Genomic DNA, 71,415 nt, shown 5'->3' with positions numbered 1-71,415 from the left:
CTCTTGAGGTGCTTTGCGAATATACAGGTGTTGTACATGTGGATCAGTATTGCATAACATATAGTAGAGCTTTAACTAGTGAAAATTTGACTTGAACTTACCTTACATGTGGAATTGTATTATAAAACATATAATGAGAGACTAAATGACAAAAATGAGAGCTTGACTAATGGGTAACTTCGATGGGTAGATCGTGAGGATTATGCAATGCATGGGGGTGATGCAAGGCAATGTCAATCTTATCCATCGACGGTTGGTTTGGTGGGTAACTAACTGTAGGCCAACCGTTGTTTGACTGACTGTGAAAGGCATCCATGTGGAAGAACAATCGGTGGAGAGGCTTCATGCATGGGTGCATGGGCCCGAGGCATGCCAAGTGGCAACACCACTAATATTGAGGGTAAGGGTGGTGTAGTCCAAAGACATGTAGAGGTAGAGAGGATGGGATTGGGCACTTAGCTTATCATCAAGCACAGTCACAATTGTATGAATCAGGTAGCAAAAAATTTGTTTGACAACTTGTCAATGGAGAGGGCCAGGGTGTTGAAGATACTGAGGGTGAGGGTGGTGTAGTCTGAAGACATGAAGAGGTAGAGAGGATGGGAAGGGGAATTTTTCAACACTCACAATGTCATCAATCACAAGTGGATCAATCGATTGGTTGTTGATGGAATGCTGCATGTCGCCTTGCGAAAAATAACATTCCTTTAATAGAGGAGGGAGGGAGTATGGTGTGTTGTAAAGATGATAGGTTTTGACAATGTTTGGATGCCCGTAGCCAAGAAAAAGGACTTTGGGTCAAACTGTACGTGTGTCATTGGGCACTTGTGCATAAGCCTAAAAACTAGGTGATGGAGCATAGGCTGTTGATTGTGGTCCATAGTTCATGAGGTGTGGCCCAATGGAGGCACGCTTGAGTGGAAATGTCCAGATAAGTTGCAGAAGCAACAGATTCTCCCCAAAAGTGAGTCCAGATGGATATAGGGGTCGTCAACCAATGGACGATGCCATGTTTGGCACAATATTCATGTAAAGTGCCTAAGAAATATTTGCCCCCATTACCCATGCTTAGAATTTAAAGAAGGTGACCAGTCTATTATTCAGCCTCGAGATGAACTTGAGCACCTAATGTTTATGATGTAGAAAATAAATATAGGTGAATGTGCTAAAATCATCTATGAATGTCAGGAAATAGGTCGTACCTCCAAGAGAGGGGTCCGCATCGAACCATAGATATCTCAGTGGACCAAAGTAAGTAATTCTAAGTTGCGATGACCAGTTCCCCATGAAAAATGGCCATGCTATGCTTACCGAGAACATAACTTTTGTAGAATGGATTGGTTGTGATCAAAGAATCTGGGAGGTCACATCAACCAAGGAATGCTTTGCTAGTTGGCAAAGACTTTGAAAGTTGGGATGACGGGATGACCCAACCACTCATGTTAAAGATGAGCAGGATTAGTGTTGGTGGAGACTGTAACTGCATGAAGAGGATTCAAAACACAGACACCAAATGAAAATAGGCGATTGACTTGGGGTATGGAGCAGTTGATGTGCTCCATACATAATGTGCAGGAATTACCCAATGATGGGAGAAACTAACAATTGATAGGAAAGAGGTCAAACAGGAAGCGGTAGAGATGGAAAAGTCTGTACAAAACCTAGGAAACTAGGACATTTGATACTTAACATACTCAAGATAGTCATCCCTATATTGATCCTGATTTCTTATAAGATTTGCAAATGCATGTCCTCATTCTATAAAAATTGGACTTTGAGAATGTACCTTCAATTCTTCGCATAAACGAAGCCAACCTTTTTATTTTGGGTTGGCTTTTTGGACTATGATAGCCACAACAACAATGCTGATGATTGAGAAGATGTATAAGTAGATTAATGCAGCACTTTTAGTGCATCTTGCAAGAGCTTTGTCTTCTATGAAAGATGTTACTTTCCAAGTAACTAGGATTAGTGTGTATCTAACTTAGTGGAAGGAAGCTCCTAGGGGTTATTCGTACAAGGTAAACCAAATAGGATTAATTACAGGCCAGGTAAATATAGACAAAGGGTTATTCGTACAAGGTAAACCAAATAGGATTGAATACAAGCTAGCTAAATATAAAAAAAGGGTTATATACAGCATTAGGGACATTAATCACTGTAGCGCAGATCCTTAAAGAGATCCAAGGAGCTAGTCGAATTGAGTCTTGGTGCTTATAGATTGAGGACTAACCTCCATCTAACCTCCAAGTGTCAGGTAACACACCTATGACTGGGAGATATATAATCCTAGGGGCCTTAATTGAGAGGCAATTCTTCTCAAACAAGAGCGCAGCTCATGGTACGTGAAAGAAACCATGGGTGTTCAAAGGCCTTGTTTCAAGACCAGCTAATATGGAGTAGATGTGGAATAAGATTAGAACCGTGATCTATGATGCACAACACGACAAATAGGTGCACTATACCTCCAAGCAGACAACCCACCGTCCCCATCTAAAGCTACTACCATCTACATAGGAGGACCCCATGATTGGCCTGAGAGGCTCATCAGATGATTGAGAATTCATCATTTGCAAAAATGTCGCAAAAAATAAGTAAACATTTCAAATAGCTTTGGGTGGAGATTTTTGTTAAGAAAATGTCACACAACTATCCTCTACCTCGAACCCCTCCCACTTCAATCTCTCTAAATCACCCCTCCTACCATGTTACACCTCAGAAGAGGAAACACAACATGGAATAAATACAAGGCAAATGAAAGGGATTTTTTATCATGAGCGAACTCTTCTTGATCTCAATGTACTCCATCAGAAACCTAAAGAAGGGCTGTGAATCAATGTCCTTCCTCTTGCTGATGAGACACCCCCACGACTAATGAAAGGTGTGGTCTTTGAATTGCCTACCATAGTGGGTTGTGGTTGCCTACTGCTCCTTCTTCAGGACTCCACACATCAATCCATGGCAAGTTTGCAATGTCTAGCAACTTGTTGCACTTGAGCATCTTCATGGTTTTTGTGGGGCATTCAATCGGGAATAGCTGCAATGCCACTTTCAGTCGTTTGCTAGGTCTCTCTCTCTACCAGATGCAGAAGAAGCCATGGCTTTGATGGGAATTGAGAAGGTGATGAGAATGAAGATAAGATGGTAGCTGAGTTTGTGAGGATAGTTATGAGAATGAAGGCGATGAGTAGATAGCACAGAGATGAAGTATTGTGAAGTGTTACATGAGCTGATGGCTCATTCATCAACCACATAAGCACTAATGACCACTATTTTGGTCTCTTGATTGGATCACAAATTCAATTCTTGAGTTGGCTCTAGTACCAGCTATTCAAAACCTAATCGATTGATTGTGAGTTGAGGCTCAACAATTTCCCTCTCACCAATGACATCCTCAGTGAAAGTACTATAGGATATAGTTGTTGTTGTGCAAAAATTTTGTCTTCTTTGATCTTATGTTTTAGGTCAATAGTTACCTCGAAGATATCAAGTTCTTCCACCATTGAAATTTGTAGCTCCATAAGCCAAGTTTCAACATCTTGTAGTGGCCTTTGACTTCAAGATCTTGTATCCTACAACTTTTACTTGGATTGGTTGGAATTTGTATTTCCTTATCCCTAGTTTTTATTGTCATTATTAGCTCAATTCCCTAGTCATGTAATACCTTTGCACTTTTCAACTAGGGTCTACCTAATAATAAGGGATAGACATTCTCTTCCAATGGAATAACAATAAACTGACTATGTAATGATTACCACCAATGGTAAGAACAGCATCCTTATGGGTTGCAGAGGTTGTTGGTCTGACATTCAAACTTGGAATGGAGAAGGATTCACATCCTTGAATTGGAATTTATGAGCCACAGCTATAGTTATAGTGTAACCACCATCCACAATGACTCATTATAATTTTTGCCTTTTAAATTTGACAATAATCACTAGCACTTCATCATCCACCATTGGAGTATCAATTACTTGAATCATAATAAGTGAAGCCATGGTCTTGACAGATGGTTCTTCATCCTAAAGCTTTTGTAGTAGAAACTCCCATTTGCAATAAGGTGGCATAATAAGTTCATTTTGGGCTAGGCTACAATTTTGAGTAATTTTGCTACTGTAAGGTTGACCTTCTTGTGCTTGAAAATCTCCCATGCTTTTTCCATTTGAGGGCTTGAGTCCCCTTCAAAGCTTGGTGCTGCATGAGACTGGCTTGTAGAAGCCTCAGTCAAATTGTTTGCAGGTGGCACCATACTCAAATTAGGGGTAAGTGCACAACTAGAGCTTTACCTTTCAATTATTGAGCTATTCATGAAGCAATCTATTTTTGCGCCTTCCCAATTGAGATCACCTGTGGGAGATGCTGATCCATCTTCATCAATGACCTACTATTGTGATAAGTTACTGCATGGGCATCAACTGAACTCAAAAGTTTTGCCAATATTGAAGTGGCACCTAGGGTCAACTTCTCATCTTTCCCTACTGCTTTGAAGCAGTTTTAAATGCTATTACCACAAAGGCACTCAACTTTGGTATGGCTATCTTTACAAAAGTAACACTAAAGCTGTGAAGGGTCTCGATGTTTATCTTTCCCATTTTTGCCTTTACCCTTACCTTGTTTGGGTTTTGGCGATTGTGCCTCCTTATTCTCGAACTTGGTGTCAACATAATTCACTTATGGCATCTTCTTTTTAGCATACCAACAGCTAGACTCATCATGTCCATACGTAGAACAAATCCCACGATATTTTGTTCACCGTTCATCCTTTGTGTATCCATCTTAGAGCACTTGTTTCACCATTTCTCTTCTTGACTTGGCTTCTCTATGAAGCCCATTTCTTTCAAGGCCTTTTTCAAAGTTGACTTTAGCTTATTAGGCTTGGTCAAGGCATCATTATCATCACATGCTTCAGCCTTCCCCCCCCCCTCTTTTTGAAGGGCATACTCTTTTCTAGTGCAATAGCTCGATTCAATGATTCTTCGTATGTGCTTGTTGGATTAACTGTTTTTGGAGATCAAATATTGATTTGAGTACATCCTGTAACTAGCCAAGCTTGTGGTGACATATCATATGGAGTAATAAGCTAATTGATTAAAGCTTGCTATATAAGTACAAAATCCTGAAGATACTTGTGTTCTTTCTACTTCAGGTTGTTGAGCTTAGTATGAACATCTTCTTCATTGATCTCTTATCTAAATCTCTTAAGAAGGCCTCATACATTTATTGCAATCCTTAAAATAACCAATAGGAAATCGATTGAACCATTGTTGTTTTAATGAGTGTGCATGGAAAATAGTTCAAGTACTCCTCCTTTGTCATAGCACCATTGATATGACAAACTTGCAGGAAACTTTGCAAATGACTATAAGGGTCTTCATCTTTAGTCCCTTGGAATCCTAGAATTTGATTTTAATTGCATGGTCGTTTTGACCTTAATAATACCCTAATCAAGTTTTTTTTGTGCCTCATTTGTGTTGCTGTCATCCTCATGCTAGCATTGCTCTGTATGGCTGTGCTCATGGCAACATCCTCTAGTCAATGAGGGCTCTTGCCAGCTACTACAACCTTTGATATTACTAGCCTTGATTGTTGATGTGTATGCACACACCCTTGCACTGATAATGGAATCAATGTCTCGATTCTTAGACGGTGGGATAGGACTACATGTTCCTTGTCCTGATAGTGACTAACACAGTGAACTACTTTTGTGACTATGCTTTGAGTCTCGGTTTGAATCTTGGCTACAAATATGTTTAGTCCCCTATCCATTTACCTCTGACACGTGTAGACTTCTTTGTCATTCCTGGATAGAAGTATGTCCAACTTCATATTGGATTTATATTGTCATCTTGGAGAATTGTGCTTATGCTTGGACTACATCATGATTTGTTGGACTCCTCAAAATGGAGTCTCTCTATGGATGACTACTCAAAATCCTCTTGCCAAAGCCTAACATCCACCTAATTGAAGGATTCAAGACATCTCAGACATAAATTCAAAATCAGCTCATATCCCAAAACTACTCCTCTTTGCGTTCAATCGAGTCTTCGTCTATCTTGAGAGCTCATAATCATAGGTGGTTCCCCAAAACCTCTTCTAGATTTCATTGTTCATCTCATATTAGCTTTGAATTCATAGCAGCTTCTTGGTCTTCCATATTCTACCAACCTCTTCGGTATTCATCTTGTCTTGCCATGGACCTTTCTCTCCTCACCTAGCATGTATCAAACATTATGTAATGGTCGAATGAAATGAAGGGCCACCTGAGAACACTCCTTAGTTTGGATACCAGTTGTTAGACATGTTTGTAAGATGTTGAAAGCCTCAAATTTTCTTGAGAGAAACCTTTTATAATAATATGCTAAATCGAGTAGTAGTTGTATCTTGACTCGAGTAAGCATAGAATGCTATTGGTGGGATCTATTCTATGGACTTCTAACCTCAATTTGCCCAATTCCTCACTCAACACTTTAGCACACAGTAGGATCACCAAAAGTTGATGGTCTTTTTCCTTGTCTTTGGAGTTGACTATTAGCAATTCAATGACCGAGCTCAGTGGGAGTGTGCTCATAAGGGAGGATGCCCTCTCTTGCAATTTGTGGGTTGTTGTGTAGTTTTCCTATTCAACGTGGGGTACAAGAGCAAAGGCACACAGAAGGGCAAGCCTAGCAAGGACAAGTCTGATAAAAATGACAAACAGGATGAGGACAAGGACTCTTCCTCTAGTGAAGCATGAAAAAGCTTCTACTATGACCACCAACCAGGATATTTTGCAGACTACAGAAAGGAGGCTAACCAAAAGAGGAGTAGTCCAATCGAGAGTTAGAGGAGTCAATTACTTGAGCAAAAGACATGAAACAATGCAAAGAATCAATTATTATTTGCATTATAAAAGTAGTCCCCATATGTTACACAGCTCATAGCTGCACATTGATGATACTCAAACTCAAGCTCACCTTCGCTCACCTTGACTCAGCAAGAAGCTCTATGAGCCAACATTCTTTCCTTGACTCTCTAATTCTATGGTACCTCACTCTTCCACACATAGAACTCATTGTCCCTTGCTAGTTATAATCTCTACCTCTAAAAGTAGGAGTACTCCGACTCATTCAAAGGCAAGCTCACTACCTTCTATTATGACTTCTAACTAATAGGATGGATTGTGTTCCACCATTGTTCACCACTGTTTGCTTCCTATGTTCTCCCTAGATATGTGGAGGTGCACTGCCTTGCCACTCAGTGTCAATCAAGTTATTTACCACTTCTAGCTTGGTCTCCACATGAGCTCACCTATACCAAGTTCTTTGTTGCTGCTACTACTGAATCACCTAGTCCTAAGCCTCTTGTTAACTAGAGGTTAATAGTGTTTGTAACAAATTGAGAACCAAAGGATATTTCAATATATATGCTAGTGTAATTTAGTATACTTGTAAGCTATTTCTTTTCCAACTAGTGGAGTACAATCCAATGTAGTCTTTAAGCTGCTTCAAAATGGTATAGTCATGTGCACTCCTACAATTTGCTCGAATAGTCTAGTGCACGTCTTAAAATTCCCACTATCTTGAAGAATATGGTTAGTGACTTGGAATATGGTTGTGTGCACTCTTATAGTTTGCTAAAATAGTGTCTTGTCACTATCTTCAAGAGTATCTTTAGTGACTTAAAAGCATGATGTCAAGGCTACCAAAGCTCTTGATTGCAAGGACCCTTTCTTTGGACTTTCAAAAGCTAACCATGCTAATGGGAAGTATTAAGTTTGAAGGAATGAACACCTCTCATTCATATGTTTGAACACACATCCACAAACAATTTTTTGCAAGATGGAGACTTGTCACTTCTGGTTTGTGTTTGTGGCTTCTCCAAGTGTGCCCATTTTCTATTGATAATCTCGAAAATGGAACATAAACTATTGTGTTCTTCATGTCCATCCAAATGAATCAGAATAATTGTTGAATTATTTATTTAATATCTAATTGACAAACATTGTTAGCTCATTTGAGATCAAAGTGAAAAAAGCATTTCAAAAATAATGTTAAAAATTTAATCCTTTTTCCTAAGACATGTAATATGCCAATTTAGAAGCTTATCTTACATTGGTGTAGGTGATCTCATGTTAGAAACAATAGACCTCTCAAAAACTTTGTCTAGTGGAGTACAATCCAATGTTACTATTTAAGTTGCTTCGAAATGTTATAGCTGTGTGGACACCTGCAATCTTCTCAATAGTATAGTGCACACAATGTTATAACTTCCCACTATCTTGAAGAATATGGTCAGTGACTTGGAATATGGATGTCTGCACTTGAGTCCATAGTTTGCTAAAATAGTGTCATGCACATAATGTCACAAACTTGCCACAATCTTCGAGAATATGTTTAGTGACTTGGAAGCATAAAGTAAAGGCTACCAAAGCTCTTGATTTCAGGAAACCTTTCTTTGGTCTTTCAAAAGCTAACCGTGCTAATGGGAATTATTACATTTTAAGGATCATACTAAGAATGAGCACCTCATACGCTTGAAGACACATCCACAAGATTTTTTTTCAAGGCAGAGACTTGTCACTTTTGGTTTGTGTTTGTGGCTTGTCCAAGTGTGCTCATCATTACATTGTTCCATCCCCTCCATTGAAGAACCATTTATTCACTCATACACACAATCACATGCATACTTTTTTGGGAGATATTCAACTTGACCTTAAATTTGCATTTGATACATAATATGATACATCTAGAAAAATCTTCCATAGAGATAAAATTTCACAAGATATTCCATGGGCCAAAAATTGAGACCATTAGGACAAATGTTTGGTCACCTCTTCTTCTCTTGGTTAAATTAACAGTGGAAGATTGATGGGGTTACAACACTTAACTTACACTATCTAGAAAGTAGAAATGAAAAGCTCCAACAATCCATGACATGCTTGAAAAGTTACAAACTTAAAATTACGTATCCAATCTACAAGCCCAAGATTGGGAAAGGGACAAGAAAAGGATATATCTTCACATTCCTCTTCAAAAAAGTGATCTATAGTATTGACGAATATTTATCAGTGCATCATGTATGGGGCCAACACATGGATGATAGTCCTAAAGATCAAGATGAGGCCCTCTTACAATATGGTAGGTTTGTCTTTGACGAATGTGAAAAATATCAAATACTGTATGTTTTGTATTAATTATGAATTAAAAAAATTATACTTCTTTATAAAATATTTAATTATGAAAATCATGGAAAGAACAAACGTTGACTTCAACGCAAACATTTAAACCTCTTTGGGTGTGTCATTGAGGTGCAAATCTCTTATCAAAAAGTGATAAACAAACCAAAAGGAACATTTGTGAATTCTTCACAAATGAAAAGTTAATGCATGACGAAGAAGATGAATCAGAATATCAATAAAGAACTTATCAATATAGCAACTTGTGGTAAAAAGAAATTGAAGATCAAAAGTTACAAAATGAAATTAAAAAATTGGTTTGAGCCATAGCTCTAGAGGTCGCCACGCAGATGGCAAGACTTGGCTGTAATTTGCTAAAAAACTAATCGATGATCTAGAAAATGGGAAAAATATGTACATATTTGCAAAAGGGTTGCAATACTATATTATCAAAGCCGCTATATCAAACAAATAGTGGCTCTATATTATTTTATATTAAGAGGAGACCTAGAGAACCTTTTCAAAAGTGCCTATAGCTATATAAATCTAAAATAACCATTTCTATTTATAGCACTAGTTTAAAAAATGGCACTTGAATGACTATATTATTTAGACTTTATTAGGTTGGAATAAGATATGGATGAATCAAGCAATATAATATATAAATATGTAGAAAGAAGCTACATATATCCATAGATTGCATTCAAGGAAATGCCATACATTATAACCTCATACAAATAACACATAAATTTATTGCTTCTCATAATGTGCAATATCTACAATGTGTTGCATAAGGCATGCCAATAATGTCTTTAGGTGCACACAAATATTTACAGCTAATTTCTTCTTTCAAAGTGGTGCAAGTTATTGTGTATATTGGATGATCAATAAGTATGGATTCCTATTACATGTACTTGAAGACATATACATTCCTATTAATGGTCCAAAAATTCAAAAGGGTCACTATTTCATAAAGTAAATAATGATTTTACTTACAAACACCATGGTGATAAGATTGGGAAAGACATTATATAAATAAACAAAAGGGTTACTTAAGGGTTTTTGCTACTACAAACAATGTTTTGGACTATGTATTTATTTCACTTTAAATATAGCTTCTTTAAGGGATTCACAAGATTACATAGGTGGGATTTGATTTCATTATTCCAACACTCATCTACACTCATTAAAGACATTTTGTTCCAAATACTCTAGGATTTACAAAAAAGTCTTCATATCCATATCAAGATGATCCTTATTGAACATATCCAGAAAAATTTGTCAATATAGAACTCAAAACATTTAATTTTATAAAATAAATGAGGGTATTGTGTTTACAAGATCATCTTGCAACTCCTTAACAATCAACTTTAAAGCTTTAATGACCTAGGGTTGCATGATTTGTGACCCTAGGTGTCCTTCAAAGCTTCAAACTACTCTAAAGAGCCTTGTAAAGGTATCAATCCATTGGAATCTTGCATACCAAGGGCTTGAATCCCCCAATCAGCTAACACAACTTACCATAGCTTATGCTATGTAATGCATCATCACAACTCTCTAATCTTCATCATTTCCTCATCGTCATTCATCACAATATCCCTAATACCATTCTTGTTATAAACTTGTTGTTTATCATGGCCTTCTAAAGCCTCTATGTAGCACACAATGCTACATCACCATGTGGATTTGGTTGCCATATGGTAGATTGGGGGAGTCATAACTAGAGGATACATGTAAAAATAAGGTAATGTATTGACCAACATCATCCACATGGTTGTGCCATGTGATCAATTCAATGCCATTGACATTAGGTCTAACCATATGCCACATTAAGTTCCAAGTTAGTAATGTTCCATTTGACCATTGCTTTAACTTATTGCAGTTAAGTCTTTTGTATCATTGAATTCTTTGATCAAATTGCCACATCATTTAAACCACAGTCAATCCATTATGGTTTAATGAAGACATTTGTCAACATATGTATCTTTAATTACAAAGTTTGTTCAGATGTGGCCTAATTAGGTTACAACCTAGCTAGGTCTCTACATTGAGTCAAGATTTAACCTATTTTTTGACATTGTATCTTGGTACCTAATTTGGGTCCATATTTTACCCAAAATTTGAGCAAAAAAAGAGCAAGATATTGGAATCAATTTTTAAGTACTAACACCAAGTACGATTGAACCATTCCTTCTGCCATGGCCTTTGGCCTCTTCCATTTGTTGCTTAGCCTTTGCAAGCTTGTCTTTCATCCTCATAAAATTTCCCTCTTTATTGAGGTGTGGTCTTAGGTGACCCTCTTTTTCTACTTTCCTTATGGAGTGCTTTAATGAATTATACACAGTGCACCTGTTTGTATGCTGAGAGATAAATTATTGCTTATTCAACATGGGGAGCTTTGTCACTATTCCAAGAGAGATGGTTTTTACTATAATTAAGCTGCGGCCTAAATTCTTTGATAACTAATTATGCTATTTTATGTTGTGACCTAAAATATATGATATATTATTGAGTTCCTCATGTATTATTGAAACTTTATTCGTATTGCAATTGAATTTGTAGCATTGATGAAAAGATGCTTTTGAGCATGTATGTTATAACCATCAACTTGCCAAGCTGAGAGAACTACTTGAGACACATGATGAGTTGGAGCTAAAAATAAAGATAATCCTCCACATGAAATATATGGGTCTTCCACTTGTATTGCAATTGAATTTGTAGCATTGATGAAAAGATGCTTTTGAGCATGTATGTTGTAACCATCAAGTTGCCAAGCTTAGAGAGCTACTATAACTATGAGACACATCATGAGTTGGAGCTAAAAATAAAAATAATCCACCACATGAAATATATGGGTCTTCTACCTCTCTCTAGATATACTATTGAAAGCATTTAAATATAACACACTTTTAGAATCCAAAGCAAAAATTGGAATTTGAATGGAAAAATGGAAATGTGAAAGGAAACTTTTCAATCTTGTCTAAAAGGTTTAGCAAAGAATCCAAATTCTTTTAGCAAAGAGTCCAAATTCCTTTTTATAGATTCCTTTGATTTGATTGCGTATTACTACTTACAAAAACCATTCAATTATAATATATATTAGAGCCTTGGGTATAACTCCCATATGGATTCTAGAGGGTAAAGATTTATAGATACCCTTTCCATATCCTAAACCTCATAGGCTCCACTTTGGTCAAGTTATGGATATTAATCCAATCTCAAATTAGGGGTGCTATTGAGAATCGTCATGACTATGCATTGTCCTAGGTAGTTGTAAGTATCTTGAGGAACTAGTTCATATTTCAGAATATATATAGTCCTTTTGTTCTCTCAAATTTGCCCTTGATTTTATGAAAAACTCTCTATTTATTTCGTTAATACTCCAAAAACCAAAGGGACTACCAAAATTTAAGCATGAACCCCCTTGCTATGTATTGATAGCCTTATTTTACAATGTTGCTAGACATCTAAGGGGATCAAGGAAGGATTGAATTTGAAATCATGCACACCTCTTGCATTATGATCTATCTTTGACACATGCTCTACAAAAAAGAATTTGCAAAACCCATAGTAGCCTTCAAATCTTGAAACCTCGTGTTTTGGGTGAAGATGAAGGCATCATCAAAGGAATGGAAATGTCAAATGGAACCTATATGGTGACCTATAAATCTATGGATGAAAACGATCCATTTTCTTCTTAACTAGCCATCATAAGCATCTAAAATTATTGTAAAAGAAATGGGAGATAGGGGGAGCCCTCGTTTAATTGACAATAAAAAGTGGCTTAGATCTTAGACCATGAGTGGTAATTTGTGTACTTAGAAATTTGAGAAGGCAGGCTTTCTAAGGTTTCTCTAAAGACTTATATCTTGATATGATCGGTTAAGGAATCCTAACACTATACAATCATATGCTTTATCAAAGTCCACTATTAAAATATTACTTCTTTCTTTAGTTTTAACATATTCCATCCTTTCCCATGGGGAGATGGGTTCGTCTAATATATATCTCCCCTAGACTCAATCTCTTTATTTTCCCTAACCCATACATATATGAACTTAATTCTACTTATGATCATTATTCACTGTATATTTTCAAAGCTCCATCCATAGGACATGAATTTTGTTTCCATACCACTGCATGTACGAATGTGTGGTGGTCAGCTGGTCATACCAACATGTACAGACTAATGGGTACGCTGTTGTATGGATCTGTTGTATGGATGTACGATCTAGTGATGAGCATTTGGTGTACAAACTATTGTTGATGAGCAGTACGGACTGCTAACGAGGTGCTCACAGTTGCACGAACTACGGGTGCTTGGGCTGGTGTACGAGCCTTGTCAAATGCCCACAAGCTGCCCAGGAGTAGTTGGTTGCTCACTCAGTGTCTGCTCCTTGTTGCGAGCTATTTGATGAGTTTTTGCTAGTAGGGTGTTCATGGTGGATGCTTTTAGTTTAGATGCAAGCTCCCGAGGTTATAAGCTATTCATTTACGCTTCCACCCATTGCTTTGGGCATATCAATGGTCTCATAGCATCTTTTGGCAAGCAAGGGAACTCTGTGATACAAAATGGATCGCTAGTAACAGTTCCGAGGTTTTATTTTATACAAGTTCCTAGGATAGATTCAGATGCTTATTGTATGCTTGATGAAGGCAGATCCCAACAGGGCTAAGGCAAAGGGGCATTGATGCCTAATGGAATGTGGAGTGCTCTGATTGTAAGGAGATTTGTGGCTACTGTGTAATATCTTTTCAAGATCTTCCAAGCATAGTTATGCTGAAATGCCGAAACGGCGTAATTTAGGTCGAAAACAACGTTTCCCCCGTGCCCGATCCCCCGAAACGTGAAACACGGCCCAAAACGGCGTGCAGAAACGCCAAAACGACATCTAAAACGGCGTTTCAAAGCCAAAACGCACCGTTTCCAGTGCCGTTTCGAGCGTGACCTAAAAACAGGGACAAAACAAAAAAAACGCCGTGCGCCTATTTTTTTTAATCGCGTTTTCTGCTCGCCTGCTTGTTGCTCTCCCCCACGATTTCTTGGCTTGCCTGGTTCTCTCCTAGCCCTATGAGTGGCTGCTCTTTTGGACACCCGGCTTTGGTGAGCACATTTCCTTTCTCTATGCTTCTTTTGCCACAAACGTCTTGCTGTTTTTGGCTGCAACCATTGATTCTTGGCTTTTCCCTTTGAAATTTTATCTATTGCAGCTTGTACAAGCGCTCTTTTTGCTCATGGATATGGCTTCACAAAGCGGTGTCCCTCAGCAAGAGAAGGAGTTCACCCAATCGGATTATTGGTGGAGCCAAGTTGATTTGGTAGGCAAGTATGACTCCAAGAAAGGAGGAGCTTGCATGTTTAGATGCAGTTGGTGTGGATTGGAGCGAGGAGGGAACCCTGATAGGGTCAAATGTCATCTTCTTGGCATTAAGGATGGGGGAATTGGGCTATGCTCCGTAATCTCACCACAAGAGAAAGAAAGGCTGAAAAGAGAGGTTGAAGTATTGCCCACTACAAAAAGGGCAAAGACAATGGCTTCCACTGGTGTAGGAGCTTCTTCAGGTGCTCATGCAGCACGTGTTCAGCAGGCCACTGCATTTCGGAGTCCTCTTCCCTCTGCTACTATGGCTTCTTCTTCTACGAGTGCACATGGAGCTCCTGCTGATATTCCTGCTACATCTTGGTCTACTTCACATAGGCAGGGCAGTCTTTACACATCATGGCATCCACAAAGGAAGGCACAAGTAGATGCAGCTGTGGCCCGATTTTTTTACTCCAATGGAATTAGCTTCAATGTTGCTAGATCACCCTAGTTCAAAGAGATGGTGTCAGAAATCAAAACATTTGGATCCACATATATCCCTCCCACATTTGATGCTTCGAGGGGCAAGCTTCTAGAGGATGAGGTGGTGGAAGTTAAGCAAGCTATTGAACCTGTGAAAGAGAAATGGGTAAAGTATGAGGTAAGTTTGGTTGCAGATGGATGGAGTGATGTACGAAGTCACTCACTAGAGGGTATCCTTGCATATTGTAGGGGATTTGCACTCTACATACACTTCATAGAGTGTGGAGTACAACAAAAAACAGCACCTATATTGATGCAAATGTGGGTAGATGCAGTGGAATATGTGGAGCCGCCGTCTAATGTTTTGCAACTTGTTTCAGATGGGGAAAATACCAATAAGGCAACAAGTGCATTATCGGAGCAAAAGTATCCTCATATCCAGTGGAGTGCTTGTGTAGCACATTGCTTGAATACTTTATTGAAAGACATTGGCAAATTGGATTGGGTCAAGAATGTTATTTACAATGGAAAAGAGGTGGTTAACTTCATCACACGACATAATTTTTCTCTTGCTTTGTGCCGTAAATTTGCTAACAAGGAGCTTTTGAAGTATGCAGAGACAAGATTTGCATATAACTTTTTCATGCTTCGCAGGCTCCTTGAAATGAGACCTGCACTGAAACAATTTATGGCAAGCCCAAAGTGGGATGCATGGCCCACTTCTAGGCAGGCTCTTGGAAATTATTATTATGACTTGTGCATAGGCAGTGATGAATTTTGGGCTGATGCATCTCACATTGTTGATCTATGTGTGCCTATTGTGAAGCTGCTTAACCGAGTTGATGGAGATATGTCTTTTCTTGGTAAGGTGTATGAGGGGATGGATCGGATGATTGAGAATATCAGAGAAATAGAAAAGGATCCCGAAAGGTTGAGAAAATTGAAAGAGTTGGCTGTGAGCAGATGGAATCAATATTACTCTCCCATGCATGCAGCTGCCTTTGTGTTGGACCCGGAGTTTCAACACAAGGCAAGTGCACAACAGAGTGATACAAAGGTTGTTCGTGGTTGAAACCTCACTCTTCAGAAGATGGTGCCAACTCCTGATGAAAAACCGAGGATAAAAGACCAGCTTGCCAATTATCGCAATAAGGAAGGCATGTATGGATGGCCAGATGCACAGCATGATAGGTAATATTAACTTATTTTAATTTTCAAATTTTAGGAACTTGTAATTTGTTATTTAATACAAAATTAGAAATATGAAATTTATGAGTTTTGGAATTTCAGATTTCGAGTTGGAGCTGTTACATGGTGGGAGGATTATGGAGCTGATTCCCCCGAGTTGCAAAAGCTTAAGCCAAGCTTGCACCTTCTCTTCTCGTGAGCGTTTGTGGAGTAGCTTTACCCATATCCACACAAAGAAGAGAAATCGTCTGCGAACGCAACGGGCCAATAATCTTGTCTTTGTTAATGCAAACTTGCGTTTGCTTAACAAGATGAGACACGAGTATACGCATGACAAATATATCGGATTTCATAGCCCAGATGATGCCCACTCACCTGATGATGATGATTTGTTAGTAGAGGAGAATGATGATGATGAGGAGCCATGAATCATGAATCATTTTTCCATTTTGTAACTTGTTATAGGATTTATAAATTACCCCACCTTGCGTAATTGAAATTTGCATTGTGTGATTGGTTGAACAATGAAACTTGAATCTTCAAAGTTACAATCAATATTAATGGTACTAGGTAGAGCTATAGCTTATTGTGCACTTTTTTTGAAGGTAGAGCACTCTAAATGTGTGTATGCGTTACTCTAAACCCCCTTTTGTAAACCCCCTTGATGACGTGGTGTTTCCCCGTTTCATCCCCTCTCAAAAATCCCGAAACGTTTCCGTTTCCCCGTTTCCCGTAACTATGCTTCCAAGTAATAAAGAAATACTGAAAGGGGCACCAAGGGATTGGGGCCAATCTGTGTTCTTGTCCTTGAGTAGGAGCACTCTAGCTCCCACTTCGTATTTGAAATATTTGGTGAAGCTATATCAGCTCCCAAGCCTAATTGCACCTGCGTAAGATCTTACCCAGCATATGATGTGACTATCCCACTGTGGTACTTCCCTTATAATTCCAATATATAATGCCTCTTGAACAACAATCAAAAGTTAGGCGTACAATGCATGAACATGACTACCACTGTGCTCATACTGATTTTTTAATTTCAACAATGGATGACTTCAAATTAACCATCACAGCCTTAGCAATGTGCCAAAGCTAGGATAATGAGCTCATGCAAAGTTTACTTCTGCAGACACAAAAAACAGCGGTGAGCAGATTTAATGCCCAAAAGTACAAGATTTGTTTATGATGAGTGTCTAGTTTTTGTGCAGGCCTAAAGCTTTAGTTAACTCAAGTAGGAAGAATCTAACAACACCACAATACTCAAGTGGGTTTAAAAAGCTATTCAATTTCTCAAGGAGAATCAGGCTGCAAGCATTTGTTCCTCACAAAATCCCTTGAGAGGAGATAACAATCAGGGGGATCAATACGCCTGTAATAATTCTGTATGGTTTCCTGTATTTTGAAGTTGAATCTCTCATAAAACTCAAGGGCTTCCTCATTGTTGATTTGTACATGCAAATAAGCTTCACGAATCTCATCATTTCCCTCACAAAGATCCACAATCTCTTTCATTAGCTTTGAGCCTGCAAGAGAAGCCAGGTCAAGTTCACAAAATTTTGAAGTGTGCAAGAAAGCCTTTGCAACATATAGTCCAAACATTGAAAGAAGAATAAAGAGGGAACATGTTTGCATGCACCAAACGCATTATATGTATACAGATGTCAGTGTGCCTGCACCTTTCTGGAATCATAAATGAATGAATCTACTGAATGTCCCATCTTGACAAAGCCTCAGCTTTGTGTCAACATGTTGCTCAAGGAAGTAATTTCATAGCATCGGCAAACTAATTTAACACCTAAAATTATCCTTTGTCTCACAATGAAAAAGTAGAATAAATATTAAAACCTTATTCTAGAACTTCCAAAAGATAGAAAAAAGGCATAGCAACCAAATGGTTGTCAAAGCAACTATGCAACAGCCACTCACTGTTCAGAATAGACAGGGATGTGCAGTATCTGAAATTGATTGACCAGAACCAAACCATCACTCTATCTTGTCAAGGACACAATCAGCCCATAAACAAGCCTAGTTTCTCAAACTAATGATGTAAATGAGTTTTAATGAAATGTATAGTAAAGATGTAATAGGTAACTACCTGAATTATTCCAAAATCACTGAATCTGACCTCTGACAATTGCGCTTGCCAGGAAGGGCGTTTGGCTAAGAATTACGACAAAGGCAACCAATTTGACTGAGATTCCCCTCTTCTCTATCTCCTCCTCTCTTCCTTCCCTCCATAAAAGCTCAAAGTTTCCTTGCTTTTAATTTGAGTTACCCTCTCCATCCTAGATCGGCGTAATGGCTTCGCCATCAGCTGATTCAACACCGGCCAGGAAGATCATTTATTTCTCAGAAGACTGGCTCAGATTATGTGGGCCATCGCTTGAGGCTCTCCCTACTGCTCTCCCTCCTAGCTCCCTCCCCCCCCCGCTAGCTCTTGCTTGTCCCCTCCCCGACTTTCTATCGCCACCCCCTCCTCCTTCCACGCCTTCTCCCTGCCCCTTGGCACTCCAACCCCCTCTGCCCATTGGGCCCCTGAGCATGCCTCCCCCCCCCTCCCCGCCTCTTCAGCTGGCTGCTGTTTGTGGAACAGCAGCTGCCTGTTCTGCGGCTCCCCTGCTGAGGCTGCTGGCCCAGCAGCTCGTGGGGACTTTCTTGCCCTTCCCCCTACTCGCAGGTGCCCTCGAAAAGCAGTCAGGTGGCCTTTTCTCTGCCACTCCTGCCGCAGCTGTGGCTAGCTGTGGGTCTTTCTCCAGCCCCTTACTAGCTTTGAGCCAACTCTACTAGCTTTGCTGCAGTTCTGCAGGCCTGTGGTTTCTTGGGGCGGTTGCACATTCTAGTAGAACCCCGTCGTCGTCCCCTTTCCATCCCTTTTCCCCTTCTTTCAACCCCCCGTCACCTCTTCCATCTTCCCGCTCCAGCGAGGGCAGGCAGCTTTATTGTTTTGATTCTTGGGACCATAATCCTAGTGATGACCATTCTTCTGGTCTGGTTAGAGGGACTATTTTCCCGGAAGACAACCAGTAGGTGAAGATTTCCATTAAGTCCCTCTAGAGTCGAGTAAGTGCGGGCCGTATTGTTGGCCTTACACCTACCGGTAGCCAGGTTCGTGATTCGGGTTTGAGGGTGACCACATTCAAGAGGTCACCATCTATGGAGAGGTGTCTTTCTTCTCCATTTAAGCTCCCCCAACACTACCCAGACCTTGGTGGAGCGGTCCCATTTTCCTTGGCCTGCATTTCATGTTCTTCATTCCATGGTATCATGGCTTTACAATTGAAGATATGGGCATGACAGACAACGTGCAACAATTCCCAGCGACACAGGGCTTTTGTAAGAGTATCACTCCATCTTGTCCTCGATAGGAGGTTGCTTTGGTACAATTGATGGAGTCCCCACCGACTACAACAGCCTCAGTTTGTGCAGACAATGGGGTGTCATGGCTCATATGATTGCACAGTACCCAGAGACACTGCCCAAGAGATCCTTCTTTTTGACTTTGGATGGGGGTGAGCTTCGTTAGAGGGGGGTTTGAGGTTTCTAGCCTACCAAGACAGTGGCAAATGGGGCACTTGGAAGCCCTCGAGGGGGCAGGGCAGGCCCCCACTACACAGAATCAAAGATGCCGTGCATGCTGACGACAGCAGGCAAGCATGGGATCCCCCCACACCCTCTCAGGGGATTCAGTAGCAAAGAGTCCCCCTCAGGACATCCCTAAATCATTGTTACTAGGGAATAGCGTTTTGACATCCGAAACATCAGGAACACCATTCCAGATAGAGGACTTACACACTAACACCTCGAATGTCCCTGGAATGTTTCTAGACAAGGAGTTACCGGGTTTCGGCATTCCAAAACAGCATTCCTTAAATCTGGTGTTCCTATAGCATTCCAGACCTAAATCTAGTGTTCCTAAAGCTGAAATGGGAAACATAGAGCTGCTCAAAGTGGTTTTCTTTTCATATTTTAGTATATTTCCATGTGATTTACATAAGACGAGGCGTTCCTGTTCTGCTGCTGCAGTACGAACAGCCACCATCCACACGTGTCACTTGCTACACTTGTGCATTTAATGCCTTGCTGCCGCAGTACGGACAGTAACCGGCCACAGGTGTGACCTGTACGGAGCATTTAAGGCCTGTATGGAGCATTTAAGGCAGCTGCCTTGCTGTACGGACCTGTTGCTGCAGTACGGAGCACCTCTCGGGATCTGTTGCAGCATTTCGGAGCACCTGAAGGAGCCAGCTTGCACAGTTGGGAGCGTCCCGCTGCATTTGGGACCCATATATCAACCGACTTGGTGTTTTGAAGCTTGCTGCCCTTTGGAGACCTCTTCTTAAGCCCTTTTGCTCTCATTTACTGTTCCTTTACCTCGGGCTGCGAGCTTATCTCCTCAGGTTGCTGCTGCTCCCATTTTGAGGCCTTCTCCTGCTGGGAGCTTCCACTTCAGCTCTTGACAATTGTGGAGCATATACCCTTGCTGTAATTCCATTTTCCAGCTTCTTTTGGTTTCCTTGATTGCCTTTTTCTGTCCATTTCACCTCTCCTACAAGGGTGACTACCTGTGCTCGAGTTTGGAGTCATTTTCTTGCTGTAATTTTGGTCTACATCACTTGGTAAGCTCCTACTGCATTGATTCCTTTCATTTCCAGCAAAACAGTCCTTTCTTTGGTTCCTTGGCATTGTGGAAAGGCCTCGTGTTGCCTTTTTGGGAGTCTTTTTGCAGCAGGTACACCTTGTGACAGCCACACATTTGCAGTGAAAAGCTTTGAAGCTTGTGCAATAAATCGCCTTTTTGATTTGGAAGATTGCACTCCTCTCATTTGCATTGTTAGTTGGTGCCTTTGCCTTGCATTTTTGCACTATGGCTGGCAATAAGGATGATTTGTTTGGGATGCTTGGGTCCGAGGACAAACTTGATGGCATAAATTACCCCATGTGGGCTTATATGATGAGGCATGTCTTGGTTGCCAAGAATCTATGGTATATTGTTACAGGCACTGAGGTCAGACCCACTAGACCAGGCTTCTAGTACATCTGGTGCTGCCTCAGGCTCATCTGGTGATGGGTCTAATTCTACTTCTGGTGTAACTGCCTCTTCCACTGCAAGTACTCTGCCTCCTACTCAAGAGCAAATTCAGTGGGATGGATTGTTGGAGAATAGGAGGGAATGAATCACTCAAACCTCCACCCAAGATCTCTCCCACTCTTCTCCTACAAGGGTGACTACCTGTGCTCGAGTTTGGAGTCATTTTCTTGCTGTAATTTTGGTCTACATCACTTGGTAAGCTCCTACTGCATTGATTCCTTTCATTTCCAGCAAAACAGTCCTTTCTTTGGTTCCTTGGCATTGTGGAAAGGCCTCGTGTTGCCTTTTTGGGAGTCTTTTTGCAGCAGGTACACCTTGTGACAGCCACACATTTGCGGTGAAAAGCTTTGAAGCTTGTGCAATAAATCGCCTTTTTGATTTGGAAGATTGCACTCCTCTCATTTGCATTGTTATTTGGTGCCTTTGCCTTGCATTTTTACACTATGGTTGGCAATAAGGATGATTTGTTTGGGATGCTTGGGTCCGAGGACAAACTTGATGGCATAAATTACCCCATGTGGGCTTATATGATCAGGCATGTCTTGGTTGCCAAGAATCTATGGTATATTGTTACAGACACTGAGGTCAGACCCACTAAACCAGGCTTCTGGTACATCTGGTGCTGCCTCAGGCTCATCTGGTGATGGGTCTAATGCTAATTCTGGTGTAGCTGCCTCTTCCACTGCAAGTACTCTGCCTCCTACTCGAGCAAATTCAGTGGGATGGATTGTTGGAGAATAGGAGGGAATGAATCACTCAAACCTCCACCCAAGATCTCTCCCACTCTTCTCTACACTCAACTCAGATAACTGATCACAGATGCAATTAACACTCACTCAGAGATAACTTAAACGGAGAGAGAGAAAGAGTATATTCATCCACCGGAAGGTGGGCAGAAACTGGCTCCAAGGGAGCAATACAAAACTCAAGGAAGTGCTGAGGAAAACTGATGGAACTCTCTCTGTCAAACTGAACCAGCTCTGAGTGCACAGGACAGCCTAGGAAGGAGGCTTTTTGTCCTGCACTGGATGCTGGAATGACCGAAGGAGTGGGCCTTTTATAGGCACTGCCCAGGCCCTTTAGGTTGGCCGACCAGCAGGGTCAGTACCCTGTCTGGTGGCCGACCAGATTGCCCTGGAAATCCGACCAGGGTTGGCCCTGGTCGGTGGCCCTGGTTGGGCCGACTGGGCCTGCCACAGGCCCCTATAAAAGGGTGCCTTGTGCAGCCAGTCCATGGGGCTGTAGACGCCTCCAAGGGAGGCACAAGGCCCCCCATATTTCTCTGCTGTTGCAGGCAGCAACCAGCCCGTGTGCTGGTTGCCTATGATGTCAGCCTGGGTCTCTCTCTTTCCCAGCCCTCCTACCTCTCACTGCCCCTTGTCCCCTCAAATCGGGGGCTCACAGGTGGGTACAATGAGTTTTTAACACCCCCCCTCAATGTCACAACTGTGGGCCAATCCCCATGCGTTTGATGAGGTACTCCATCTGTTCTCGAGGGAGTGCCTTCGTGAAGAGGTCGGACAAATTATCGGCGGTCGGGCAGTAGATAAGCTCGATCACGTCATCGATGATGAGCTCACGAACAAAGTGGTAATGAACTTCGATGTGCTTGGTCCGCGCATGGTACACTGGATTCTTGGCAATGGCTATGCGACTCTGATTGTCGCACATCAGCACTGTTATGTCCTCCTGACACACGTCCATGTCCTCCAGAATCCACCTCAACCACAATGTCTCACAAGCTGCTGTACACGCGGCTCTGTACTCTGCCTCTGTAGATGAAAGGGCCACTGTGGGTTGCTTCTTACTCAGCCAAGAGATGGCACCAGATGCAAGTAAGAAACAATACCCTGTTGTCGATCTTCTGGTGTCAGCATCACCCGCCCAATCACTGTCACAGAACCCGCCTAGTTCGATGCCTTTGGTGTAGGTGATCCCATAGGTGTAAGTACCCTTTAGATACCTCAGCACTCGTAAACCTGCATCCCAATGACTCTTCCTGGGAGAAGCAGAGAACTGGCATAATAGCCCAACTGCATAACAAATATCAGGTCGAGTATTGGTAAGGTAAAGCAAACTTCCTACCAATCGTCGATACAATGGAGTATCGATCGGGTGAGATGTGTCGTGAACACTTAGCTTGAGCCCGACCTCCATGGGAGTTAATGCTGTCCTGCAATCCTCCATCTGAAATCTCTTCAGGAGTTCTCTGCAATATTTCTCCTGTGAAATGAAGATCCTGTCTTTGGCTTGCTTTACTTCAATCCCAAGGAAGTAATGTAATAACCCAAGGTCAGTCATCTCAAACTCAGACATGAGTAGCTCCTTGACCTGTGAAATCTTCTTGACATGATCACATGTCAAGATAAGATCATCAACATAGAGGATGAGTACCAGTCGCAATCCCTTCTCAATGAACAAGTAAAGGTTTGCCTCAGAAGGACTCCAACGTAGCCCTATCTTCTGAAAGAATACATCAATCCTTTGGTACCAAGCCCTGGGGGCCTGTTTCTATAACGCCTTCTTCAACCTGCACACCTTTAATGGGGACCCTGGATCTTGAAAGCCCGGTGGCTGCTCCACGTATACCTCCTCCTCCAGGGTTCCATTAAGGAATGCGGACTTCACATCTAGTTGAAAAATAGGCCACTGGAATTGGGTAGCAAGAGCAATCACTGTCCGGATAGTAACCATGCGGGCTGTGGGAGTAAAAGTTTCATCAAAATCCAAGCCTTCGGTTTAGGTCGGTGATGGGGACTGCGATCTTTACCAAGTCCTTGATATGTTTCCTGTATGCCTGGCAAATGCCCATAAACATCCCGAACCTCTTGAGTTGTGGTAGGCACCTCCCACTCACGATATCTTTTACCTTGGCTGGGTCTAGGCGATATCTTTCACCTTGGTTGGGTCCAGGCGAACACCTATCAGAGTGATGATGTACCCCAAGTAATGTACCTCCTCCAAGAAGACGTTGCTTTTCTTCGCGTTGATGTACAACTAATTGTCCTTTAGGAGCTAAAGAACTTGCTGAACATGCTTCACATGCTGTGTTGGATCCTTTGAAAATATCAAAATGCCATCTAAGAACACAAAGAAACTCTTACTGATCATTCTAGTCTTACAAAGGTATATTTTTCTATCACCTTAGCGGACATGCAAATTTTTTGAATTTTCGTCCAAGTGGTGATCAACTGTTCAGCCCCAACAGCTAAACTTATTCTCAACAAAAAAATCTAAATTTGTATGATTGGACTTATTCTAGTCTTACAAAGGTATATCCTCGAGAAGAGCGAGCGTAAATTTTTCTAGCCTCATTTAGGCAATGATGTTCATCGCTATGTATTTCATTGCTAGCTGTGTCAGCAAGTGAAGATATCCCACAAGAAGCTACCAGGATTACTCCAGGCCCTTGAGATTCCAGATCAGCCTTTTGAGTAGATGAGCATGGATTTTGTTACAGACCTTCCACCAGCTATTGGTACCAGGAACACCATGTGCCTAACCATTGTGGACAGGTTTAACAAGTTTGTCATGCTTATTCCATGCAATGGTACCATCGACGCACATGACACAGCTTGTCTTTTTCTCAGATGGTGGTATCCAATGTGTGGCATGCCCCATGTCATTGTATCCGATAGGGATTCCAAATTCACTAGTCATTTTTGGAGAGCCCTGTTGAACAACTTTGGTACCAAACTTAGTTTCTCCAGCAATTTTCATCCGCAATTAGATGGCGAGACGGAAGTCTACAACCAGTTATCATTCGACATTCTGAAGTGCTATGTTGCAGATGCTCAGTCCTGCTGGGAACAGTATTTACCACCATATGTGGGTCCGGCACTTACCACAGTACCAGATATGGAGCAGCCTAAAATTGTTGATGAGACCGAGGTTGTTAAACCTGAGCAGATTCTACTTCATCGGTTCAATCAACAACTTTGGTACCAAATACCAAACTTAGTTTCTCCAGCAGTTTTCATCCGCAATCAGATGGCGAGACAGAAGTCTACAACCAGTTATCATTCGACATTCTGAAGTGCTATGTTGCAGATGCTCAGTCCCACTGGGAACAGTATTTACCACCATATGTGGGTCCACAGTACCAGATATGGAGCAGCCTAAAATTGTTGGTGAGGCCGAGGTTGTTAAACCTGAGCAGATTCTACTTCATCGGTTCAACAGGGTGACATGCAATTGACAACGCTTGTATGCAGTCAAGTTCAAGCATAGGGGCTCCCACGAAACACCATAGGTGGAAGAGGGTTTTTTCACAGATTATCCAGACCTCCTTGCAGCGTACAAGGCAGTTTTTCCCCTACCCTAGTTCGAGTTTTAGCAGAACGGGATGTCAAGGGCATCCACAAGCCCGTGGACATGCTGGACTGCCACACAGGTAGCCAGCTTAGCAGTAGCCACGCAGGCAGCCATGTCACAGCAGTCAGCCACGTGGACTGCTCTACAGCCCAGGGCAGACCTAGGTACAGGCAGCAGCACGGTGATGTCAGCACAGGTGCCACGTCACCAGTTGCCACGTGGCAGGTCGGGGATGCAACAGATCTCCAGTTGATAGAGCAGCAGCCTGAGTTGGCCATTCCCAGGCCCAAGGGGGCCTATAAAAGGCAGCCCCTTGGTCCCTCATTTCTCATCCACTTCTGGGTCTTCAGTGCTCAACTCAGCAGCCAGGATTCCCCTCAGCAGACCAGTAGGGTAGCCTTGGATCTACAGGGATCATCTAGTGGGGATCACCTCCTCTCTACAGTTCTACAGTTTTATAGTGAGGGTTTCATCCCTTCATACAGTTGTATTCAGCCCTTTTTGGGCATTCATACAGTCTGTTATATATTTCTTGTTCAAAGGCCCGCTATATTCTCTCACTCACATCCACAGCATCACTATTTGAGTGCATCATCTATTAGTTCAGTTAGTGTTGAGCAGGAGATAGAGTGAGTCAGTCTATCTCATGCTACACCTCAAGAACTCGGTCTAATTCCAAGTGGTGAGAATACAAAAAAGCCTCAGGGAATGAGGAAAAGAACAAGAGCAACAGCCTCAAGGTTTCAAAATCTAACTGAAACTAGTGTTGGAAAAATGAGTGATAAACTATGAATTTAGTTCATTGACCCACCCTTGGGATCATTTTGTGGTTAGGGTTATTAAAAGGTCACAAGAGTGGTAGTTAGACCTTAGGTCCTTGTGTTGGGAAACAGATCTATACTTTCCTGTAGCACAACAAAGCTAAAACAGTATGTAGATAAACCAATGTCCTCGCAATCATTAACAAAGTACGCAGGACATCTGGTAATGAAAATATTCCACGGTACAACACCCACTGTATCTCACTTCAAGGCATGTGCACACACAAGAAGACAGAAAACACTTGGAGATCAGGGAGAGAGAATACTCAATGTACAGCACAAAAGATCTCATAAATAGATATAGAAATTTGTACAAAAAATTCTACCAACACTTGCAGCCAACAATACGAACATAATGCACTGCCACGAGCCTTGTATGCTGCACCCTCTGGAGAGGATGTCCTCCAAACTGCTGCTTGCCTCCTGTCAGGCTTCAGTAGCTTGCTCTAGAGTGAGCTATTCAGGCTGCTCACTCCCATGGAGTTGTGCTCTCCTTCCTGCTGGAGGTATGCACCAAGGACTGCCCCAGATGGATGAGGGACTGCTCCTGACTGAACTGATTTGCGGCCCCCCCCCTCCCCCCCCCCCCCCCAAAAGGGGGGGCTCCTTTATAGGAGCTCAAGTGCTCCCCCAGATTGCCCACTGGCCAGTCCGTAAAATCACAGATTAGGGTCTGCCGAACCAGTCTGAATGAACCGACCAACAGCCAGGTCTGCCAACCTTCTGCTCCCTTTTTCTGGCCGATATAAGACGCTCTGCTGGCACCTTGTGCTGGCTGTATGCAAGCCCATTTGCCCATTACATGGGTGTGTGCAGTCCAGGGAAGCCCCTAAAATAACAGCAAGAAGGATGTATGATTGCTCCCACATGGCAGCCTCTCTTAACCCCCTTAAGTGCCCATGTGACACAATCTACACCCAACATGCTGTAGGTGTCAAGCCTGTTGCACTCCTCATTTGGTGGCTAACAGGTGGGGCATTCACACACTGTGGCGCGACGGAAGCTGCTTCAGCTCTCATGCAGAAGCTTTCAGGAACGTATTGAAGATGTTGTCATCATCTGGTCCAAGAACCCGCACCTCCAGTATCTCAGGTCTAGATACACATCAACCGAATCCAGTTTGGAAGATTGGTACAATCACCGGTCCAAGTCACACTCACTCCGGAGTCTTCAAGATACCCAAGCACGTCCAGGGCCCCCGCAGAAACCAGACCCTGCAAATCCTGGTCTATTTCAACCCAATCAACCTCCAGCTGCATCTGTCACCTCGACCCTCAAAACCCGGAAAGTGAGAACCTTGTGACTGACCCATAGAGCTCTCCACCAACTGGTCCCATTCAGAAGCTCTAGAACGGCTTCCAGTTGCATCCAGAACCAAGCTCTCTTTGAGATCCACTCAAGTCTGAACCTGAGCCCGCCAAGGTAACCTGTGATCCCTCTTGTTTCGTATTCAGCTACATCTAATGGTCCAGTCTTGGAGAATTCTCTCTCTCGCCTACATTTTTCAGTATCTCAATCTCCATAGAGTTCGAGACACTACATCTTCATAAGACATCTAGATGGCTGTGAGACTTCCCCTTCTGTATGTCTGGAAAGCTTTCATTCTTTACCTGGACAAACACTTCGACTACAACATGAATAAATCCATAAAAATGCAAAGACAGAAAACATACCCTAGTCCGTTGTTTTTCTTGCCTTTAAAGGGAATCAGCCCAAAGAACCCTTCAGAACAGCCTCCTTTTGAATTTCTGGGCATTCACAACCGTGTTCCATACATTCCACATTTCCTCTGAACCTGGTCCACTACAACGTTGTTCTTAGTATTGTCTGAGCCAGGTGTTGTCCATCACCTAACAAAGAGCTCTGGATCCTTTGACCACCGCTCCTGGTTGCACATGCGTACAGTAATACGATCAATGAAACATATCTCAGGTCTAAGGGTGTAACCACCAAGAGTGCTCTTTCAACCATACTAGCTGAATTTGACTAATCTTCCCTTTTGGGCTCCTTCTCCTCTTTTGAGTCGTCTTCTTCTTCCTACAGTTTTGCACAAGATTTCTAGGCTGATCACAGTAATGTTATCTCTCTCTTTTTCGTAGTCATTGTCAAAAGAGTTGCCGTCCCCAGAAGAGTCCTTCTTATTCTGCTTACCCGTACCAGGTATGCCTTTACCCTTCCTTGCAGAAGCTGCAAGTACCTTCTCGTCACCATCAATATCCTGCAACTTTTACCTAGATAGACCGCCTTGAACATGATACCTCTGCGAGTGCTAGAGACCCTTGTTTATATGACCCTTGTTTATATGACAAACGTGTCTCATTCGTGTACTGCATGTGCATGCATGATAGGTTGCAATGCAAAGTGTTGGAGCAACCAGTGGCTGCATGCATTTATGCATGTAGGGGTACTAGTATGCATGCACACATGCAACGCAGCATGTGAAAGCACGCATGTAAACGTGCATCCTCTGGTACCAATACTTTCCGTTTTCCTTTAGTAACAGCCAACTTTCATCCTAAAAGTACTTTGCAGGGAGATAAATTCTTGTGGAGTGCCCCACAGGGCAAAAAACTCACGTGGCTTGCATGCAAAGCCCTGCGCTACAGCCACTTCAGCACACATGCAACCTATGCATGCACCCAACTTTCCCTCTTTGTGTCTTAGCCTTTCAAGCTGCTAACAGCCCACTACCGAGTTGATCTCTACCCATTCTATTTCGCCTATTTCATCAGCTTGTGATGGACCCCTTTGTGGCAATTGATCAACTTGTTCACTCTCTCTACTCTAGCCAAGCTACTACATCTCTAGCTTGCTTCAGGCCTACCAACTTTGAGCACATATCTCTCTCTCTTGGATAAGGAGAAAAGTGTTGTGACGTACTATCCTTCATGTCCTCTTCCTTGTGTCCTTTCCCTTGCGAAAAATCTCCAGCCTATCATCAATATGGATCAAACTCCTGGCGATGGACCTCAGCAAATTAATAGTCCTGGACCTTCTTCCCCACCTCAGGTGTAGATAGTTCAGATTGATGCTCAAATCTTGCAAAGCCTATTCTCTTAGATGCAAACTATGCAGCAACAATTATTTTTATTGCAACAAACCCAGAAGGCACAACGTGTGCATAATGATACGGGAGGCACACTGCCCTTGTGGATATGTATCTCCGAGGGAAGGCCTTTTCATGGTGGCAAGATTGAAGGTGAAGCCTTCTAGAAGCACCTACTACTTGGGCGGCGGCGTATCAGGCCTTCACATCAGAATTTTTATTGGAGCCCGATAAATTTAATAACTTTCAGAAGAGCTAGACCTTGAATGGGAAGCCTTTGGATCCATTTATCCAGGAGTTTGGGAAATTTTCTTTTGAATTTCCTGAATTTAGTCAGCAAACATTGTGCTTATTCTTCGTTTGTACTTTACCAAAAGATTATTAGAATGAGATCAGGAGAAATAAGCTAGAGACGCTTGATCAGACTATCCACTTTGTGAAGGTCTCTTGCGACACACAAGGATATTGGGTCTTCGCCGGCTAGACAAAGTGGGAAGCCTAAACAGAAAAATAACCGTAAGAATTGCCGAGCCAACAACTCCAAGCGTGAAAAGGCTATTTCTGGTAAGCAGACATTGGGGCCTCTTGCCAAGAAGCCTCGGACCGACTCTCTATTGCAGGCTGAAGCTTGGGCAATGGGACTCTGCTTCAAATGCGGCAAACCGCGTCATATGTCGAACGCGTGTTCTTTGAGTTCACGGTAGAGCAGAGGCAAAGTAGCTGATTGAGCCTTGTACTCCGGGTAATCCTTGTCACATTGCTATTTTGGATGCCTTGTCTTCTGATATGAATTGTGAGAAATGTCATTTAAATGGTAATGTGTGTGGACCCTATGACTTAATCAGCTTGGTGGGTTGAGTAGATGGGTGCAATTCATATTTCCTTTGATGATGGTAGTACTCACAATTTCATAGATGCTTCAAGTTGTGCATCCCAACAGCTCTTGGTAGCCACTGATATGTGGTCAGTGTTGCACACGGAGCTACAAGTTCTGGGAGGAGATGGTTCCAAATCTCAGATTTGAGATTCAAGACTACTCTGGGGACTGCTGTCCTTTCATGTGATGAGATTGGATAGGGTAGACATTTTGCTTGGGATGGAGTGGTTCTTTAGCAAGAGCCCTTTTGTAAATATTGATTATTAAAATCATATAATCCGGTAAAGCTGTTTGCTCTTCATGGAGATCTTCGAGGACCAATGGTGAAGATGGCATCACATACGATTTATGAAATCATGTGTTTATGATGGGCAATATTCCTGTTCTGCTTTGGAAATGTATCATTTATGCAATCCAGAGAGTGTAAGAGTTTTTGGTGTATTGACAAATTTGTAATGTATTTTGATAATAACTTGTGCTCTTTTTTTTAAAAGCACACCTTTGAAGCATTTCTCTATTGATAATGTGTTTGCTGTCCCACAAAACAGCAAAGGGGCTAAGATTGCAGTTAACTGTTTTAGATATGGAAATACTTAAGCCATGGATTTGGCTGCCCACATTGATGAGTCAATGGTGGGCGAGCATTGTGTAGATGGACTACCCGTTACTTGGTATATCTATGATGTAAATCACTCTGCTGATCTTATGCTGTAGCTACTGAGGTAGCTGACGTGATTAGCCGAAGCTCTTGGAGTGTGGATTCACCCGAGGCTCAACTAGTTCGTAACATTATGTTAAGGAACTTCCCATGGGTCTACCGCCTTGAGAAACATTGAGCATAGAATAAACTCGTGCTTGGTTCGCAGCCTGTGTTCAGTTTGAAAGAGGAGGATGAAATGGCACAACAACTTCAGGAATACCTCCGGCTGGGTCAAGTGCGGCCTACCAAGTCACCTTGGGATGTATCAGTGCTATTGGCTAAGAAGAAAGACTTTGATAGGTGTCTATGCGTGGACTATAAGGGTCTGAATCACTTGACGATAAAAACTATTATCTGTAACCTTGGATGGATAATCTCATTGATCGGCTCTGTGGAGCTAAGTATTTCAATAAGATGTTTTTGTATCACCAAAGAAAAATATTTGAGAAAGATGTCTTTAAAGCCACGTTGCACACACGATTCGGTTATTAAGAGTTCTTGGTGTTACCGTTTGGACTCACTAATGCATCGGCAACATTTTAGCAGATGATGACTGATTTATTTCGTCTATACCTAGGAAAGTTTGTTGTGGTCTTTTTGGATGACATCTTGATCTATAGCAAGAATTTCTTTGAGCATGGATGCCATTTGCGGATTGTAGACTAGGGCGAGCAATGGAAGCACAAGAGGTGAAGCAATGAAGACAAAATCGAGCTGCTGTAATGAATTGCTGCAATAGAGAAATGAGTACAAAGTACCCCCTATATGATGCAACCCTAGAACAAGGTGTCCTAGTGGTACTAACTGGTACATGTGCTAACTGCACCAAGTGCCCTAACTGCCCCTAACTAGGCCTACAAGGCACATACCAAGGAATGAGTGGCACCTATGGATAGCCCATAGAATGGCCTACAAAACCCCCTCCATGGTATGAGCTGAACCATCCTGGACACGTCTCAAAATACCTGAAGAACTAATATTATGGTTGCATATGTTCATCATATAGGGATATAGTAACCTATGACTGAACGGAGCATAATAGATCAAGTCATAAAAGGTACTACATTCAAAGCTTGCCTGAAAGCTTCAAACTTAGGTCGAGGAAGAGCCTTCGTAAAGATTTGCCAAGTTGTCTTCAGTGCGAACATAAGACAAGTGAATATCACCTGCTAATAATCTATCTCTGACATAGTGATAATGAACCTCAATATGCTTTGTGCGGGCATGGAGAACTGGATTCCGTGCAACACTCTAACTAGCAGTGAAGATGACAGTCTGACATGCATGAAGATCTGTAAGCAACTTCCGGAGCCAAACACACTTCACTGTAGTTGTAAAAGCTACTCTGTACTCCGCCTGCCTCACAGCTAGAAGTAGCAACTGTAGTCTGCTTCTTGCTGAACCAAGAGATGCATGAAGTACCAAGCATGAAACAATTGCCACTATGTGACACATGGGTGTCGGTACAGCCAGCCCAATTACTTTCAGTGGATCCATGCATGACAAGTGAAGAATTGGCCTCATAAAGAAGGTCCAAATGCTGAGTGCCTTTGTGGTACCTGAATAGATGCTTCACGGCATGTCAATGGTGTGTAGAGGGGCTGTGCATATATCTGCTCAACTGTGAGATAGCACACTAAAGATCGGGTTTGGTATGGCATAAATAAGTCAAACAACCAACTGCCTGCTATTAGAGAGTGACATCACATGCACCATTGCCATCCTCATATGAGAAATGAAAACCAGGCTCTAATGGTGTGGAGATTGGCTTGCAATCCTCAAATTGAAAACTACAATCCTCAAACTGAAAACACTGCAAAAGCTGTCCAATATACTTGGATTGTAACATCAAAATACCCTCCTCACTCTTAGAAAATTGAGTGACCAAATAATAATGCAAAAGACCAAGATCAAACATAGCAAATGTCTTCTGCAAGGTAAGCTTAAAACTTGCAATGTGCTCAGCATGTGTCCCAGTCACAAGCATGTCATGGATGTAAAGGGTAGCCTCTGTAGGGCTGTTCTAATGTTTCCTTGAATACCAAGCCTGTTTCAATCCAAAGAGGGCTTTCTTTAACCAGCATACCTTCCTTTCAGAACGTGCAACCTCAAAGGCAAGAGGTTGGGTAACATAGACTTCCTCTTGCAAGTGCCCATGAAGAAAAGCTGTCTTAATAACAAGCTGATGTACCTCCCACTGAAAGTGGGCAGCAAAGGCAATAACAATCCTGACGGTAGTGATTCTGGAAGTGGGGGCAAAAGTCTCCTCAAAGTCAATGCTTTGCTGCTGTGCATAGCCCTTAGTAACAAGACGGGCTTTGTAACGGTCCACTGAACCATCAGCTTTCCGTTTAATCTTGTATACCCACTTAGTCCCAATGGCATTCTTGCTAGGAGGCAAGTCACACAACTCCCAAGTGTTATTCGGATGGAATCCAATTCAGCTTGCATGGCCTGCAACCAACATTCATTTTCAAAGGCATCCTTATGGCATGTTGTAGCAACCGAATTAGCATGTTCTTTCCTAACAGCAGCTCTAGTACGGGCTGGCATAGGAGCATCTTGTTTGCTGTCTTTAGAGTGTCAAGGAGCCAACGGGAAAGCCTTTTGGGCTCCTGAATTTCAGCTCTCTCTTGGTCAATGGCCATGTGAACAGCATCCTGATCAATCTGAGGCATATCAGGCTGTAAATCATGCTGATTTTCAGACTGCACATGTGGCTGTAAATGACCACTAGGAGGAGAAGTAATCTCAGATGTGGCATCATCATGGGGGTCTGACTGAAACAAAGGCATCAAGCTGTCAAAGATATCTGTGGCATCAACTGTGGGCTGTTTTTGACAGTCCAGCAAAGGCATAGATGATGATTTCATGATGTTGCAGATATTGGGGGATTTTACTATTTTGTTACTTTCATTGATGACTTTACCAGATAATTTTACTATTTTGTTACTTTCATTGATGACTTTACCAGATATACTTGAATTTTTGTGTTGAAATCCAAATATGAAGTCTTTGCATGTTTCAGACATTCATTGCCATGGTAGAGAATGAAAGCGGGCTGAAAATTGCCCACATAAATACAGACAGGGGGGGTGAATACATGTCAAAGGAATTTGCTGATTTTTGGGCCTCACGTGGAATACATCATCAATGCACTGTGCATTATACTCCCCAGCAGAATTCTGTGGCTGAAAAAAAGAATAGATCAGCCGTGGAGATGGCCAAGTGTATATTAAATGACCGACCAGGTCAATCTGGTCGGCCAGGAAGGAGCCTTTGTTTTTATTTTATTTTTTATTTTTTATTTTTGACCTCCGAACCGGGGCTCTTTGACAGGGCTTTGGTTGTGGAATTTTTCCCTGACGGAGAGTCACCTGTGGTGTTGTTACCTGTAGCCAGGCAATCTCCAATTCTAGAGGACAGGATAAACTGGTGTAAAAGTCCGATCACACCCCCTCTCAATGTCCAATGTAGACAGGAGAAGCAAAGAGGTGTTCCATGAGTGATCTATCTTCTTCATCAGCCTTTTTTTTTTTAAATAAAAAATAAAAAAAATAAAAAGGGTTTTCATTTAGATGGAGATGCCTACAAAGTAGGTTTTCATCTTCACTAAATGCCCAGATGATGGTACAAAAAAAAAATACTTGAAGGAGTGCCCTCGCAGGGGATTTGTTCACTTCCTTAAGTACACAAAAAACTGCTAAGAAGGAGGAGGTAAACCAATCCCCAACCGTGGGCAGAGATGCTCAAGAGTAGGGCGATTAACCGGCTTGGTAAGAATATCAGCATGATTATCGGCAGCTGGAACATAGATCAATCGAATAGTACCTAATTCCACTTGCTCGCGAGTAAAATGAAAGTGAACACCGACATGTTTGGTGCGGTTGGAAAAAATGGGATTGCCGGCGAGAGCGATGGCACTTTTGTTGTCGACGTAGAGGATCGTTGGTTCAGTACAAGGAAAGTGTAGCTCTGCCAAAAACTGTCGGAGATATATGGCCTCTATGGTACAATCATACAAGGCCCGGTATTCAGCCTCAGTAGAAGAACCAGCAACAGTTTCTTGTTTACGGCTAGACCAAGAAACAGGTGCCGAGCCAAACGAGAAAATATAGCCGCCATGAGAACGAAAATTGTCCGGGTCACCAGCCCAGTCGGAATCAGTGTATCCCTATAGGGTTAGTCCTGGTCTGAAATGTAAACCATAAGAGTAAGTACCACGTATGAACCGCAAGATACGAATACATGCATGCCAATGAGTGAGCTTGGGTTCATTAAAATACTGATTGAGAATAGAAACGGAGTAAGCAAGATCAGGACGAGTGTGAAGGAGCCAGAGGAGTTTGCCAACAACCTGTCGATAGAGATGTTCATCAAAGGGAGGAGACTCCAAGTCTTTTGAGAGCTTTACTGTGGGATCTAAGGGAGTGGCAGCAAGCTTAGGCTCATGAGGAATGATTTGATCAAGGAGTTGAAGAGCATATTTCTGTTGAGAAACAAAAATACCACTAGAATGTTGAGCAACTTCCATGCCTAAGAAATAGGAGAGCAGACCGAGATCAGTCATTTCAAAAGTGGTGCTGAGTTGAGTTTTAATGAATTGAAGTGTAGTGGGAGTAGAGCCTAAAAGCAAAAGATCATCTACATAGAGTAAAATAAAGCAGACCCCCTCTGACGGGGAGTAGAATGAAAACCATTAGTTTTGAGGAAGGTGTCTATCCGGTGGAACCATGATCGAGGTGCTTGTTTAAGCCCATAAAGAGCTTTGCGGAGACAGAAAACCTTATTTTCATGGCCAGGAGGAGAAAAACCGGGTGGGGGAGTCACATAGACTTCTTCATCAAGATAGCCATTGAGAAAGGCACTCTTGACATCCATTTGATAGATAGACCAGTGGTGATGAGCAGCTAGGGCGAGAAGAAGACGAAAGGAAGTTAATCGAGCAGTAGGGGCAAAGGTTTCCTCATAATCGATACCATGTTTTTGGCGGAATCCTTGCACTACTAAGCGAGCTTTGTACTTGTCCAGTGTTCCATCGGCTTTGAGTTTTGTTCGGAAGATCCACTTGGTTCCGATGACCTTTTTGTGAGTAGGTCGATTGACCAAGATCCAGGTCTGATTGCGATCAATACTTTCAAGCTCCTGTTCCATGGCACGATGCCACGCAGGATTTTTAACTGCTTCCTGCCAAGTGGCAGGTTCAGAATGTATGATATAGGCCGTGGTAAAAAAAGAGGCAGTGGTAGTAGAAGAAGTTGTTCGAGTAGAGCGGCGAGGACTGGATGGAGGAAGTTCTACAGGAATAATCCCGGAATCCTTCATAGTTTGGCGATACCAGTGTGGTAGCAGGTCGTGAGGAGAAGCGAGAAGAGCGAGCACAAATCTAAATTTGTATGATTGGACTTCAAAGGTTTGAAGATTTGGAGCATCATACAGTTGAAGGACACGGGTGCCCTTGTGAGATTGAAGGGCATCACCACGAACTCATGCTAGGCTTTCTCTATGCAGAAGGCCGTCTTCTTGATATCTGACTCATGAATCCAGATCCGGTGATACCCACTCTTCAGATCAATCTATGAGAACATCTTGGCTCCGTTCAGGCGCGCTCCAAGATGTAGTCAATCCTCGGCATGGGGAACCTGCTCTTGATTGAACTTACCCCCGTGATCTGAAATTTTGAGATCCAAACCCTGGTTTGATAGTCCGGACGAACTTCGAACTGGTGCCACCACCGGTCTCCCAAGATGATGTCCACTGCTTGAGTTGGTGCTACCTCTGAAAGTACGGGTATCTGCACATCCTCCTATCTTCAGAGCGGTTGCTAAGGCCACCTTGTTGCTCTCCGCCTACTGTCTTATGAATGCCCCATTCAAGGTGATGGTATCTGAGGAGGTGAGAGTAACCTTGGCTTGTTGAGCGGCTTTGGTAGAAATAATGTCCTCGGAACATCCTAAATTTGCAAAAATAAGGACTTTCGGGCTGCCGATCTGGCCGTAGAACTAGAACATAGTGGGAAACTATTGAGGGTCCCCCTCCTGGTGATCTTAGATCTCCTCTATAACCACTAAGGTGGTCTTGGCTGGAGTCAAAGCTATAGAAGAACCACCTGACGTGGCTCCATCTGCCTGAAGCTTCTTAAAATGCGGGCAATCCTGCTCATGGAAATAGAAGCAACGGTTTTATTTGGCATAGGTAGCTCAGGATGTTGCGTCCAAGTACCCTCCATAGTCATTGTTGTCTTTCGTCGTCTAGTTTTTCTTCTCTTGCCCCGTGCTAGATTTCTTCCCTCCATCAAGAGCGGTGGAATCCAGGGGCTTCTTACTGTTGACCTTTTTGGGTCCTTGACCCTTATGCATGAGCTCAAAGTTCTGAGCCATAGTCCCGTGGCTGAAAACTACGGACGTACTACTAGATGTCTAATCGCAGCCCATGAAGGAACTTGCTCGGCTTTTGATTGTCCTCCAACTGCAACTGTACGAACACCTGAGTGAATTTAATGGCATAATGATTCATTGACTCGGTGTCCCCTTAGGGAGCTTGTAGAACTGACTCTGAAGCCTATCCAGGTGCTGGGGTGATAGGAACAGTGATTGGAGATCTTTCACGTATTCCATCTAGCTGTAAAGAGGGGTCTCCTCGTCTGCATCATAGTGGCCTTTCTATCACTTGAGCCACCGCGTGACTGCCTCACTTGTAAGGTGCATGGATGCTAGGATGCAACGCTCGTTATCGTTTGTAGGCATCATTGATAAAAAACTTTTGAATTGATTGAGTGACAAAGTCAACACTAAGGGTTCCTACTGACCATCGTACCGTGTGAAGTTGAGCTTCCCAAAAAGGAACGCTTGAATGGAGATGGAAGTCTCCTTTCCCCCCCTGGTCGAAGTAGAGAAATGAGGAGCTACCAGACCCCTTCTTCCTTCTCTTCTTGAGCGGTACACTCCCGGTCTTCCTTCTCTTCTCGAGTGGTACATTCTCTGAGCTCCCTAGCCTCCTAAGCCTTGCGGTCCTAGAGTTCGTTGGCTTCTCGAACCTCCCGATTGCGGTCTTCTTTTGCCTCCTGAGCTGCCCTATCGCGCTCTCTAGTGGCGTGCTCACGATCTTCCCGCATTTCCTAAAGCTGGGTCATGAGGGTGGAGAGCCTCGGACTGTTCTTTTGCATCTACATCATAGCCTGCAACATGGCTGTCATGGCAAACATGGAAGTATCTGCAAGATTATGTGGTGGTGGGGGGTTGGAACCTGATCCATCCTTCCCTCCTCTTTTGGACTGCTCACTAGCGCTCATGGTGTCCTTACTCGATCTTGTTTGGACCATAAATAGTGAGGGCTGTCCCTAAACTAACCCTCCGTATCTCAAGAAAGAAAACTAAAGCTTTTATAACAATGTGGCGGGAGATAGACTAACTCACTCTCTCTCTCCTGCTCAACACTGACTAAATTGACAGGTGATGCACTCAATACACAAGTGATGCTGTGGATATACGTGAGAGAATCTGAGGGAGAGAATATAGCCGGCCTCCGAAGAGGAAATATGTAACTGAATGTATGAATGCCCAAAAGGCTGAATACAACTGTATGAAGGGATGAAACCCTCACTACAAAACTGTAATAGAAACTAGAACTATAGAGAGGAGGTGAATCCCCACTAGATGATCCCTGTAGATCCAAGGCTACCCTGCTAGTCTGCTGAGGGGAATCCTGGCTGCTGAGCTGAGGCACTGAAGGCCTAGAAGCGGATAAGAAATGAGGGACCAAGGGGCTGCCTTTTATAGGCCTGGATATGGCCGACTGAAACTGCTGCTGCACCGACTGGAGATCTGCTGCATCACCGACATGCTGCTGGGCCCCGTCCTGCCACATGGCTGCACCACGTGGCTATTGACGTCAACCGGTGATATGGCACCTATGCGGACGTCAGTGTTGCTGCCTGTACCTGGGTCTGCCCTGGGCTGTACAGCAGTCCACGTGGCTGCCTGCATGGCTAAATTGCCTCACATTTGCTTTCCTGTCCGGGATAACCAACAACAGCCATGGTTTTATAATATTTGAGGAGACAGTCTACTTGTCACAACGATCTCAGGCTCCCATCTCATGAAATGAAAACACATAATAGTGACCCACACTGTCAGTGTTGTTTGGCCCAAAGTTTACACGAGTGTAAATCCAATCTAACCACTGTACACGTCAACTTGATAACCAAATACAATGTTTCAGGATTACAAAAAACTCTTCTACTGGACAATACCGAACGAAATCACCTATTCCTGATCTCCGATAAGGAGCAAGTACACCCAATGTCATGATGTACAGTCGTTTTCCTCCAAAGGTTCTCTCAATGCGGCATGTAACGGATCCAACACAGGTATTCCCATAGTACGCTGAGCACATGCACAGATGGCATAAGAAATCAAGCAAAAGACAAGCCCCTGTATTCTACCAAGAATTTTCTAAGAGTCGTGAAGACCACCCTACCTAGCTTGGAAAACGCTCCGGAAGCTAAAGCGGAAGCGTAGTCTTTATCATGGTATTTGATTGGAAATAAGACAGCGTTTAGTTTTTTGAGCTGCCACAAATTCTCCTCTCGGAGGTTCACCAAAGACACCTCATGCTCCTGAGGTTCAATCGCCATGCAAAAGTCTTGCAAATCATATGCCAGATTTAATCTAGGGAGCCTTAATGATATGCAAAGGCAAAGAAAGGGGTTTGCGCGGGGACCATGGACCTCCCCTAGTACAAAGAAATGTCACATCAATAATAGAGAAGTCTCCAGGGTCAATGAGATTCTAGGGGGAAAACATCCATCCTTATTTCCCTCCCTTTTTCCCTCCATGACATTTGTTGGATAGTCTATGTGTACAATGTGCATGTACATTTATTGGTCCACCACCTTAATGAACGAATGAAATCATAGACATGAGACATGCTGCTTCATCAGGTCCCAATCCTCCCTAAAAATGTCAAGGGTAGTGCTTTTCTATTGAATTGGTGAGAGTCAAAGACACGCTTTTTTAGGATTGAAACCCAACAAATACATAAACTCGCATGAGCTCTAAGCTTTCTCTCTAATAACATATAAGTCTGTCAGAGGTGTTATCATCCATCGATCTTATATTCACCATGGTTATCTCGTTGATTTCCCAATGCTCCCTCAGCGTCAAGATTAAGTATCAAAGGAGAAGGGTGGTTAGCTTCTCGAAACATTACTTTTCTTCACACTCACACTTTGTGTGTGGGTGTGTGTGTATACATACATATACACACATGTACGTAAATTTGTGTGTATGTACATGCATACGTACACAGTACATGTGTACGTATGAGTATCATGCGTACATGTGTGTGTGTATGTGTGTGTGTGTGTGTGTGTGTGTACATATAGAAGCTGCCAAGGTAAAATTATGATCCAAGTGTGTCTAGGGTGGCCTCCCAACCTATGATACCTACCCCCAATGCTTTCAGCTTCTACTTGTGACCTCTGCCACCATCAAAGGCCTCAGTTCAAGCATTTTTCCATGTTGTGTCGTCCTTTTCTTACCCAACCTATTCTTGAATTGCATACTCTAGTGTGGCTATACTTGCTCCCCCCGACCTACTCTTGAATTGCATGTAGCCTAACATTAGTTTCATACATCAATACCTCCTCCCCAACTTGGTATTGGTTTGTGTGCAGCATTGTAACAGTCTCCATATCTCGTTTTTTAGCCTAACAGTCGTTACTACTTTGCATCCTCTCCATCTCTCATTTTCTTTATGGCCTATTGCTTGGGGTTTGGGTGTTTGTGTGGGTTAGCCTACTCTCTATTTGTTGTAGGTATTCTCTCTACAATCCTGGCCGGTTTGCTCCATGTTTATATCATTGTTCTCTAGATACCCTCGCTAGTCACTTTTCTGTGTGCTATCCTTCCACTAAGTTTATTCCTCCTTTCATACACACTTCTTTCGCCTTTTTTCCTCAACCCTTAACCTCTTTTTATCTCTCTCATTACGAGTTCATGATAGTGGCCTTTTTGTAGCTTTCACCTCTTTATATATGCACTTATTGGGTCTCCCTTTCACACTACTTGAGGTTTTCTATTTGACGAGATGGCTGTCCTCAGTATGATAAGACTTACATGAATAAGAAGCATGCTTTAATTAAAGGCTTATGGATATTTGGAAGAAATTAAAGCCTATGCTTTCAAGGTATACTTTTCAACATAATGCCCATTCTCCATATCAGGCAAGATTGGACCGATGGTACACGGTAAATGTGCAAAAATATGATGTTTTTACTTACCAAATGTGGGTGGATTTTTCTTTCCCTCATTATGATTATGCTCCTTATGGCTACAGTTGTCTTTTCATGAGATGCAGCATGACAGATTGCCAGATAAAAGACTCCTTATAGTTAATAATGGTCATTTGGAGCACGATGAGTATAAGTAAATGGTTTATGGTGCCATCACACCTATTTGGGAATAGTGCCAAATTGATATTGATTATGTTGGATGCAGTCTATAACTTGTGAGTATGGAAAGAATTACATGCATGACTTACAAAAAGCAATTGTTGATGCTAAATTCGATTGTCAAAATTCGATGCAACTCAGTCATGTCCCCGCGATTCAACTAAGCCTAAGCTTGCATGTTAATGTCAAGCTAAGCATCTGCTCTACAGAGTAATTACCATATGAAAATTGCAAAATGGGAAACTAAGGCCAGGCAAAAGACATTCTTGGATAAAGGTTGTTCCTCTAAATTTAGAAATCTACCGTATAAGAGGCAAGCCCAAAATATTTGCTAGGTTTTGACATTTCATGGTTGTTAACTTCCTCATGGGTGCACCTTGGTCACACCTGTGCCACTCACTTTTTCCAATAGTTTGGGAATCTATGATGTCTTTTGTAGGAGGCTTTGTTGGCACGGCAGAAGCTAAAACATGTCTCTCCCATTATCACTCCTGCCCAAGCTTTGCAGCTTGAGGTACCCTTCACAGAAAGGGAGCTAACTGATGCATTAAAATCATGTGGCAAATGGAAGTTTCTAGGTTGGGATGGTCTTATGGTAGAGTTCTTTCTTGCATATTGGGGTGTCAACAAGCCTATTTTATTGTGTATGGTTAATTATGTTTGGCAAAAGCAGCAAATGCTAGATGCTTGAAAGAAAGGTTTGGTCCAAAGAAGCATCTTTATGTATCATTTGCTGAGTAGAGACCTATTACACTCATGCCAATCATTTATAAGGTGGTTGCCAAAATGATGGTCAATAGAATTAAGGATTTTTTGCATGATATTCTACATCCTACCCAATATGTCGTCATACTTCGTAGACATATCATGAATAATGTTGCCAATGCTGGAATATACAAAGTACACTAGAGAAGCTCTAATTTTGCTATAGGTTAGACATCGCTAAAGAATTTGATATTGTACAATGGGACCTTATCTCCCAAACCATGCAATGCTTGGAATTTGGGGGGAAAGTGCAACATATTATTTATTGGATGTACTATAACAGTAATGCTACCTACAATTTTGTCTAGGGTCATTTCTAATCAGTGGACTTTGCATTGCTTTATGCAATAGCTACTTATCTAATGCTTTAATTTATATATCATCTTGTGGCTACTGATGCCTTGCATGGTTTGGAGATACATGGAAGAAAGCCCACTATTGCACAAAATTATGTTGATGATTTTGTCTTAGTGCATTGATTTATGCAAAAGCTACTCATTCGATGCTTTGATATATAGATCATCTTATGGCTATTGATGCCTTGCATGGTTTGAAGATACATGGAAGAAAGCCCATGGTTGCACAAGCTTATGTTGATGATTCCTTACTCACTTCAAAGAATATTGAGAAGGATCTTTTGCAGCTTATGAGTGCTTTATCCTTGTATGGATTGGCTTTCCAAAATCAAAGCTTCTGCCTTTCCATACTAAAAACTAGCATTGCTCTCTTTGGCTTGGGGAGATTGTGTTACTCAATTAGCTTCTTAGGTAGGTAGCATTGTGGAATGAAAAGGAATTCTAGCTTGTGGTTGAGCCACGTGTCTAGGTAATAACCTTGGATTTACACTAATCCAAGGGTTATTGAATGTGGCAACTGCTTGTAAGAGGGGGCGATGGCCGCATCGCCTGCTTGCAATTCTCTTCGAATTCAATCCCTAGCCTTCTCCTTCACGATTACATCTGTGGGATCTTTGCCATCCCCACTAATTCACTTCGTATCCTCACTGGAACTCAAGAAATCACTCCTCATCTTTCCCTCCATGCTGACCCCAATGGCTTATTCCCTTTTTGCAACCTACTCCTCCATCTTCTAGGCAGTAAAGGGGGCTTTGGATCCCTTCTCAAAGGCATTGGTACCAAAGTTGGCGAGAAAAAGACCAAAAATTTTGATGCCTTTCAGGATATTATTTGTATGCAAACTTTGCTAGGTGAATATGGAAAAGAAAGCCAAAAACGCTATAGTGGTAAGTTGGGGGTGTGATTTTTTGGTGAGCTTTTTGTCATGAGCTTTTTTTCAATTAAGGCGAAGGAAAGAGAGCTTGAAAAGGTAGCAAATGCCTTTTTAAAGAAACATATGAAACGGAAAGAAAAGGACTCCAAGGAGATAGAGAAGAGCGATGGAAGAGGCATTGCAAGATGTAGATTGGAGAATTTTATGGGTTGGTGGTTGGCGCCACGGTCTGGCTTAATGCAATCTTTGTTGGGTAAGTTCCAATCTCTCTTCGTGTCTTTGAACTCTGTGGATTCATACTCAGAATCACTAGCTCTTAGATCTTGGGCCGAAGATATAACCTAACGCGTCCTGTCGCGGATTCAGGCCAATCTCTGGAGCATCTATGAATCCAGTAAGGTCAATCAGACCAATGGTGGCAGCCAACAACTTCAAGAGCCTATGGTTGTATGTAGTCACCCCGATTCTGGGTGCTCTTGCAGGAGCATGGTCCTACAATCTCATTCGGCTACTAGAAAATAAGAAGCAAAAGCACATTGAAGATCGACCGACAAGTTCTAAACGATCATGCATTTGGTAAGCCCATTCATTATTGTATAGATTGCAAACTTTGGCAGAGGATTTGTGAAAGTTCTATAGATTTTGTTTCATCCTCATCTTCGTCTTTCTCTCTTCAACCATCAATCTCTACCATCTCTCTCAGCTCACATCCCCACATCTTCTGTTGCTTGCTCTCGATTCTTTCCCACTCCTCACTTTGTTACCATGGGAACCCCTCTCCTCTCTTAGCTTCACCAATTTTAGTGTCATTCCATGGCTATTCCTCCTTGCCCTCATCGTTGAACATTAATTGGAAGGCATCGTCTTCTTGCAGACACGTGAAGTTTTATGGGAGGAGAAGGGTATCCATTTCACCGCCTGGGGTCCAGATGATGTTGAGATATGGTCTCCCAGAGGAGATCTACGATAATTTGCCAAAGATCAATCGATCATTTTGGTGTTAATTTCTATGGAGATCATCTAGTACTCAAAAAATCACACAAATTCTAGAACTGACTCACCCATGCTCCGTTTTTTGGAGCCACTACTCCCCACCTACTTTTTCAATGAGAGATATTGTTGACGGAGGACTCAAATCCATAGCTTGCGTCAATACACCGACTATGAGGCTTAAAAACTTCATTGTCATAGACGGTAGTTGGCCTCCTATAAATGGAGATCAAACATACAGCAATCGAGAGCTGGATGAGTCTTTCCAAGAGCCAACCACTTCAAGTTCTGTTTTCAGGCTCCTGCAGAGATGGTCACGCAGCTTAGGCACAAGAGGCCATGCGTAGGGATAAGTTAAAGTTTTCAGGTCATCAAAAGATCATCATTAGCAAAAAATGGTGGGTAATTCCAAGACAATGATGCAGAGTGCCATATTCTTTGTGCAAGCATTAGAGCTTTGATTATGCTGATAGAGACTATTAATGATGCACTATTGGACAAAATGGCAGGGGCTTTACCGTATTCTCGTGACAGGACTATCTAAAGTGGAAGGCAGAGAATAGAATTGTTCCAGATGGGGTGAATGCAAATGTCTTTTTTTCATACAACATATGCAATAGGAGGATGTGTCTCCAACTAGTGTCACATTTGTTTGCAGCTTGAAAGCTTATGGTAGCATAGGAGCAATAGACAAAGGTCAAGAACACATGTTGAGATTACCAAAAAGGAGTCAGTAATAGATCTTTTTGTTGGTAGTGCCTTGGTATATATGTATGACAATTGTGGTTTCTTGCAAAAGCATAGGATCTGTTTGATAGGCTTTCAGTTTTAGATGTCTTGTGGACTGCACTAATGGCTAGTTATACCAAGCATGGTCTTGGTGAGGAAGCACTAGAGTGTTTCAAACAGATGCAGCTTGGTGGTGTCTCTTCAACTATGATCGCATTTCTTTGCAGCTTCAAAGCTTGTGGCAGCATAGGAGCTATAGATAACGACCGAAAAATACATGCATTATTAGAGAGGGTTAAGTGATAGATCTCATGGCTTGCATTAATTGTAGGATATGTTGATGAGGGGCTCCGCGAGGAATCTTGATCAAATAGATGCAACTTGAGGGTGTGTCTCAATATGATGTGGTAGCTATGGTTAAGAAGCCTTTCCCTCCTAATCTTGTCGTGTAACACACTGTGCTGGGGGCTTGTAAAAAATGGGTCATGTGGAACTTTAAAGACAAGCCTTTGAACATGCACTGCAATTGGATCAAAAGGATGTTGCAGCTTATGTCTTGATGTCTAACATCTATGCAAATGCCCACATGCAAGAGGATGAGAAGAAAGTTGAGACAATGAGAGTGAAAGAACAAACATGGGTGAAGGCATGACAGTCTTGGTCAATTGACATTGGTGGAATTTTGCATTCATTTTTGGTGTAAAACAAGAAGCTCCCAAAGCAAGAATATATGTGCATAGCTAGTAGATCTTTCCCCACAAAGGAGGGAGGAAGGTAGTTGTCACAAGGATGTATATCCGACTGCTGATGGTAAGAAAGGTGAGTTATGTGACCACAACAAGAGGTTGGCAATTTGGCAAGCCTGAAGGGGCAATTATGTACCATCAAAAATGTCCAAGGTTGTAATTTCATGTGATTCCTTCACATTAGATCAAGGAGAGCACCAAATAGGATAAATTTTAATGGAAAGAAATTTTGGGTTTGCTATCTTTCTTTAAGCATACACTCACTGTTTCCAAAGTATACATCAGTACCATGTCCCAATTTTGATTTTAAAATATGCACTCCTTTCCCATTTTCAATTAAAAAATGTGCACTCCTTTCATGAAGGAGGCCCAAAAGACTAACCTCATCATGTGTGGCAAATTTGGGATGGAAATTTTGAAGGAGAAGGCGACAACTCTTCTCAAAAAATGGATAATCTTCAATTAAAATATGTGCACTCCTTTCATGAAGGAGGTCCAAAAGACTAACCTCATCACGTGTGGCAAATTTAGGATGGAAAATTTGAAGAAGGCGACAACTTTTTCAAGATCCAAAATGCAGACATTGGCACTCGTTGACCTTCAACTAATGCTATACAACCCATGCATGCATTGATAACACAAACAAAGGTCACATTATTTAGCTTTATTCCTTTATGATGCATTCTACCAAATAGTTGAAAAGCCTTCTCTCCTAGCCCAAGCTGGCCATAGGCTGCTATCAGGGTAGTCCATGTAACTACATCTTGCTTGGGCATTTTGTCAAAAACCTCCCTTGCATGGTCTAAACATCAACATTTTCCATACATATTGACGAGCATTTCCCATGAGAATATCTGGCTTGGTGCCACTCTTTGAGATCTGCAAACGAAACCACTTGCCTTGAGGTAACAAAGCCTCACTTGCACATGCCTCCAGAACTGCAATGAGAGTCACCTTATCTAAATATTTGCATATTAAAATATAGATGGACAACCTCTCGAACCTTGTCATGGAAGGCATAATCTAAAATTATAGCAGTCCAAGATACCACATCCCATTTTTTCATTCTCTCAAAAGTCCTTTGTGCATCCTCAAGGACTCCACATTTCCCATACATATGGATCAAAGCATTTCCCACCACAATATCTAGGTCAAATCCGCTCTTAATAATGAATTCATGGACCCACTTGCCTTTAGCTAGAGTTGCTTGGCTAGTACATGCGTTGATAATGCAAATAAAAGTAACTCTTCTTGGCATTACTCCATTTTGCTACATCTCATCAAAAACTTCAAGAGCCTACTTGGATTTTCCATTTTGAGCATGCACTGCTTGGCATGGCATTCCCTGAAACTACATTTAGCTTTGGCATTTTTTTGAACATTTATAGTGCATGATCTGAGCTACCACTCTTGGCATACATACTCAGAAGGGAAATACCCACGAAAACATCTACTTTGAACCTAGCCTTTTGGATGTGAACATCCAACCATTTGTCATGTTCTAAAGCTGCTTGACTGGCAAATGCAGTAAGAGTATAAGCAAATGTAACTTATTTGGCATCGTTCCTTGTACTTTCATGTCTTTGAGAAGTCGGAGGGCCTCCTTATTGTTCTCGTTTTGGGCATGCACTCTAATGCTGAAGCTCCACAAAGGAACACGATGCTCATCCAAAGTGATAAACACCACCAGGGCCACACATTTGCCACACATTCATACGAACATGGATTCCAAAATAGTATTTCGCTTGAGGCCACTTCAATAATTTGTCTATGAACACGCTTACCTTCTGACAAGGCCTTTTCATCCTTACATGAGCATAATAAGAAGCACACAAGCTAGGATCCATTTCCATGCATAGATGTTGCTCTCTCCTTCTTGGTGTTGACTTGTTCACAACAACATTAGATTGAAATTCAATTTATGTGATCTAGACATGTAGCAGCCTACCTTCTTGAATGGATCCTATGTACAAGGACAGAGAAATGATTCAACTTGATGGTGTCTATAAAATTCCTTGTGTAACCTTCTCTCTGCATGGTCAGGTCCTCAATATAGAAGCAATCATAGCACTCCAATAGGTAATCATGTCAGCCTATACTTCGAGAAGCTCCATGAGCAGATGGAGAGAGACATGCTTCTCCTTTTCTCCTTCTCCCTAACTAATGGTCAAGGCATTGTTGGTCCACGTAAATCTGTTGATGGCTGAAGGGGCTAATGCTAAGTTGAAGAATGCTAAAATCGATGATGAAATGAGGAGGTGAGTGATCTATTTTAGTCAAGCTCCCTCAACTGATCTAGAGTAGCCCCAACTTGCCACGAGGCAATTGGTTGTCTGCTATGTGCTATCAGCCGAAATGCAAGTCCATGTATCCCAACCATCCATTTTCTGAGCTGGCTCAATATGTTGATGTGGGGTCAGCTCTTATGAATATGTATGGAAAGTGTGGCAACCTCCAACAATGCTTTTGCTCCTACATCTCCTCCAAATTTGGCTAGAATTGTGCTGGAAATGATCAGATCTAATGCATGTTGACACAGCATGTTGACACACTGCATGTAGATGGAGGAAGTGTTGCATTGTTGTTAGAGATTGAGTGAAGGGCAGTTCTAAGTGTGGATCTAGGAGGCAGAGGAGAATTACAGCACAAGATCACAGAGTTAAATGTATCAATTGTAAGTATTGGAGCTACTTTTTGTATGCGCGGTAGGTTACAAAAGATCATGATAATGCAACAATGAAGGAGATCACACAAATGCAATACTACTAGGTATCATGAATGTTCAAAACTGGAGGGTGTCATCCTGATGCAACAAATGGTCATTCTTGTCATAGTTCTTTGGTGACATTGTTGAATCAATCTCACTTCATTCTTTGCAAGGAAGGATCTCTTCTTGTGTTGAACCAACTACTCCAGTTACATGGTAGTATAGGGTAGTTTTCTAGGCTATAGGGTAGTGTCAATTACTCTAGTGCCAACATTACAACCTATAGGAGTACTTGTATAGCTTTTATAGTGACCTAGCCATGCAGAGAGAAGCTTACATACCGGCTTTCTATAAGCAATGCTGGATAGGTAACTCATTGTCCCAACTATAAACAGCTTTGCAACTATTTGGTCAATTGAGGTAAAAGTCTTCAAGCCAAAAAATATGACCTTCATCACTGTTATCACTGTTTATAGTCATATAGGTTTGATTGTTGATAGGAGATGATAATTTGCCTTAGCCGTGGGTAGTTGTCGTGATGATGTATGTCTACTTAAGGCTATCTGTGACACTTCTATCTCATCTTTGTTCATGTCATTGTGCTATTATCGTTAGTTGTAATTGCATTTTTCTTTTGCAATCTGCTAAATCTAATTTTTTGAAAACAAAACATGTGGTTATTTAAAAATCAAATTGTTACATGCTATATGCAAAATACTATGTGCAAAATGCAAAATGACATGAACCCAAGGAAGGGCATGTTCCTTGGACTTATAATTTTTGGAGAGAGAGTGTGCCAACTCTTCCCCCACACTATACGTGTGGCTATGTGCTAAATGCAAAGTACCATGTTCAAAATACAAAGTGCTATGTGCAAAGTTCAAATTGCTAAGTGCTAAATTTGACTGCTTTGTACTAAGTGTAAGTTAAAGGTACTATGTGCTAAATGAAAAGTCCTATATGCCAAAATACTATGCACTAAATGCAAAATGATATCAACCCAAGGAAGGGCACATTCCTTGGCCATGAACCCAAAGAAAGGGATGTTCCTTGGTCTTATAATTTAAGAGAGGAAGTGTGCTAGTTCCTCCCACATAAATGTATGGTTGTATGGGAAATGAAAATTTATATGTGGCACATGGAAAGTGTTATGTGCTAAATTTAAATTCCTATCTACTAAATTTAAATTTATATGTCTTGAATGTGATTTGAATGAACATAGAAAGCGCACCTTCCTTTGTCTTATAACTTTTGGAAAGAAACTGTGCAAACACTTCCCCATAAAAACATGTGGTTATGTGCTAAATGCAAGGTACTATGCGATCTTATAAATTTTGGAGAAGGGTGCGAAGTGTCCCTCCGCACTAATGTGTGATTATGTGTAAAATGCAAATTGCGTATTTGCAAAATTCAAATGTAACAAAATTTACACAATGCTATCCTATTACTCAATGAAGTAATTAGTCATCTTTTATTTTTTAAAACTCTACACAAACCTACCTTCTTAATTCATTTTACAAATTCAATCATCTTTTTGGGCAAAAAAATTGTGCCGTAAAATGATGATTTGAGCTCTTCTTGAACCACGTGTCAAAGTCTTATCAATACCAAATATTAATACTAAATTTTTAGGGAATGGAAAGTAATTCATCTAAAGTATATTCTAGCTCAATCTAGCTACCTGCCCAGAACTAGTTCGTCATCTTGATTATCCTTTGGAATAAATGGTTACTCACTAACAAAAAATGGATTAGGTGCTTGCAAAGCTTAAAAAGAAGCTAAAATATTGGAAGTTAGCCACTTGGCTACTACATGTTTGAGTCCATCTTGTACAACCAACTATGGTTGCCTACATACAATTTTTCTCACCTTTGATAGTGTTTGGTGAAAAGGATATTGCATCTTTCATCTCCATTATTATAGAGAGTTTTAGACTTGAAGTCCATCCCAAAAAGGCCTAATTTTGACTCAAATTTAAAGGTCTTTATCTCACTCATTTTGAAACCAAACTGGACTCCATTTGAACCACGGTTTCACACATAGAAACATCATGCTATGAGGCATTTTTCCAGCCCATTACACACCAGTTTGGCATCCCTAGCACTCGTTAATTTGCACCTCCGTGTGGGCCTCTTTTCTCACTAATTCACTCATAAATTTTCGTCGTGACCTCCGATTGACGATCTATTTGCACCGGCACATTTCCCTACACACATGGGACAATCCTAGGCACATTATTAACATGACGATCCCTACAACACTAACACGTCTCTAAACCCCCTAGCACAACTACATCAGCACCCGCACTTGCAACGGTAGAGACCTTGGCCCACCTCTCACCAAATCTGTATCTAGCTATGCTCCAGCCAATGCCTCCAACAACAATGCTCACCAAATCTACATACAACTCCACTGCGGCCAATGCCTCCGATGACCCTCTATCCCGATTCTTCCCCTGAAATTTTGCCTCGATGCTAAGTACCTCACAGCCTGGTTCATTAGAGGCCTAAGGAAGAAAATCCATAAAGACATGAAAAAGATTAGCAGTTATGAAACATTCAGTGCTACTCATGCGGTAGCCATTAACATCGAAGATGGCATGACCGACTCTTACACCAGCAGTGTGATGATGGAAGATCCATGCATGAGATAAGCACTCTAAAAAGGGAAAATCCAAGTCCATTGCCGGAACGTCTAATGAAGATCGCCTAGAGGCCATGACCATGAAGCTATAAGAAGAAATGATGTAGGCCATGGAACAACAAAAGCTTTACATGTCTCAGCTCCCACCTCAGACTTATCCGCGGTGAGAAAATGTATGGTTCCCACAATGCATGGCCAATCATATAGCAAATGAATGCTCGGTCCTAAGAGCCAGGATCACTACACAAGCAAATACACTGCCAAGGTTATGGTGCCGTATCTGCGTAGTTGGTGGCCATGATGAAAATAGTTGCATCTTCAACATGCACAACAACCTGCCTCGACCTCAACAATACCAACCGGCACCAATGTATAGGCAACTGGCACTTGCACAAGTGCCTCTACCTCCAAGGCTAAATCATGTTCCCATCCAGATACAAGTCCCACAATTACTCAGGAATCCAAATCCACGACCATATCCAGCTCCTCCGGTAGTTCCAATACAACAACTTCAAGACAAGGAAGTGGATTTGCCATTCGAGTATGAACTGAGTACCCATTATACTATGTGGAAGTCACAGAAGGTTTAATACCAGCCTATGTGAATCAAGTTCGACCCAACACATATCGAGTGCCAATCAAGTGCTATGGTTGTGGAGAAAATCATTGGATCGTAGAGTGCCCTCATCGTGGTAGCCCCACTACTTTCCAACCACTCTGTAGAGATAATGGCATAGGCCATGCGTGTATGGATTATCCCATGAAAAATAAGGTCCCACAACAAACAGAGGCTAAGCCTGAGGTCCCAATCGGCATTATTAGGGTGGACATCAAAGTCTAGGGCTGGCAAGCATAATATCACAACCTGTGAATGTAATTCCATGGCAACAAAAAGAGGCCACCAAGGACCCTAATATTCCAATTCAATCAAGACAACTTCTTCAAAAGAAAGCACAAGTGCCTCTACCTCTGCCAAGTAATGAGAAACCAAGCTCATCTACATTAGCTCCCAAGCCTCAAATAAAAGAAGCTGCATACCCGAATGTAGAAGTGGAGAACGCTTGATTTCAGGCCCTTCAACAATGGGTGCAAAAGGAACAAGCTCAATTTGAGGTTGAGAAGCAAACACAAGATCCAATCCCTGACTTGGCCCCACTGAGTATTGATATTGTAGTCGAGCCTTTGTTCCAACAATAAAATCTGCAACATAATGTACCGCCATGCCAACTTGAAGGAGCCGCATTCTCTAGCATTCTAAGTTGCCTTGTGTTAATTCCCATTGGAATCCTATTACAAAATTGTCCCAATATATGGGAGAGTTTCAAAAGCTGGATTAAACTCACAAATCCCCCTCCACCTATGGAAGACATAGAAGATATTATGTGAGAGAGATGACATATGCAACATCACTGTGCCTTTAATCCACAAGTCATATGATGAAGTCCAAGCCATAGTGGATGGTGGAGTAGGTGTAAATGTCCTATCTAAGGAGATCTATGATGAATGGGGTCTCCCACTAATGCAAAAGGCTAATTTTAACATATGCCTTGCCGATGATTCATGGGAAAAACCCTTGGGAAGAGTGAATGGCACATCAACAAAAGTCACAGGAGTCCTGTTTTCCCTTCAATTCACAATCTTGGATCTCCCCAAGAAATCCTATCAAATCTTGCTAAGGACGTCCTTGGTTGCATGAAGCATCAGTCCTCCATGATTGGGGAACTAATAGACTGACAATCCAAAATCGTGACACCGTAATTAGGGTGAATGTGGGGACAGGAGCAATAAAACCAATTGTGCCTAGAGAGTTGGATGAAACCTCTTCAACGACGATCTCAAGCAAATCAGCTCCGTATAAAATAGCATGCCATAGCAGGCGATACACAAAGCAATGTCAATGATTGGATACAAACATTGGCAACCATTGACAACTGCCATTCATTAGACCCCATCTTTTTGCAGATATATGCTAAGGTCATGCAAGTAGATCCTCCACTCACACATGAAGAACCAATCAATCTAGAGGTGCCACTCTTTATGGCTGACCTTGAGTGGGATAATGAACCTGAAGAAGATACCCATAACAATAAGGACTCATATTCTCCTTGGGACCTTGAAACTGAGGCTGAGAATGCTCAATTTGAAGATCAAGTCTTTGACAATGACAGCCATTCTGCATGCCTTAATGGTAGTCGAGCTCCCCAAAGTTGAACCTCCAAAGTTGAATAACAACAAAAGATCTCGCAAGAAAGCTGGAGGAAATCACTGCAAAGTGAAGGTCGAACACGTTAATGAATCCAAATGAGTCCAAACAAGGATCGTCAAATTGTATCTTGCAAAGCTAGCTCCATCAAAATCTGAGCTACCTCCTCTTGAATGGTCCCCTGATAGACTTGAAGGAGTATGCATAGCAAATGAATCCTTACTTGGGAACACCTTACCAGTGGAAAAGTTACCCCACAGTTCCCAACGTAAGAAGTTTTAAAAGTATAAGCCACATGTGTAGATGAAGCTCAATCAAGAGACTTCTAAAAAAGAAAGTCACCAAGAGCCTAACAAATTGGTTAATGATACTATGCCACCCAGTACCCATAGCACATATTAGGCTAGTTCAACACCATCAGAGGCTAATCTTTATGAAGTGCCACAATACTTCAAGAATTACACAAGTAGTAGTGTCCCCATAACAATGCCAAGACCACTAAGAGAATCTAAAGTTCAAGAAACTGATAGCATTGGAGAAACTCCAATCTATGAGGGATCGGCAAAAACTCAAACAATAAACCTCGCCCTTGAAGGGGAGGAAGAAAAATTGGTTTTCATTGGGAAACAACTTACACAGGAAGATGGAACCAAGCTCAAAGCACTCCTAATGGAATACCGAGACTGCCTAGCATGGTCATAGCTTCGTTGCAAACAATCTTTGATGAGCTTCATTCTTTGCAACAATCTTCCAAAATGGTGACCCTTAAGCGTCACATTATGATTGGATTAATTTGGCAGGATGAAGGCCTGCATACAATATTTCTAGGAGCAGCAGCAGTGAGAGTATGTGATAGGGGAGCTAGTCATAGTCAGCTGGAGCTGAGGCAAGGCTTACAGGAGCCACGGGTTTGACTTGCTGGTAGTTACTGGAGCCAATTGAGACGTGCTATAGAGCCTTTTCACTCCTACATCAGCATTCTGTGTGCTCCCTTCAGTTCTCCACCACTTCTCGAGGGAACAACCATCCTTCCTCTGAGTTGCATGTCCTATGCAAGAAGTGGGATTGTGCATCGTGAAGCCTTGCAATTATCTTGTGCAATCATCCTCGTAGGAAGTGGAAAAATAAATCCTTCAATCTGGCACAACAGTATTTGTTGGATGCGACCTGCGCCTCTTCTGTGAGTGAGACAGACATCTACCCTCAAGCTTTGCAAGCCTTACCCTCACACAATTCTACATGGTATGTGGTGCATCTCCCTTTACTTTTTCTTTTCAAGCCTGTGATAAACTAGTATTGCGAAGCCAAATGCGCCCCATGATTTTGTATTGGTCCATTCTGGAATCTGTGGGCTCTTTTATCTCGTTAATCATAATGCATTCTCAATTTTTTGGTCACCACCAAGAATGGAATAATCGGTCGATTGTGCAAGCTTGACTGGTTCTTGAGTGCAACTTTCCCATCATCTTCTCTATTCGAATGCCATCACATTTATTTTTTCCTTGCCTAATTTAAAATTTGTGCACTCACAATTCTAGATTTTCCCACTATCGTTAGCGAATCTAGTGGGGTTGCATTTTTAGTGGGAATGTTGTTTGTAATTGAGCCTACTTTAACCATCCCAACTACTTGATAACCTCGACAATCTGAACTCATAACTATGTTTCACGACACTATGAGCATACTGGTTGTTTGCACTTCTTTTCATGCATTTGCCACAGAGGTCACAATAATAAATCTCAGAAGGGGTGAGTTGTACTCTACTCGGTTGGTTCAGATCCCATTATGCAATAGTTAAAGTGATAGTTATGTTGCTGCTGTGCCTATAAAGTCAGAAAATGATGGGCTGATCCAAGAAGCAAAAGATGAAACTTTCCAACAGCGTCAAACAGGCCTTTGAGGAGTGATTGTCGGGAATTTGATCACTAAGTCGGCAGACTCGTGTTTGGAGTTGGGAAAAAGAGCACTTCTTTTTCATTTGCATCCCTCCCTTGAGCACTTCTTTTTCATTTGCATCTTCCATGTTGGTAGGGATAGACGATTTGAAGAAGCTCTTATGATAATGGGTGAACAAAAATTTGTTGTCGTCTCAAGCAAGAGACGTGATGACTTCATCCAGACCTCTTTGAAGAGGCGAGCTTCTTGCTTAATGCATTTTTGAGAGAGTGTGCACTACTTATTCCTTGAGAGTAAATGGTTCCATCATTGGAAGTGGTGATCTTCAACTCAAATCTTGCATATACCAAAATATAGTTGGCATTGATCACGATGCCCCTAGCTAGCAATCATTCATTTCCATTGCACTTCTCACATGGTATCAGAGCCATAGCTAGTTGTCAAGGCTGCCATGTGGGTAGCAAATTGGCTACCACATGGGCAGTGGATTGGCTACCACATGGGAGAGGTTGACATGCAGTAAGGGATGGTAAAAAAGGGAAAGAATTAAGGCTGACATGTAGGCAGTGGATTTGCTGCCACATGGGTAGCAAAGCTAGATAACTCCAATTATGGCACAGGAAATATTGAATGGAGACCATTCTAGTACTTAAGGATAAATGGGAATATGTCGATGGATCTGCACCTAGACCATTGGACGATCCAGCCACCAGTAGCTCTACTCCACCTATTGTCACATCACTAGCAGTGGGATCTACAACTACAGAAATAGTTTTCGCACCTGTAGCAGATCCTACCATTGCCCGAGCCCATGCAGAATGGGATAAGAAAGACAAGTACGCATATCATTTGATCAAGTAGAATGTACAAGATGTCATCCTAGGATAGCTCAACACATTCAAGACATCGAAAGAAGCATGGGATATGTTCGTAGCTCTCTGAGTCCAAGAACACATCTAGGATTCTCACATTGAGAATCCAAATCAACCAGAGTTTCCACAATAGCAATGAAACTGATCATGCTTATGTACTCTAGACCAAAGACTACAACAATCAACTTGCAGCAGCAGGAGAGACCATGAATCCAACAAAAATGGTTCAAGTCATCTTGAATGGACTAGGAGAGGGATACAAGAATCTAGTCTAGAGTATTGCCATCCAATGACAAATTTTGACACTAAAAGAACTCCAGTCAGTCCTACTTGGTGAAGAACTTAAGACGCAGGCCATTCACGCTCGAAAAGGTCATTCTAATAATCAGGCATTTATAGCTTTAGATAGAAGTAGAGGCAGAGGCAGAGGCAGAGGTAGAGGTAGATCATTCCAGTGAAGTGGTAATCATCACAACAACAAAAAGGTCATCATCAGCAAAGTTAGAATCAACATTAGCATCATTCTCAGCAGCATCAGCATCAGCAAAGAGGAAACCATTCCAATCAAGGAAGATTCCAAGGATGAGGGAATGCATCCACCAATGTGTCAAACATCCAGTACAACTATTGTTAAGTTTGGACACTATGAAAGAGATTGCCACAAGAAGCAGTACGACGAAGGCAGTCAATCCAGTAGTAATCGAGGGAGTTTTTGCAAAAGAGAAAATCATCGTGGTGGACATTGTAGTCATAGTCATTTTGCAAATGAACATGGGAATATTTTCTTGCAAATGAGGAAATGCAGCAAACTGATATAGTGTACCTAGACACTAATTACAATCCCAAAGAGGATTTTAGCTATCAAGTTGACCAAGTGGAACATGATCCTTGGTATATTGAGAGCAGTGCATCATCTCACATGACAAATCATCAGGAATGGTTCACAGAGATGAAACCATTAGAAGGACAAAAGAATGTCATCTACATAGCCACCAAATCCAGTATAAGGGATAGGTGTTATCCCTATGAACAATTTCATTAGTACAAAAGGATTGGTGAAAGATGTGCTCTATGTTCTGAAGCTCAGCAAGAACCTTTCAGTAGGTCAAATGATAGAACACAACTATCGAGTCTTCTTCAATGGATATGAATGCACTATCAGAGACAAATCCAAAAGATGTCAGCTACTAGTAGCAAAAGATGTCAAGGAAAGACGCTTATATAGAATGCTAGCTATAGTACCAAAGAAGCATGCCATGTTAGCTCAACTGCAATAGATGCCACTATCTACAAAATGGCACAAGAGATATGGTCATGTCAATTTCAAGTACTTGTTAGATCTCAGGAATCAGAATATGGCAATCAAAATTCCTAAGCTATAGTTTCTTGGAAAAGTTTGTGAAACATGCTGCTTTGGCAGACAAAAGCAAACCAACTTTGGCAAAAGCACCTCTTGAGCAAGAGGTATTCTTGATTTGATACATACAGATGTATGGGGTTATGCCCAAACCTGCAGCATCAATGGTTCACTGTATTATTGACTTTCATCAATGACTACATCAGATATTGTTGGGTCAACTTTTTGAAAGAGAAATCTGAAGTCTTTTCAAGATTTCAAGAATTCAAAGGCATATTCAAAGGCATGGTAGAAAACTAGATAGGTAGAAAGATCAAAGTCATGAGATCAAATAGAGGAGGTGAATACATGTCTTCAGCATTCATGAACTTTTGTAGAAGTCATGGCATTTGAAGACAATTCACTTGTGTAGATACTCCTCAACAGAATGCAAGAGCTAAAAGAAAGAATGGAACTTTAGCAACGCAGTAGACAAGCCAGAATGGCAAACTGCTATGAATGAAGAAATGGATGCCTTGTATAAGAATAATACTTGGGAATTATGCGACCTTCCTCCAGGAAAGAAGGCCATAGCAAACAAATGGATATACAAAGTGAAGTACAATCCAGATGGAAGTATCCAAAGATACAAAGCCAAACTAGTTGCAAAAGGATTTGCACAGCAATATGGTCAAGACTATGATGAGACTTATGCTCTAGTTAGCAAAGATGGATTCCATATGGTTCTTAATATCACTAGCAGATGGAATGTGTATCAGCTAGATGTCAAGAATGCATTTCTCAATGGTTATCTAGATGAGGAAGTCTACATGCGACAACTAGCAGGTTATGTTGAACCAGGAAAAGAGAATAAGGTTTGCCATCTTAAGAAAAGTCTCTACGGCTTAAAGCAAGCACCCAGAAGTTGGCACAGCAGAATCGAAAAGTATTTTGCTGATCTAGAATACATGAAATCCAATGCAGTTTATATACTCTACTACAAAGTTTAAGGGGAAGACATCACTATTGCACTTTTAAATGTAGATGATCTGATTGTGATCGGAAGCAAGGGTAGCTTCATCTGCAGAGTTCGACATGAAAGATCTTGGACTTATGCACTATTGTCTTGGAATTGAGTTCTAGAGAGATTTAGATAGCACATTCATGAGTCAGCTCAAGTATGTTGATAGTCTCCTGAAGAAGTTTCATATGGCAGATTATAAGATTATAGCCACTCCCATGGAACAACTTACTAAAGATTCAAAAAAGCCTATAGTTAATGACAGATACCACAGGAAGCTCATCGAATCTCTTATATATCTGACTATCACATGGCCAGATATTTGTTATGCAGTAAGTTCACTAGCACAGTTTATGGCAAATCCAAAAGTCTCACTAGAATGCAACCAAAAGAGTCTTGAGATACATCAGAGGTACAAGACAATTTGGAATAGAATACAGAGGAAGTCATCCATAGTTGCATGGATATTGTGATAGTGACTATGCCGGAGATCATGAGATGAGGAGATCGACATAGGGATATGCATTTTTCCTTGGTCAAGGTGCTATATCATGGTTGTTAAACAAACAACCTGTTTCTTTATCTTCGACTGGAGTAGAATATAGAGCACTCACTACAGGTGCACGTGAGGCTATATGGCTCAGAAGACTATTGTCAGAAACAAATTACTTTGATGAGTCAAAGCCAACAACAATATACTGTGATAATCAATCGGCTCAAGCATTCGCCAAGAATCCAGTATATCACTCCAGGATAAAGCACATTGATGTTAGAGAGCACTTCATCAGAGAAAGAGTGTTACTTGGTGACATCACACTACAGCATTGTGATAGCAAAGAGAATGTTGTAGACATCTTTACCAAGCCACTCAAAAAATAGCTTTTTGAAAAACACCGACTAGCTCTTGGTTTGACGCAGAGGAAGGACATTCCCATTAAAGGGGTGTGATGGAATGTAATGCTCAATCCTTCTTCGATTCCCTAGAATCATCATCTTGAGGGAAGGCCTACTTCATGATGTTGAACTTAAGGGAAGGTTTTGAGAGTTCACGCTTTACATCATGTGACCATGTGTGCATAGCACCATGTGATCATATGTGCATAGCACTAACCCAATAGAGTGCTATAAAGGAAAGGGTTAGATGCCCTAACCCTAAACCTAAATGGGTTTGTATATATTCTACATTTTTAACTAAGTCTAGTGTACAGTTAGTGTACAGTTAGTCACAGTTAGTCATTTGTGGTGTGCTCTCTAGCTGTGCCCTCTCTCCTCATCTCCACTCTTCTCCTCTCCCCTCTTCATATTTTGTCATCTCCATGCAACCACAATGGTGGGTCATTGGAGCTATTTTAGTGCTATTTTGGTCATAAACCAAGGAAATTGTAGTCTTCTTTATTGGTATTTTAGTCCTTATTGCAGTAAATATAAATGAGGACAAAAGTACAATTCATCGAGTGAAAATTGAGAAAAAGAGATTAAAATGTACATCTATGTCTAATAATAGGTTATATAAAAATTAACAACTTATACTGAGCACAGAATGAACAGAGGATCTTACACTTATAAAAACTCGGCAATTGCTGAGAGCTTTAAAGGCCAAAATATTATAGCTAGCAACCATAACCATTCAAATATAAAAGTTAAAAACAATGCATACTGAGAGCCTTAAATTGAACAAAAAGAGATTACATAAATGTAATAAAAACTCAGCAATTACTGAGAGCCTTAGAGACCAAAACATTACATCTAGTGAGCCAAAAGACCGTTGAGAGCTTTAGAGGCCAAAAGATTACATCCGGCCATTGCTGAGTGGTCATGAGCCTTGTTTGAGTAAGAGAAAATTTGTACAACTCAATATTTCCACTAGTCTAGCTTGTTGCATTAAAATTTTGTAGGGAGCCAAAGGAGGAGACGATGGAGAGGCCGAAGACCATGCAAATTGCTAGGACTAAGATTACGCCCCCCCCCAACAAGTGGAGAGTACTCTACTGTCAAAATACTAAGGCCTTCATTGATGTCTAGGGGAACCCATACAACACAACCATAAAGAGGCCAGAGGTGAGCATGTCATCTAAGGTGGTGACATGTAGGTATGGGGGGAATCGACTGTGGGAACAAAGGGTCTCCACTAGCACCAGCATTTCTAATCCAGGTGAGTGCAACACAATCACCTCGTATGAGAAGGTGAGGGAATGTGGAGCAAAGTAGAGCAGGGGTAGAAAAGAGCTAGAGGAGGGGTGTGGAGCAAAGTAGCAGAGCGTGTGGAGCAAAGTAGTAGAGCAAGGGCAGATGAGAGCAACATTGTAAAATGCCAAATGCATAGATCTTATATATTATAAAGTTCGAGCCATCGTGGTGGCCGAAGCCCGGGGTTCCATCCATATTAATTTTGCAGGACATCACAGTGGAATCTTAGGCATCACCCTAGATGGGCTGGTAATCATGAATCAGCCATGTGGTGGGTGAGTAGGCCACTCATATGGTTGCTCGTAATTAACTACCAGCTCAGTGGAATCTTAGCCATGACACATGGCTGATGAGAGCCACCACCATCGAGTAGTAATTTCCACAAAAGTAAATCATGAAGCCTAATCACCTCTAACCACTCAGTACTCTACTGAGCATGCAAGTCTGGTGGCTGGTAATTTTTACTGCACTCATAGTGATCATGCATGGGTGAGCAGGCCACTGCGGTGGTTGATAATTAATAGCCAGCCTGGTGGAAACGACAGACGTGGCTGATGAGAGCCACCACCACTAGGCATTAATTACCAAAAAAGTAAATCATGAAGCCTAATGACCTCTAATCACTCATTACCATGCACTCTAGTATTCTACTAAGCATGCGATCTAGGTGACTGGTACTTTTTACTGCACTCATAGATCATGCATGGTTAAGCCTGGTGAGTAGGCCACTACTGTGGCTGGTAATTTTACTGCCAGCTTGATGGAATCGTAGCCACAATAGACGTGGCTGATGAGAGCCACCACCACTGGGTAGTAATTCCCACAAAAGTAAATCATGAAGCCTAATCACCTCTAATCACTCATTACCATGCACTCCAGTACTCTCTTGAGCATGCAAGCCTGGTGACCGGTAATTTACTGCACTCATAGTAATCATGCATGGAAACCCAATGGTGGTAACTAGAAGGTGAATAATTGTGGGCCACTGCAGTGGCTAGTAATTAACTGAAGAGGTGAGTGGGATAGAAGAGGTGCATAATGACACAAAGGAAGAGCACAAGTGAAGGCAAAATCAAGTGTACTGAAATGAAGGGAGAACCTCCCTTATATAGAGTGGAAAGGAAGGTGTCCTAGGTCATAGGCACCTCCCCTACATAAGTGGCAATCAGCCCCTACATCATAGGAAGTGGCTAAATCAAAGGAACCTCCCATGTGGGGGCCTTTGCACTTACATCATCACTTATGTCATGGTCTAGACACCTCGTAGCACTAGGTGTGCTTCTACTACACACAACACACACACACACACACACACACACACATGTGACTCCCCTAGATGCACAAATGCACCTTAGAGCAAGCCCTTAATCACATTTATCCCAACATACCCCCCCTCAAGGGTTTGCCTCATGCTATGTCAAGGATACATCTAGTCACATTAGTTTTGTTAGATATCAATGCTCCACTCTCGTGTAACTACGGGGAACCAGCTAACTCTACTTGTAAGCCCCCCATATGAGGAGAAGGCATTTGAGTAGCTCGATTATCTGGTAGGTCCTGGTTTGGACACTAGATGGGGCCCATGTGTGGCCTGATGACTGGACGGGATAGAGTTGGCACACTACCAACTAGGCTACATGCAAGTGTGGGAAGGCATCCCTTGATTGACCGCACTGAGGGTAGACAGAGCATTTCACGGGGCAGCCCACTCTCGGGTTGCAGGGCCTATTTGGAGCCTCAGATAATCTCGGATGGCTGTGGGCCAAATGGAGACCGTAGGTTAATTGCTCTGTTTTGTGCACCAGTTCTATTGTATGGTCGGTGGCCTATTTCGGGACCAACCCCCAGTCGACCATTTTGGGCGGATTGGGTCGGCCACCCAATTGAGCCTAACCATGGTGGCTATATAAGAGCAAGCCCGTGAAGCCCATTTCATCACTAGCTATAGCAACCCTTATTCCTTAGCATTCAGCCTCTGTCTTCTATTGTTTCCAGCATGCCATCGAAGCTTCTTTCACAGGAGCACACGGTTGGGAGTCAGTGCCATCTATTGTATCAGTTCTATAGTGATCAAATTTTTTTGGGCGGTAGAGATTCTCCAGCCATTGAGGAGGAACCATCCGAACACCGCTGGTCCAAGAGATTAGAGGAGCAAAGAAGGGCACAGGAACACTTGGTCAACTATGCTTTAATGACAGAAGTGATCCGTGCTGATGAACCCAAGTGTCTTGAAGAGGCACATGGCAATGATAGGTGGATGGAGGCTATGCAATCGGAGTATGGCTCCATAATGAAGAACAACACTTGGGACCTTGTGGATTGACCACCAAAACGCAAGGTAATCCGAACCAAGTGGGTGTACAAGACCAAGTACAAGTCTGACGGCACGTTGGATAAGTACAAGGCTCTATGGCAAAAGGATTTGCACAGGTACATGGTTTTGATTATCAAGATACTTTTGCTCCCACAGCTTGACTAACCACAATTCGTAGTGTTTTGGCTTTAGTTGCCCAGGGAAGTTGGCCCGTGTTTCAGATGGATGTGAAATCCATCTTTCTGAATGGAGATCTCAAGGAGGAGGTGTACGTGAAACAACCACCAAGTTTTAAGATCCTTGGTTCAGAAGGTAAAGTTTGCAAACTGAAGAAGGCACTTTACAGGCTGAAACAGGCCCCACGAGCATGGTACCAATGAATTGATGCCTATTTTCTGCAAAATGGATTCAAGAGGAGCCCATCTGATGCAAATTTGTATATCTTCAGAGAAGGAGGCAGGTGTATGATCGCGGTCCTTTATGTGGACGACCTTGTCATAACAGGAAACCATGAAGAAAAGATCCTGCAGACGAAGCATTTGCTAGGAAGAGAGTTTGAAATGACTTACCTCGGACTGATGCATTTTTGGTTGGGGATTGAAGTTTGGCAGGAGCCAAAACAGATCTTCATTTCATAGCTAAAGCATGCTGGAGAGATACTGAAGGCATTTGGCATGGCTGAGTGCAAGACAGTTGGTACCCCTATGGAGGTTGACACGAAGCTCTCAAACGAGGATTCATCACCATTGGTGGACGAATCAAAGTACAGAATGCTTGTGGGTAGCTTGATTTACCTGTGCAACACACGGCCAGACATCAGTTTTGCGACTATTCTACTAAGCAGGTTTTCCAATAAGCCCCGGGAGAACCATTGGAGGGCAGGGATGTAGGTGTTGAAATACATCAAAGGCACACTTGATTATGGCATCACCTATACCAAGGGCAACATCTTGATCGGATTCTATGACTTGGATTGGGTAGGAGACATGGACAGCAGGAGATCAGTGACAGGGTACTGTTTCTCACTTGGATCTGGAGTTGTGTCATGGCTCAGTAAGAAGCAACCCACAATTGCTCTTTCTTCTACCAAGGCCGAGTACAAATCTGCATGCTTTGCTTCTTGCAAGGCAGTGTGGTTGAGGAGGATTTTGGGGGACATGGGTGCAGTGCAGAACAAGCCTACGTAGTTATCATGTGACAATCAGAGTTGCATGGCGATTGCAAAGAACCTGGTGTTCCACGCTTACACAAAACACATTGAGATTCAATATCACTTTGTATGTGAGCTCATCATGGATGGAGAGGTCGACTTGGTGTACTGTCCGACTACAAAGTCCGACTACAAAGAATGCTGCAGACATCTTCACGAAGGCTCTTGGAAGAGACTTGTTGGAGAGGCATCTTCATCGACTTGGTATTGGGCCGAAAAAGTAAGTTCACTTGTGGGTGGACATTGAGGGGGGGTGTTAGATATCAATGCTCCACTCTCATGTAACTATGTGGGAACCAGCTAACTCTACTTGTAAGCCCCCCATATGAGGAGAAGGCATTTGAGTAGCTCGATTATCCGGTAGGTCCTGGTTTGGACACCTGATGGGGGCCATGTGTGGCCTGATGGCTGGACGACTTTAGATAGATTTGGCACACCACCAACTAGGCTACATGCAAGTGCGGGAAGGCATCCCTTGACTGACCACACTGAGGGTAGACGGAGCATTTCTTGGGGCAGCCCACTCTCGGGTTGCGGGGCCCATTTGGAGCCTTAGATGATCTCGAATGGCTGTGGGCCAAACGGAGACCGTAGGTTAGTTTCTCTATTTTGCGCACCAGTTCTATCTTATGGTCGGTGGCCTATTTCAGGACCGACCCCCAGTCGACCATTTTGGGCAGACTGGGTCGGCCACCCAATTGAGCCTAACCGACTACGACTAAGTGGCTATATAAGAGTAAGCCCGTGAAGCCCATTTCATCACTGGCTACAACAACCCTTATTTCTTAGCATTTAGCCTCCATCTTCTACTGTTTCCAGCATGCCATCGAACCTTCTTTCACAAGAACACACAGTTGGGAGGCAGTGCCATCTATTATATCAGTTCTATAGTAATCAAATTTTTGATTCTCCATACTATCTTATTTTCTCTCTTGCATACGAGATCCTCTTATCTGTTGAGCACAAACGTTGTATTATTTTCTTACAAGTTTTTCATGCCATCTCATGGTGGTCAAGGATAAATCTATGGCTAGGATCTCAGGCTGGCAAAGGTGCCCAAGGGTCTAGGTTTATGAAAATGGGATAGACCAAAACATATCACATGGCCTACATCATATGGTGACTAGAGGTGATTTAAAAAAGACAACACATAACATTCTTTTTGAAGTACTACTCCAGGCAGAGAACCTCAAAATTTGACCAAGTGATGCTAAATAAAATTTCAAAGACAAAGTGCTCAAAAGGCATAGTCTTTGTCTTCTACCACAAAGTTTGATTCTTCATCTGTTGATGGAGTTCTCTCTTCAACCAAATTTGTCATATTTTTCTTCTTCTCATTGCAAAATTTCTATGAATGATTGTTCTTGCCACAATAAGTGCAAGGGTTGATTTTATAACAATCCTTCTCAAGATGATTGTTTTTCCCACAATGCTTGCATGCCTTGTACTTGCTCTTTGATGAAAACTTTACTGCAAGTGATTCTATGTGCACTTTACCCATTCTTGAAGTGTTTTTTCTTTCCTCCTCTTGTAAAGCACTGATGATGCCCTCCAGTGTGGGTTGGGGAAGATTCTTCAAAGTAGTCACAACATAATCATAGTCTTGAGGCATACTCTTCAAGAGCACAGCCATAGCATCATCTTCAGTAATTGGAGAGTTGATTGAGGCCAATTGTGTCATAAGACTCCTCAAAGTTATTAACATGAGCTGCAACATTGTCTCCATCCATCTTAAGTTCAAAGAACTTAATTTTTAAATTCAACTTAGAAGTATGAGAGCTAGCACCAAATAACACATCTAACTTATGCGAGGCCTCAAAAGGGGATTCTAAATCTAATTATCTCCCAAACCTAATGCAATTATTACATAAGATTTCTCTATCCTTTTAGCATCTGCAGGTGTAGTTGAAGAAGAGTCACTTGGTTGTGGTTGATTCACCTTCTTGAGATGATTGATTCCCCGACTTGACCAAGTCCCACAAATTCTCTTTCATAAGCACAAATTTGATTTTCATTTACCAAGTGTGAAAACCTTGGCCATTGAACTTGTCAATCTTAAAGGTAGCCATGAGAGCGTCTTACCTTTATCAGGCAATGTCTACTCTCTTACAAAATGACTAATCTTGCTGAACAAAGAAATATCCCTCACCATATAAATGTAGATTGCTAGAGAGAAAGTCAGAAAATCCTAGTTGTTTAGCATATGCATACCTAGTTGGCTTCTCCCAAAGCTTCTTAGTCGGGGTCTTCTTTACCTTGTACTTTGTCCTTCTTCTTCTTCAAGTGCTTAACATTGGAAGAGCATTGAGAGCTTGGCATTTTGACAAGATATCAATGCTAACTAAACTTCAAACTAAAAGGGCATTCTTTGAACTGTAGTTTAGCACCACTTCATACCTCAAGCATCAAATTAGCATTTACTTTAGCATCAAACTTCAAGAACTGTAAAAAATGATTGCAAAAAAACATATTAACTTGGAGGCTTGATATCTCACTCCACATAACTTCAAATTTTGGGCTTTGTAAGCTGGAATGAAGTCCCTATATCAGAGAATAAGCACAGCAGAGGAGGGGTGAAAAGTTGCACCATGTTGCTCATGAGAGTCAGGGTTTAGCAAATGGCACAATGGATGAAGAGAACGGAGCTTAGCAAAATCTAAAGAGAAAGGAAGAGGGAGCTTCAAAAATGGAGGTGGTGGAGAAGATGATGAGGTGGCACTTTCAAAGTGGATTCTCTAGAACCTATAAGCTCTGATATCAAATGAAGAGGTGAGTGGGATAGAAGAGGTGCATAATGACACAAAGGAAGAGCACAAGTGAAGGCAAAATCAAGTGTATTGAAATGAAGGGAGAACATCCCTTATATAGAGTAGAGAGGAAGGTGTCCTAGATCATAGGCACCTCCCCTACATCAGTAGCAATCAGCCCCTACATCATAGGAACTAGCTAAATCAAAGGAACCTCCCATGGTGGGGGCCTTTCATCATCACTTATGTCATGGTCTAGACACCTCATAGCACTAGGTATGCTTCTACTACACACACACACACATGTGACTCCCCTAGATGCACACATGCACCTTAGAGCAATCCCTTGATCACATTTATCCCAACATTAACTGCCAATCCGGTGGAATCATAGCCACGACAGATGAGGCTGATGAGAGCCACCACCACCAGGCATTAATTCCCAAAAAAGTAAATCTATCCCTCTCATTTTGTCTATCTATCCGTCTCGACTGTTTCTTTCTCCCTTGCACTTGGACTACAAACTCAAGCCTCCACTATTCCATTTCCTTCACTGTTTCATCTTCTATCCATCTCAACCATTTCTATCTCCCTTGCACTCTTCCTATGCAACTTTTATCCCCTCTTGTAATGGACCCTGCATAGTTCGGGAGCTCCTTACACAATCTTTCCTCCCCCTCTACAGGACAGTGCGAGAGCCTCTTCTCCCCTGATCTTGAAATTGTGTCATATGGGAGCTCCTCTCTCGCTCTTCAAAGCCCAATTTGGATGCTCTCAAAAACCTCATTAGGTTGGTACAAGAGGTGGACGTGAAATAAGGACAACTAGTCTGTCAAGGTCAGAAGATTACCATCACTAAAAGCGTGATTGAAAATGCGCCAGGCATTCCTGGAGGCAATTTGCAAGCACACTTCTTCGAGAATCAGTGGAAGAGATAGGATATTCTAGATGTATACCCCAACGTTTAGATTAGTAAAGATGGTGTAGTCAAGTTTTCTAGCTTGCTAATAGACCTCCAAGATATGCTAAAGAAGACCATTCACTTCTTTCGTGATATGAGAGGAACCGTGAAGTTTTGCCAGATTCAAGCAATAGTAGAGCAACTGAAAGGACATGATGTATCTTTCTCAAGGGTGATCTCCAAGAGCGTGATAGCCAATCTGGAGAATTGCATGGATGGCAAATCCAATAGAGAAGCACATCAAGGAGATCTGAGATAGGCTTAAAGAAGTGAGAAGTGATGGGGACATTGCGGACAAGGAGCTAGAAATGATACAGTATTGAAAAGCAGTTCGTTTCCTAAGAGATTCCAAACTAAAGTGGAAGTCGCCCATGTTGATGTTTTTGAGCAATTTAAGCAACTTCAATAGATGCTGAGGGATTCAGATGAAGCTGTTGCACAAAGTGAGAAAAGAGTGGAGGAGATGAAGGAGAACATCTGTAGCCTTAGGATAAGGGAGGAAGGAATCAAGAAGCAACTTTGTCATGTATAGAGCAAGACTATGGTATTGACGGCCGTGATAGTTAAATCGGATGCCTATCCTGCTATGCAATAGGGTGCAAAATGCATGGTCTACCATACATCGTCATAGATGACTGCATGATCCGATGGCCTGTGTGCTACCACCATATGCATGTTTTTTGCTTTGGGGTGTTTGTGCATGCAAGATTGCTATGTAGAGAATGTCATTTGCCATTGCCCAGGTCATGGACATATCAAATGTGCTTGCCTACTACTACAGCTATGATGAGAAAGTAGATGCTGCAACTCAATTTGCCATTTAGGCAAAAAATGCAAAAGACAAGGAGCTCAAATTAAAGAAGGCCAAGATCGAGCCTGACTGCGAGGAAAAGGAGCATGAAGGGAGGAACTAGCCCCATTTAGAAAAGGAGCAAGAAGGGCCGAGCTTGCAACCAGGGATCTCAAATCAAGGAAAGAGAAATCGACAGGAAGGGAGGAGCTGGGCCCCTGAAGGAAGGAACCAACCCCATTTTCGAAAGGAGCAAGGAGGGTCGAGCCTGCAATCAAGGAGGTCAAAAAGGCGACCTGCTTAAAGCAATGTGGAACCAACAGCCCCTTAAAGGAAAGGAGTCTTTGAGATGTAATCTATGTAATGTGTGTGTAATCTATTGAATTGTTAATCTTCTCTAGAGTTTACTTGGGCACAATGTTTTCTCAGCTATGTGACTAGATAGTGTCCTTTAACATGCCAAGGACCATAATGTGAGATGAAAGCTTTTGATTAGACAACTAATATGAGATGAAAGATTTCTAGTAGACAACTAATGTGAGACTGAAAGATTTTGATTATTCAACTAATGTGAGACGAAAGATTTCAATCAGACAACTCATGTGAGATGAAAGATTTTGATTGGACAACTAATGTGAGACTGAAGAATGAGAAGGTTGGGTTCAATGAACTCTCTCCCTATTTAAGTGCAGTGCAGACACAACTAAGAGCCCATTATGAAATCTAGCCCCAAAACGTTGTACACCGATCCACCTACTGCAAATCAATGGCATACCCAAAACACTTTGGAATGCTTTTGTTCTATCTGAAAACAGTGTTGGATGACCTCCTCGCAGAAATAGACCCGAAGAAGGAGGAAAATTGCTACAAGGAGGACATGCTTCAGTGGTGGGTGTATAACTTGGAGTCGTCACATACGGTGAATACTAATTTTTATGGCAATTATTTTTCCTGCTCCTTTAAGATACTTGTCAAGCTCATGATGTAGGTTTCTTTTAGCAAGACATGATGGAGGCATGAACTTGTATAAAGAGCAAAGACCACCAGGATGAAGAGGGCCCCCAATGAAAGGAGGCGAGTGTATAAGTTGGTAGAGTCAAGCAAACAATGTGTGAAGAGGTCTACCATAGTGCATCAGACTGGCCTAAAGAGCTGGGAGATGCTTGCTATAGAGAGGCTGATAAGATAGTTGGGAGTTTGGAATTTCCTTGAGCCACAAAACATCGTTGTATTTTGAAAAAGTAAAAATCTTGTACAAGTTTCTTGGACTTGTGGACTTTCTTGGCCTCCCATCATCCATGATCTATGGTACTCGTAATACCTGATTTTGTGTCGACTTGCTTCCATGTTAGTACTTAAATGTTTTAAGTAGCCCGATGGTTGAAATTTGATGATTAAAGATAACCAGTCTAAAGGGGACTATTTTAGTATATAGCACTGTGCAACAAATTTTAGGATAGCACGGCAGTAGTGCAAGGTCGTAGTGTAGGATAAGTGATCACTAGCATGGTGGTTGTTGCACTAGGATATTAATAGCCACCAGCATGGTGGTTTGCTTCCATTATTACAAGATGAATGGATTTGTGGAGAGTACACAAATGTTTGTGGACTCTTATGTAGCAGTTTGTATTGCGGCCTCTCTTGGATGTTTTTTTGTACCAAAAATCTCCAACTACTATATCCCACTTCTCAATGGTTGTTCCACAATTATCCTTAAATGCTTCTCTTGGATGTGCTTAGGTTTTGTGCACTGCAACAAAAAGTATGGGTCACCTTCCTCATTCTCCCTGAAGGCAGCGACATCTACAAAGGTATCCCCCTCTTCCACGTAGTCAGTGAAGTCATCAAAACTCTCCCCAAACTGTGGTGAGTCGTTTGTCTCTCCATTATTTGCCACTCCATCTGAACATAGAGGGAAAACTTGAAGCCGCTCCCATTTCTTCATAGTTGCAATGTTCTCACAATCGTCATGATCCCCTATGATGCACGCATTGCAGATCCCCTATGATGCACGCAATGCAGAAACAAGAATGTTTTCTTGTTTTAATTAGTTGGTTGTTTGAAAAGCCCCATATGCTATGTAGAACATGAACTCCTTTAATTTTCTCGCAATCATGCTGGCTTCTCCTTGGCACTTCATTCACTTTCATAGTTCACTTCATTGAACACTTTGCGTACTACAATATTCTTAAGGCTTTGTCTATTGTATGTTGAATGTGCGCTTGTGGAGAGGTTGGATGTAAGCCATGTTGTATACAACATCATGGGCATCATTGAGTTTTTCTTAAGGGCATGTTAATTGGTGTTTAAACAAAGCTTGCTTAATAACAGCATTGTATCCATCATGTTCACCCTTGCCATGGCTAGACCCTAAGAAATTCCACATCATGTCTAGACCGATCTTAGGAATTTGAACCTTGAGACGAAGTCGAATTCATGGGTTGATTACCATCTGACCAAACTCAATGTTGTTTTATATTTTTTGCATCGGGATTTTCCTTTTTGAGCCATTCCCAATGCAGTAGAAAAGCATGCTGCACAAATAAGATGTCATGTTCCCTATCACCTGAAAAGTAGATATGGTATGTGCATTGCACTAACCTAGACTCCTATGAGTCAGCAAGCAGATTGACATTAGGC

General features: G+C 42.0%; 1 protein-coding gene across 2 annotated transcripts; it reads right to left on the bottom strand.

Annotated features, from left to right (window-relative positions):
• Window positions 1-17,227: 17,227 nt before the first annotated feature.
• On the bottom strand, window positions 17,228-39,745 carry LOC147894826 (uncharacterized). Of its 2 annotated transcripts, none has more exons than XM_087385121.1 (3): window positions 39,454-39,738; window positions 39,240-39,359; window positions 17,228-17,651 (listed from the first exon to the last, which is right to left on the bottom strand). In XM_087385121.1, the coding sequence occupies exons 1-3, from the start codon at window positions 39,608-39,610 to the stop codon at window positions 17,419-17,421; spliced, it is 510 nt and encodes a 169-aa protein (XP_087241247.1). In that variant the 5' UTR covers window positions 39,611-39,738; the 3' UTR covers window positions 17,228-17,418. The 2 variants fall into 2 exon arrangements, with proteins under 2 accessions (XP_087241247.1, XP_087241248.1); XM_087385122.1 differs by having other exon boundaries at window positions 17,512-17,651; window positions 39,227-39,359; window positions 39,454-39,745.
• Window positions 39,746-71,415: the final 31,670 nt, after the last annotated feature.

The sequence above is a fragment of the Dipteris shenzhenensis genome, chromosome 14, assembly GCF_047967505.1.
Source record: "Dipteris shenzhenensis isolate YYH24624 ecotype China chromosome 14, Dip_SZ_1.0, whole genome shotgun sequence".
Taxonomy (NCBI): domain Eukaryota; kingdom Viridiplantae; phylum Streptophyta; class Polypodiopsida; order Gleicheniales; family Dipteridaceae; genus Dipteris; species Dipteris shenzhenensis.
This window is presented reverse-complemented; position numbering and strand designations above follow the sequence as displayed.

Excerpts from the sequence above, each read along its gene's own strand:
- LOC147894826 (XM_087385121.1), bottom strand. The coding sequence starts at position 39,610 with ATGGCGATTGAACCTCAGGAGCATGAGGTGTCTTTGGTGAACCTCCGA. Across the intron at positions 39,360-39,453 it reads CGGAGCGTTTTCCAAGCTAG|CGTACTATGGGAATACCTGT; the intron begins GTAGGGTGGTCT and ends GCATGTGCTCAG. Across the intron at positions 17,652-39,239 it reads TTATCGGAGATCAGGAATAG|GCTCAAAGCTAATGAAAGAG; the intron begins GTGATTTCGTTC and ends CTTCTCTTGCAG.